This window comes from Neltuma alba, unplaced genomic scaffold, assembly GCF_004799145.2.
Source record: "Neltuma alba isolate B1F8T4 unplaced genomic scaffold, ASM479914v2 tig00013343_pilon, whole genome shotgun sequence".
In the NCBI taxonomy this organism is placed as follows: Eukaryota; Viridiplantae; Streptophyta; class Magnoliopsida; order Fabales; family Fabaceae; genus Neltuma; species Neltuma alba.
Window position 1 is genome coordinate 224,741 of NW_021637613.1, and position 68,199 is coordinate 292,939.

The following is a 68,199-nucleotide window of genomic DNA, read 5'->3' on the forward strand; positions in this document are numbered from 1 at the left end:
CCAGATTGATCTAGTTATACTACTTTTTCCACGCTGGAGTATACTGTGCACCAACGGATCAAGCATTTTCTGGCTACAGAACCCACGCCTTTACAATTTTACTTATACTCCTCTGGTTTTAAATATAAGACTCTTATACTAGTATGCATAAGAGTCTTATATTTAAAATTGGAGGAGTATTTATTATCAATCAGGCACACCTAAACTTCTCATCTAAACCCAAATGAAGTTTTTTCTTGTCTTCTTTAAATGTTTCCTATGCTTTTTTTTTTTTTTTTTGGGTGCCTTTTCGTTTTGAACCATTTTAACGTATTAAAAAATAATAGTCTGAAACTGCTTCTTGCATGCTTCGTCCCAAAGCCATGTGCATACCTTCTCATCTGATCCGATCCACATATTGCAATCATAGGACCCCTCATCATCCAATCAGATTACGGTATCAGCTTATTATATTCTTCATAAAAGTTCCAAATCATATCACTTCTCTTTACTCCAACTGAAATTCAGCGATGCAGAGAATTCTACGCTTTCGCCATGTGAGTCTGTCTCGGTTCCTGAACTTCCTATACAGCTGAGATGGCCACATTACTATGTTTTTCTTCCCCTCCTCGAAGCTTCGCCTCTGTCACTCTGCTTCTCTCCCCTCTGTAACCAGTAAGTCACTGGTTCCAACTTCCTCGCTCTCAATAATTCATCAAAAAATTATAACTTTGTCCCAGATACTTCCCCTTTAAATATCCCATTTATTCTCTTCTGCTCTGTTTTCCCAACTTGCCCACCTTTAGTGTGATCTGGGTTTTCAATGTTTTATCAGCCTATTTTGAATCTACCAGTTTTAACTGTCCTTTTTGTCCCGGAGCCACTCATGCATTTGGATGGTGTATTATTCATTTATTTCTATTTTCATTTTTTTAATATGCTAATCAGAAAAACTGTACCTGATTAACTTCCATTCCTCGCCCACTTCAGCACAGCTGAATTCTAGCTAGCTCTCTTTCGCTGTTAAATGTGCCAACCATGCTTGTTTTTAAGTTCCCTCATTTCCCATTCGCTCATGCTCTCATCTTCACCAATGTTTGGTCCTTCGGAACACTGTCATTGTAATAGACATGAGTTTTGAACATGGTTGTTTGATTAATGTAGGATGTTATGCTTGAAAAAAGTGATCGGCCAAAATAATGGGTTGTACTAACTCTGTACACGCACTTGGCAAGAAGAAGAAGAAGACAAGTATCCCTGAAGTGGTGGTTTTTGTTCCCTCCATCCGATTCCCCCTCCAATCTGATCTTCATAGGGCGCTCAAAGGGCTAGTTCCGGGGGATCTTGCTGACAAGTTCTCTTCCCTTCGGAATCAGATAGTGCTAGTGGCTGAGGACACTGGTGAGTCACCTCTCCCACTCGAATTCACTCGTTAGCTCTAGTTTTGTGCTCTTTTAATATTTCAACGGTCCTCTGTTCTTCACTGGTTTCGTGATTTTTATGAAGTTTAATTGATTCTTGTAGGGGGATCTGCCATAGCAGAACTGCGGAGAGCTCTGAATGAATACTTGGCCGTTCTTGTTGGGCTTACTAAGAAAGGTTTCAGAAACTTAAGCACATCCCTTGCTGCTCCTTTTTTGCCTTCCTTACCTTTCTTAAACGGGTTTTAATTTTCTCATCTTGCAGAGTATGGTCTCGAGGGATTAATAAAATTCAAGTGGAAAAATTTCCAGGATGGGCGACAAGTATGGCTGTCATCCCAAAACTTTCATCATTATTGATCATTTTAGCCCGTTTGACCCGAACGATCAACTCTAACTTGCAGGATAGCTGTGTAGCAAATGCCTGGTTTGAGGTGCTTTCCATAGTTCATCTTATGGCTATGCTTACACTGTCAGAAGCTGACTCGTTATTGATTCCGAAGGACCATTCAGGATCCGGAATAAGGGTTGTATCTTCAGGTTACGCTTTAATACACAAAACTATAATTATTCCACATTATAGAAGGCCGACAACGTGAAACCAGAACCTGTTTGTGCTACCAGATAGCAAGAGGGAAGCAGTGGATTTGTTACTGAAGGCATCAGGATACCTGCAGTTCTGTGTCAGGGATCTTCTCACTCGAATACCACTTGAAATTAAGTGCGTTTCTCTCTAGCCTCTACATTGCAAGTTTACAACCAGAATTGGAGATCTTTTAGACACACTATTAAGCTTTTTCTCAACACAACATGCAGGAAAATTTTACCCCACGGTTTGCAGGATGGTGTATTAGAGGCTTTATACATTCAAGCACTTGGCCAGGTACTTAAAAACCATCTCCATGCATACCAAATAGCATACCAAAATGGCCATTAAAATTGTCTAGTTGAAATCATGATACTATGAACATGGTTCTTTTTCTCTGCGCGCTTCTGCTAAGATGCAATCATGGCATAAAACCTCCCTTTCTTCACTAAATAATAATCTGCCTTATAGTTTTGTTATAAACAAGGGATGCTTATAATCGATCATCTGGATGACAATTCAGGGAACAGAAATTCAGCTTGGCCTTGCTGTTGAATGTCAGAACGCAACTTTGTCGGTGAAGAGAAGGTTGGCATGTGAACAACTGATTTATTTTAGTCAGGTCTTCACCTCCAACCTCCGAATACTTGCTCATCATTAGACTTCTTAACTCATTAATTTTATTTTGTAATACGTTCAGATTATCTCGCTAAAGTCTACTGATACATCTTCCCCCCCACTGATATATCTTCTAACTTCGGTTAATTGGAAACTTTGAAGAGCAGGCTTATCAGTGCTTGTTGGAATGTGGCTTCAACCAAGATTATGGAAAAAAGCATCTCCGGTTCATCAAATGGAAATTCTTGAAGCCAAGGTTAGTAATTCCATCAACATTCAATAAAATCCAATAATTCGGATGATTAAATACGTGGGTGGCCCATTTTTATAATGTGGCGTCAGGCTGCAGCCTACTACTACCATGGCCTGATTCTCGACAAGGATAATGAACCGAGCAATCCCGTTGGTGCTGTGTCTTGTTTTCTTGCTGCAGAAGAACTTCTAGCTGAGAGCAGGAAGGCCCGCTTAAGCTTTTGTGTTGCAGCTCCAGTGACCAGGTTTTGTGTGATCCTAAGATTTTGTCTGAATTTGTTTTCCAGAAGACTCTTTTTCCTTAAAATGATTATCTCTCTCTTTGTGAAGGGCTGCTCCCTCTGGGGTGCTATGAAACATTTACAGCAGAAAATTCCTGAAGTTGCATCGAGGAAGTCTCAGATGTATGGCTACCTCTTGGAACAAGAGAAGTAAGCAGCTTCGTTTGTTAGAATTTAGCCTAATAAATGCCTTAAATTTCTATGGAAGATGAAAGCGATTGGCTCACATATGATGCAGGGGTCTCCAAGAATTGCCTGAGCTACCTGATTTTCAACTGTCATTGAGTCCAGATGACTATGAGCTGCCTGAAATAGATGCAGTATGGGATAGTGAAGGCTGGGAAAGTCTAGGACAACCTTGAAAGAACATCTTAAAGATAGCGAAGAAGATGAGGTTGAAGCCGAAATTAATGATTTTGAGAGGAATTAGAGACACAGATTGTGAACTGCCACGGAAATCTCCAGTTCGATGGTTGGTTCAGAAGCTTACCATAAAATTGTGGAACGCCTCACTAGAGATAAAGTTGATACATCAAGCACGAATGAGTTCCTCAAACAATTTGTCAATTAAATTTGGTCATACTCACCAATGATCCAAAAATGAGTCTCGTTTGCCAAAATTCTTAATCAGTCTCACTCATGATGATTCGTTCAAGGTTTAAGAAATACGCAGCACGTTAAAGTAGGCAACCGGAGCTTTGAAGAACGAGACCAGTTTTCTCAGCTTTTTGGGTGACTTAGTCAGGATGGAATTTCGTGTGTAAATGACCACATTTCCATGCAATAATTGCATTTTTTTTACTGCGTGATGGAGATGATTTGGCGTACAGAGCAATAAATAGATATGGGTATGTTCATGTACTAGTAAGCACACTTATCTTTCTATTTTTTTGAACAAAAAACGTGTGACGCTTCTTTTCAATTTTTTGAAAAATACATATTAAATTGACCGAGGAGAGGATTATAGCGTTTAGATATCTTAAAGATTATAAAAGTAATTTTTGAGAAGATTGCAAACAGATTGCAAATAAGGAAAATAATTACTTCTCCAGTCCCATATGAAGATAAAACTTTTGTATTTACATATTCACGTACGGAGGGCGTATTAATTTATTTTATTTTTTTGGAAAAATATAGGTAGATCCTTTGAAAGGTCTAGCTTTCATTTAAAATTCCTCAAAAGTTCTTACAACCAGTGAAATCAGAACCCTCCACGGGATCAAGCTTTAAGGGAAAGTGGATGACTTCTTTTGGTCCTTTCGGTAATCGGCACTAAGAAAATAACGAATGGATTGGGGGGGGGGGACAAAATCATGTTTTTATGACATATTTACGTGAAGTAGTTTGCCTCAATTTGTAAAAAGACTACTTTTACCCGAACACCTTATTAATAGCATATGCACTTTATGCATGCTGACCAAACAGAGCCAGGATGAACAAATTACTCGGAAAGGAGATGAAATTTAACTGATACATATAGAAAGATAAATAGATATATATATATATAAAGAGTACTTGATAAGTAGCGATTAGAGTGTATATGCAAACGGCAAGCGATAGATAGATACAGATATGATTAACGATATATACATAGAGAGAGAGAGAGAGTTAGGTGGCTAGTTGTGAGGAATAGGAGAGGAAGTTTGAAGGAGCCAAAAGAGTGAGTCCTAAATAGGCAAAGAAGGCCAAATAGGAGAGCGAGAGGGAGACCGCATTGATTCTGCAGAACTTGGCCACCTTGTCGCATATTGGGTCCCATCCCATATGCGATTCTCCGTACTGCGCCACATATCCTATCGCCGTTCCCGCCGCACACCCTCCCATCATCAGCACCATCATCACCTGCAATTCTCTTCATCAACCACTTCACTGAATCGTCCTTTTCATCACTATTTAACTATAATACACAAACACATATGACTTACAATATCATGCAAAAACAGTAAGAAACAGTACTGCCTGCGTTGTGGTATTGCCCGGCGTTTCTTCAGAAGCCGAATCACAATCAGAGTGGCCGCGGATGATGCACACACTATAGCGTCTGCAGCAACCAAGAATCTGCAGGAGAAAAGAAGGCACGAGTTTTTAACAGACCAGTGTGAAGGATTAGTTAATGGGAAGGTTCGTTTGAGATTGGAAATTTGGAATATTTAAAATGATACTACTTGAAGGCAGAAGAGTAATAAAAGTGAGCTTGGAGCTGGATCATGAAGACGGTGACGGTTTGGGAGTTAGTGACTAAGAGTGCAACGGAAATTGCAGTAAACAGAACAGCTAGGCCTCTGAGAATGTGCTGAGCCTTGAAGAACGTCATGTTTTGCGGTGGTGGGGTTGGGCTTGATGCAGCGACCGCCATGAGCGAATCAGCTTTCCACTGGTCAGCCATGTCTCAGCTGCTGAGATCTCCAAGATATGGAGAAGAGTACAAAACGCAGAAATAAAAAGGCATGAAAATGGAGAGGCAGGGCTTCTGGCTTTATAGCAAGAAATGAGAACTAGTCTGAGTCCCCTGGGGGGGGGGGAGGGATCACCATTCATGGCTGTGGGGCCGACTGATTCAATGTTGTGAAGAAGATGACAAGGAAGAAAATGTGATGTTGAAGAATTGCAAGTTCCAGATCTGGCATTATGCCCAAGATATGGGGGCAGCCTATCGGTGTGCATTGCTTGTAAGCCTCAATTGACTCCAACGCCCCAAACACGTATGCTTAGGCCCTACGGGCGACCAAAAAATGCTGAACATGACCAACAACGCATTCTTGCTGAGGGATACCTATCTCTTAACATGTTAATCATTTGCTACTAGTTAATTGTCAGCAAATATATTTATTAATATTACTTGTTAGTTTAAAATGATAAAATTGTTCAAATATGTGAAGAAAGTGACTCGTTCCAAATACTTTATATGTATAAGGTATTAAAAGTTCAAAGCACAAAATAAATCGTTAATTGTTTTTCTTGACAATTTTGTAGCTAATAGAGATTAATAAAATTAATGATGAAAATAGTGCTACCATCCCTTGCTTTTTTTTTTTTCTTTTTAGTTATTTGAATAGTCTCGCTTTTATGACAGGAATGATTTAAAATATATAGTTGTTATATTTAAATGATACATTAGGAATTTATAAACAGTCTTTTCTATTTCAAAGCAGAAATTATTTAAAGAGAAAAGAACAGCTAGTTTGAGCAGTAGACTGAACTTTACAGCACTTTTTGATACGTGATTTTTTTTTTTTGTGAACTAGATTTTAGAAAAAAAATTGGCTCATTCACTGTCCAAAGATACATCAACTAACTCTTGACCCTAACTCTATCCAGCATTATAAATTAAACTAGGATGGAGGATCTCATTGTTTACGAGCTGAGATCTTAACTTCAAAGTTGTCTTCCCTAGCATTGTGATGTGCTCCAAGGTCGAATCCCCTCTTTTTGTGAGTGTGTCCAACTCTTTTGCTAGTTGAACTCACAAACAAGGATAATATGTGGTATTTTGTGATTGAGATTGAACAATCTTCTTTATTTTTTGCATGAGACAATGGGAAGTACAATTTCGTTGTGTACGACGTTACATAATATCACATCTCAATTAGGCATGAGATTGAATTATTTTCAGCTAAATTTTTGTGAAACTTGACAAATTCTTATTCCAGTGATGAGAAAATCCCTGTTCCTCGTTCTCTCCATTTCCCTGCTTCAGGGCAATTAGCACTTTGAAACTATCGAAACATAGGATTGGCGCAGCCTATAGGTAACATTTCCTGTCACATTGATTACGTGTCTCACTTGTCATAGTGATGGTAATGAGATAGTCAACCACAATGAAAGGCGAAAAGCTTGAAGCATTGATAGATACCATTGAAGTCAGCCATGTTGATGACTTGGTCTTGATGTGATGTACACTTACCACCAACAGGGCAGATCCCCATTCTTTAATATATCCGATTTCCGAGCTTCAAGCAAGTTAAGAGGCCACTTTCACCATACTGTCCATAATACTTCAACAGAGACGAACCACTTCGCGGCTATATAATAAAGATCAATTGGTCCCTTTTCCACTTTACTTGCTCAGCAAAACCTCGCGCTTCTGGAAGCAAATTTTTCTAAGAAAAAGAAAGAGATTGGAGTTTCCTGTGAGGCGGTTGGGAGCAAAATCTGTTGCTGCCTTGAAAACGTCTTCTAGTCATCAAGTCTATTGTTTGAAATGTCTAGGGTTGGCACATTTCTATTTAGCATTGTTGTGTTGCGTGCCCATGTGGATTTTGAATACACAGAATTAAAAGTGTTTATTTAACAAGCGAGAAAAAGGAAAGAGAGACTAGTCAACATAAAGATGGATGCAAAAGAAAATGATCATCCCACCTTAAAGCACGAGACATGACTGAGTGTTATTACTCCATATATGTCGCGTGTTTGCCTCACTGGCTAATGGCTAATGACAAGTTAACTAATAACTATGCAATCAAAATGCATGGAACTGTCACTAGTAAAGTCTGAAGTGACATGCGGCTTTCGAACTAACAAAAACATTCATTTCAACGCTACATGCAATTTCTAGTCTTTAGGGGAAAAAAAAATCAAATCAGCCTTACGAGGGAAGCTTGATCATGTGAAGTGGCATCATAATAAATGGACACAATGGAAAATTCTAATCTGTTATTTCCTTGAAAGCCTGACACTGACAATTTGGCAATATATTCAAGCGCTTTAATTGTTGGCCCAAAAAAATGTATTTGGTTTTTAAAGTATTCATGGTAGAAGAAAACTTGGCCCATAAGCGAAAAGCCCAGCCCGGACGAGGGAGAATCACTTCAGAACTGGACAAGGGGCCGAAGATTTCGGCGATGAAAAAAGCTGTCAAACTCCCAATCACTTATACAAATCAACCACCAAATAGTAAATTGATTAAGCTAGTTAAGTTTCTTCTGAGGTTAATTTATATAACTCAATTTCACTTGCATGTTTTCTAGTGCATCACGCCCTTGTGTAAGCGATGATGGCGGAACTCCCCCCCCCCCCCAAAAAAAAAAAACCGGCACGAATATAGAAGACAAGGCATTTTCCGTGTTAATGGCTTGTATACATTATCACGGGAATGAGATTTAGGTATAGTTTATTATATTATTGAAATAAAAGATTAGCAAAAATTGAGAATATAGAAAGTATGCGCTTTTTAAAAACAGTTTTATCACGACACGACCCTATAATTGGAACGCACATTGCCACATTTGTTATATTCTTTATTAATGATTTCAATCATAAATATGAAAAGAATGTGGGACCGTACGTCAAAAGAAGAAGAAGAAATCTACGCAACGCGAAGTCGTGAACGTCTTGGCTTTCGCTTGTTCGGTTTTCACTGAGATTTGCAAAAAGGGATCGTCTAAGTTCGAAGCCAAACTGGAAAGTCTGATCCAAGACGGGACACGTTGGGGGTTGATCATTTTTTCCCCGGTATAATTTAAATTTCAAATAAACCAGCCTATATCTTTATTTGTCTAGTAAGTGTGCTTGTTTGGCGACATAAAAAAACTAACCAGAGAACAATGAAAGGGGAAAAAAAAGTAAAGATATAAAAGGCAATTAATTCAATAAGAGAAAACAAGTACAAAATTAAAAAAGGCCAATATGCTAAAATTGGACATTTTAAACAAAATCTAAATACACCAAATTGATCGCTGGTCGAGCATGAAATAGAAAAAATAAAGAGTTAAATATATTGACATCCCTCTATTTTAGTTAAATTACAGAAACTTCTCATCTATTTTGAAAATTTATATAAACCTCTTTTAAAATTAAAACGTATATTACACAAACCTCCCTTATACTTTTAAGATCTTGTTTCCATCCATCTAAGAAACCGTTAGTTGACTGTTAGATTTGACTTTCAAACATTTATTTTGACGAAAATATCCCTATTTAACATAAAATGTTATTTAAATATTTATATCTATGAAAAGGTAATTTTTGATACAACAAAAAATAGTTATAATACATGTATTTTCAAAATTTTTAATTTTGATTATATTATAGAATTATATAATTTTAATTCCTCGTAAAATATTAAAATTTAAGGTTTCTTTTAAATAGGCTAGAAAATATTTTGAATTCTTTTTTTTCATCATATAATATAAACTATGTAAGTTTAGAAAATTATATAAATCCATTAAATATATAGTTTAAATTTTTTTAAAAAACTGCTGCAAATATTTATAACCTATTTATAATCAAAGAATTAATCAAATTTCTAGTCAATTATTTTTTTTACGTTTGCATTAATTAAATTACTCAATTTTTTGGCCCAATATGATGAAAATATTAAACAAGCAACAATTTGTAAAAATAAAAAATAAAATTAAAGTAAAGGAGAAAATCTTAAATTCTTCAAAATAGTTTTAATTAAAATTTAAGAATTTAGTATTATGAACGATAAATTAGTAAATAGAAAGTATTTCAACATAAATTTTAATTAAAAAAATCATCTTTTTAGAATATTGTTAACGAAAAGAGATCCGTATAATTAAGATAAAATACAAGAGATATTAAAGTATTTTATTAAAAAAAAAACATAAAGACGCACTTTTGCTTTTCCTGTTTAACTGGTATGAAAATTTTAGACAGCGGTTTCTGCTCAATCTAAATCAAGAACAAGGTGCTTGAATGATTCTTTATAAGTGATACCAATATTGGGCATGACAAACCTACATTATACGTTCAGGTGTTAATTTAGACACGTCAATTATAAGATGCCTCTCAAATGCCGTGACGGGGAATCAAATCCCCTTTTTTTTTAAATAAAGAGGTGTAGTTCTTACCGTTGAACCCACAATAAATGGGTAGATGCACTTTTGATTTTATGAATGAAAAACGAATGTGTCGGATGGGACTTGTTAGATATCAACGTCAAGGAAGGTTTTGGAAGATGACTCTTGGGGGCGGGGGTCAATCTGTCTTCTCTCCTTTGCCCCTTCCCATCTGCTATGCTTGTTTGCTTTAAACTACACGGTTTTACTATGGAAAATTGTCGAGTGACACTTTTTTTTTTAAAAAAATAAACATCTAACGTCATGAAATATTTTTTTAGTGTCATTTATTATTTTGAAATATTTCTTCAGTACTATCTATTTTAATATAATTTTGGGTCCAATTTGAGCTCTAAAATATTTGTTATAACACTTAGTATCTGACTGTTAGCACACTGAACTATTTTTAGCAGCACATAGTATCCTAAAATATTTTTCAGTACCAATGAAGTAGCGTTTGAGATGATATTTTTCAAATATAAATAAATGGCTAAGATGCCTTTATGTCAAATTTAAAAAAAATATCAAATTTGTCATTATCAGTACATTTTTTGTTATTGGCTGTTCAACACTTATCATTGTTAATTTATAACTTGTTAATAAATAATTTGTTATTGTAACTGTACTTCTTATCATTTGCTGTTCAACATTTGTTACTACTGGTTCATGATTTGTTAATAAGCTTTTTTATATAAAAACATTTTAATTATTTAACAATATTTATAAAATATCAATTCCTCAAAATTTTGAAATCCGATCCTTAATATAAGATATTGTTTGACTTTTATTTTGATTATAAATATAAAATCATAATCTATTTTACCTCTCATGTTTATCTATTTTTTCCAAAATAATCATTGTGGTCTTTACATATATTAAGTGTTCAATCAAATAGTAGTTCTAGTTAATAAATATGATTAGTAAAGATATTTTAGAGAAAATAACATTTAATTATTACAAATAACTAATTTAATAAATTTTTTAATCTATTTAAATTAGTTTATTACCAACTCTTATACCAAGAATGGAAAGTAATATCAAGTAGCTGATTGGAAATATCACATCAGTCGCGCTGTCCAAATATTAAGTTCAACGTCTTATGGGAGTCGCGCTGTCCAAAAAACAAATTAAGGACAAAACTCTACAGGAAATAAGAAACCAGGAAATTTGCCTCCGTTTCTTTTGGACCATTGGGAAATTGTCAAACATCAAATGATAATACTGGAAGAGCCAGCGTGTCCATGGATCCCTCCCCGCCTCCCCCTTTCCAACTATATATTGAACGATATTATATATAGGTGTGTACATTTTAAGCGGTCTGTCACACTCCGTCAACTAAGTAAAGCTCCTGGCAGCTCAGTTTGATAAACTGTAGAATCATTGTCTTATCATTAATTAGCTGTATTCGATCGTGCTTCATACGCTTTTTTCGAATCTGGAAGAACAGAGCCATGGCGCCCCTTGCAGCTTCTGTATTCCCGGGCGGTTTTCCACCGTGTCTCCGGTACGAGGCGACCTCATCGGCCGGGAGGTTCAAATCTAATCGGATACCTCTTGCGAACTGGCGATTGGCGGTGTCGGTGGAAGAGGCCACTCGGTCGACGGCCACGGGGATATTGGAGAAGCGAGGAGAAGAAGAGGGAATGAGGGTGGAAAGGGCGGTGGTGGAGGAAGGGAGTGAGTGGTGGGAGCAGGCGAATGAGGAAAGGAAAGGATGGAAGGCGTACTTGGAGGAATCGGAGGAGATGATCAGGCCGGACGGTGGACCTCCTCGCTGGTTTTCGCCATTAGACGTTGGTTTCCGATTCAATAATTCTCCCCTGCTGCTCTTTCTTCCTGGTTAGTACCCAACGATTGGGGACCACTCTCTCTTTAGTGTTTGGTTTAACTTATTCCAATTTATGGTTTTTAACTAATTTAATCAATTATTTGTTGTTCATAAAAATAAAAATAAAAATAAAAAGGAGTACTATATAAAAAAAAGTTTTATTTCTTTTTAGGCCAGATAAAAAAGTTTTATTTCATAAAATATAAAAGTAACTTTAAAAATGTACCTTTTTATTTAGTATGTTTTTAATTTTAATTTTGAATGGAAGAAAAGTATGCTTGTTTGCTTTTGTTATCTAATTTTTTTTCTAATTAAATAGTGAGAATGACAAATAAAAACTTTGAAAATGAGAGAATTTCAAATTAAGATTTGTTATAAGATTTGATAACTCTTAATTTATAAATAATAACAAATTTTTGTGAAAATATTTAATGTGAAATTTTCTAATTTTTATGGGCTTTTTTGTCATTTTTCCAATTTAGAAATGTAAGTGGCGCCTGTTATGATTTAGTTTGCAATCTTTCTTTTTTTTTTTCCCCTGGAAATTTGCAATTAAGTTTTATGTTAAAAAAGAATTATACAAATTTTAGTTGTTTCTGGAGAAGCGCTGGTGCCTGATGCGCATGTTTTATGTACACGTTAGGAGAAGTATACAGGATCCCTTCCTGGCCGGAAAAATAAAAAATAAAAAAGAGCAGAAGAAGTATCGTATCCCTAGTAGCACTTTCGAGTCCCTAGCCCTAGATTTTCCCTTATTTATTATACATAAAAAGAGATGCGGTTTTGCCGGACATGGATTTGAAAAGGTACAATGATAATATGATAATAATAAAAGAAGTGTAATTGGTCAGACGTTTTCAAAGTGAAAGCAGTGGCTACTGGCTATCGTGCCAGGACATGTGCTTAAGCAGATGCATTTATGGCTTGAAGTGACCCAGTGCTTTGGCAGTTTCCTTGCTTGGATGCCGTATGCTATTTGCTTGCTCTATTTTTATTACAGCAATTTTTGCTGTGACGGTAAATATTAAATATTTTATTAAATAATATTTTTAACTAATACATATAATTAGTAATGATATTTTGAAAAATATAATAACTAATTGTTATAAATAAATAACTTAAGAAATTTTTTTAATTTAATAAAATTAGTCAAATAATTTTTATATTAAAATTATGTCCTAATTATAGGAAGAATTTTTATTTTCTTTTTGGTCCTCTAAATGTAGGCTGGTGATCATTATTATGTGGTTTTCACATTTGTGAAAACGGGTGAAGTTTTTTTTTAAAAAAAAAAAACAGCAGCGTAACAGGGTTTCTTTTATAATTCTTATTCAAATTATATATAATAATTGAGGTAAAGAACAGTATTTCTCAAATTCTATATTCATGCCATTCATATTATTCATATTTCTCAAATTCTATATTCATGCATTTCATAGGCCCACACTGTTTTTCTGATATAAAAATATAAAGGTTAAGGGGATAACTTTTCATATGATGTCATATATATGCGATAAAAACAAGTACCTTTTATTAATGAGATTAAATTAATGTTATAACTCAATAATCGTAATTTTACTTTGAATCTTATTTTAACTTAGTCAGTTGGGTGGTGGAATGCGTATTTATTCCTTTTTTTTTGGGGGGGGGGGGGGCGGGGGGAGTGGAAGGGCACCATGGTGTGTCGACTGGCGGTGACCATATGTGGCTTTCAAGGATACGTAGAAGTCATGGCCTAAAAGAAGGATGAATAGAAGTTTATTTTGATTTAGTTCAACCTAAAAATTAAATTAAAGAGAGATATTTAGTTCAGCAAATAGATTTCCTTTACGTATGTCATTTTACAAGCGTTTAGTATTATTGAATATTGACCCACTTTAATGAAAATCAAAATATGAATTATGACAAAATGATATTCATGAAAGTATGCTTACGTCATAATTAATGTTTTAGGGATTGATGGCGTCGGTCTTGGAATGATCTCAAGTCATAAGAAGCTGGGAAGGTACTCAAAACCTTCATGTTATGATTGGAGTTCACTTTGTAACTGACCAGACAAATAATTGGAAGCCAAACTGTTTCTGCTTGCTTCTTGATGTTACTCTAATAATGTTATTTATGCTAACTGTTTATGAGAAAAAAGAGATAATTTGTTGACTGGTTTGTGAGAAATATTCTTTCTTTTTCCTTGAATGAAGGATATTTGACATATGGTGCTTGCATATTCCGGTTATGGATCGAACACCATTTACAGGTCCTTCTCTTTTCCCCTCGTCTCTTTTATAACATGTCGTTTTTCACTGACTTTGCATATTGTCTGTGTCTATTTCCCCCGTTGGTTATTGCAGAGCTTGTGAAGATGGTTGAGAGAACTGTTAGGTCAGAGAATCAACGCTCGCCAAAACGACCCATATACCTTGTGGGTGATTCTGTAGGAGCATGCCTTGCCCTGGCTGTTGCTGCCCGTAACCCTGATATTGATCTGGTATTAATTTTGGCCAACCCAGGTAAATTTTAACCTCCAACTTCCTAAGATGTAGCCAAAGTTTTTATCTTTTTTGGTTTTGTTAATCATCGGCAACGAATAGTCAAATCAGGACGATAATTCAACACCATAAGCATGAACAAAAGTGAGAGCTGTACATCAGGAAATGCTGAGTAAGTTGCACGGTGAATTGCAGTTCTGTTGTGGTATATGTATACTCATCAGTAAAATTTAGTTAAAGGAATGCCAGGGGAAATGAAATGATGAAACTTATTGTAATTGGTAGTGTTGTTGATCCCGAGTTTTGTAAGAACAATATTACGTGAATGTCTCTGCCGCACTGTACATGTCAATGAATGGATGACCCACAAATACCTAACTGTTCCTCACCCAAAATGCTCATTTTGGCAGCTACTTCATTCGACAGGTCACAGCTGCAACTTCTAACCCCATTGTTGGAAACTATGCCTGGCCAAATATCTCCTGGCCTGCCTTATTTTCTCGGTTTGATGGCAGGTTTGATTTTCTTGTTTCTCAAGTTATAGTATTTACTTGATGTCCATGCTAGATGCGTGGGTTTATTTTCTATCCCGAAAGCTACATATGCCTTGAAATGCGGGACAAAAAGAAAATCTGAATATGAAAAGTAGTTTTCGATCCCCAGGCACTGAAACTTTTTCAAAGCCAATCATTTTACCATAGATCAAGCACCAACATGGCGTCTTTCTCTTTCACCAAAATTAGGAAAAAAAACTGTCTTTCTCCATTTATGCCTTCAGCAATTCTACTTTAGGTGATCCCCTGAGGATGGTACTGGATAACACGTTGAAAGGACTTCCCTTACAAAACACGGCTAGAGAGCTAACGGAGGATCTCACTGCTTTGTCATCATTTCTCCCTGTAAGGTTCAACTACATCGTTGTTTTGGTTTGATTCTCAAAATAGAGGAGTTCCTAAAGCCGCTTGCTAGAGGGGACATAAAGCCAAAATTGGATAGCATATTTCTTTCCCCGTTACATTAATTTTTTAAAAAGGTTATTATGCTGCGTTTGAAAAATATGGACAGAAATGAGCGAGTTGCTTCCCTGAAGTTTTCCCTTCATCTTGTTCCTATATTGAAAATCTGTTGTTGATTGAGTTCTCAGGTTCTTGGGGATATACTACCAAGAGAAACATTTCGATGGAAACTAGCGATGCTTAAGTCAGCTTCTGCATATGCCAATTCACGCCTTCATAATGTCAAAGCTCAGACATTGATACTTTGCAGGTGCGTACACTTGGACATTGTCATTCATATTGGTCACAATTCGGTTTATTCTGTAATTTCTAACTTCGCGTCAACTTGATGAATTTGCTTTAAAATGAAGTAAATAAAATGCTGAGCAATCTTAGAACAAGGAATTGCTTGATTAGCCCCCATTTCCCTTCTCGATCATTATATTTTTGGTGAAAGGAGCTGCTAGAAGTCGTGCTGCGACGAAAGAAATCAGTTAACTGAAAAATCTATCATTTTCTCTTATCATTTGTTCCAGAGCTCACTCCATTTTTTTCGTAAATCCTTAAATTGACTGGTCTGTGACTTAAATTGGATCGCTGCAGTTAGTGTAAGAAGATGTCATATATTTTCACATATTTTTGGGTTTTATGATTCTTTTATGTAATGTTGGGCTAAGCTTTAATATCTGTCCATTTTTAGCGGAAGGGATCAGTTGTTACCTAGTCAACAGGAAGGTGAAAGACTTAGTCGTTTACTGCCTAACTGTGACGTTCGTAAGTTTGATGACAGTGGTCATTTCCTTTTCCTGGTATAATTCTCTCCAATCTCCATTTCAAATTTTCTTTGACTTTCGTTTGACCGTAATTAAGGTAATGCTTTTCCCCCATTGGTTTCAGGATGACAAGATTGACCTGCTAACCATCATCAAGAAAACATCTTTCTATCGCCGTGGCAAGTATCACGACTATGCTTCAGATTTTGTGCCGCCAACACGCAAAGAAATAGACAATGTAATAGAAGAAAACAGGTACGCACGCACCCCACATTCTTGACTCTTGGAAACTTATCTTCGGACTGACATCTTGATTAATAGCAGCGCTCCTAAAATTTTCATTTTGCCAAATAAAATAAAAAAGTACTAATAGGTGTATCAGAAACGATCTTAGAAGCCACGAGAGGTACTGGAGACTAGAGAAAATTTAGGCCACATCTAACCCTGACTATCGCTGTTCATTCTCATCGATCGAATTATAGTGTGGGGAACATAATTTAAATAGTGTCCTTCAAATTGTACTAATGCCTAGTGGCTGCAGATTGTTAATTTCTGTCGCTAGTGCTGTAATGCTCTCAACTCTGGAGGACGGAACGATTGTCAAAGGCCTTGCTGGAGTTCCTTCAGAGGGACCTGTCCTGTTCGTGGGGTACCACATGCTGCTGGGATGGGAAGTAGCTCCTCTGGTTTCTCGATTTCTTCAGGAAAAAAATATCCTATTACGAGGGCTGGCACATCCGATATTATTTATGAGGCCAAAAAGTGAAAAATTTCCTGATATGTCGTCGTTTGATTCGTTCAGACTGCTGGGTGCAGTTCCAGTCGCACCAACTAACTTCTTCAAGCTTTTCGCGTCCAAGTCTCATGTCCTACTGTACCCTGGAGGGATGCGAGAGGCTCTTCATCGGAAGGTAAATTCCAATGGGTAAACTTGTTCCATTGGAAAGTTTTAACTTTCAACACTTACACTGAATATTGAATCATGCTAGCTTGCTCATTTTAGAATAATTTTGGCCCCGTGTCTCATTCTCACAAAAGAAACATAAGTGTATGCTTTTAATCTCCGGGTTTTGGAACTTAACAATTCCAGGGTGAAGAATACAAGTTATTCTGGCCCGAGCAAGCCGAATTTGTCAGGATGGCGGCCAGATTTGGAGCGAAAATTGTGCCTTTTGGTGCTGTTGGGGAAGACGATTTGGGTCAGGTATGTTTAACATATCTGATCTTTTCTAAGACCTTTCATCTTCAATCCGACGCTGCCTGTGCATGTCCAGTACACTAGCATTTTGCTGTAGTCTGGGTTTGCCATGATGTATCGGTTATGGGCTTATGGCATAACGACGAATACCATCTTTCAGGTAGTTTTCGATTATGAGGACTTGATGAAGATTCCTTATTTTAGGTCTGATATAGAAACTTTAACGGAACAGGCTGCCCGGTTGAGGTATCTCCATATATTCGTAATTCTGTCCCTACGCCTTTATATGTAAAATACTAAAATGTATAATATTTAAACTGTTTCTCTCCTGTCAAACCAAGGATCGATGCTAGCGGTGAGGTGGCTAATCAGCAAATGCATTTGCCAGGAATTATGCCCAAAATTCCTGGCCGGTTCTACTATTATTTTGGAAGAACATTTGAAACGGAAGGTAAGCTGATGCATACTAATTTCACAGCTTGAAATGCCAATAAATTGTATCGTAGTACAAATAATTCCGCGGTCATAAACTTGTTCACGGAGGAGAATATAATGCTGGCGGATTAACTTTTAAGACTTTTGATTGTTGGTAAGGGAGGAGGCATGAATTGAGAGATAGGGAGAAGTCTCAAGAACTGTACTTACAAGTGAAATCCGAGGTTGAGAGATGCATTGCTTATTTGAAGGAGAAAAGAGCAACCGATCCTTACAGAAGCATAGTGTCTCGCTTGGCGTACCAAGCCGCGCATGGTTTTACATCTGAAGTTCCGACCTTTGAAATTTGATGCTGTTCTGATCAAATGGTTGCTGAAGTATTGGACCTTGGTCCCGCATCTAGAGGAACCGGGGATATGGGATTTCTTTAACGGTGGGCTTCAAGCCCAATAAGATATCGGGATCAAGATATTAGTCCGGTGAGTGGGCAATTACTCTGTAAATTCATCTGCTAAATTTATCACGGAATTGATTGACAATTTGCTTGATGGCCAGGAACAACCTCTCTTTTTTTTTTTTTTTTTTTTGAACCATTAGATTAAATATTTCAACATTTTAATTTTTTATAAGTTATTTATAAAAAAATTTTAAAAACATTTAGTCCACTTGCAAACTATTAAAATTTAATTTTAATATAATTTATAATTTATTTATTTTTATAATTTAATATTTTAATAATAATTTTAAAAATATTTAAATCTGAACTGTTAAAATATTAATAAAGAAATAAAAAGAAAGAGGATAGAAAGAGAAGAAGGGGGTTGTACATTGGGCCGGGAAATATCTTTTCCATCTAAGGGGTGTTTCCACTTGAAAAGGTACTTGAGATAAATTTTTTTATATAATCATTTTAAATTCCGTAAAATTATTTTCAAGAATCTAATCCAAACACTCCTAAGCTAAATGCTGATACGTGTGAGTTGTACCGCCGATCAGTTTTGTGTTTTCTCGGCTAGCAAGTAGCAAGTCCCGAGCCCAACATAAATGAAGCGTCGCGTATTATGTTGTCTTTTCCCGGCGGAATAAAGTTTCTTCACTGAACTAAAATGAATAGGGAATCTTATCATTGGGTTGGATCTAATAAAAATGATTAATTTTTTATAACATGGTGAATTCAGATTTAAATTCTTATTAAAAAAGATATTTATATTTAATATCTGACAATACCTTGTACTTATCAAAAAAAAATCTTCTCCACTGTCCTTTCTCTCCCAATTTAATATTTTATGAAATTATTATCTAAAATAATAAATAATAAGAATAAATTAAAATTATATTTGAATTCTATTTAATTTCTTTATTATTTATATGAAATGAAAAGTGGAGATGAGGGAGAGTGTGTGGGCCCAGAGTGAATGCTTCATATGACGCCAAAAATGGCAGACTGAGGACAGTTGCGACGTCAAAAAAACGGCACGTACTGGTTTAGTGCTCGACGCAATCATCAGGTGATCAACATTTATGCTCCCCACCCCATAGTTTCCTTCCCATTTTATCCTCAACCATTCATCCTATTACACATTCTTCTTTTGGACTCGCTGTTTATGTTGCAATCCCCCCCCCTCTAATTTAGGGATGTTTGGATAAGAACAAAATTTCAGTTTTAAAAGTATTTTTACGGTATACGAAATAAATATATAAAAGAGTTTGTCTCGATTTATAGAAAAGTACTTCTGAAAAGTGATTCTGAGGTTACCCAAACACCCCCTTAATGTCTTATATGAAATAAATATGTAGAGGAGTTTGTCTCGATTTATAGAAAAGTATTTCTGAAAAGTGATTCTTCCCCCTCAATGTCTTATATTTTGGCCGCAAAAAAAAAAAAAATCTATGTCTTATATGTTTAACAGTAAATAATTCTTTAAATTCGTCACCCAAGACTGCCGATTTTGAATTGTTTTGAAGTAAAAAATAACACAAGCAAATGAATAAAAATGAGATTTAGATTGTACGTCTAAGATGCATTCCACAAATAAAAGCAATAAAAATGCAGTGGATATTAAAAGAATAATTTTATTTAACCCACAACAGCAATAATTTTATTTAAATAATTGTTTTATATTATCCCAATATTGACCTTTTCTATGTAGTTTAATTTAAATCGAAGTGATATTTCCACATTAAAAAAAAAAAAGGCCATAACCGGTAATCTTCTGTTTCAAATTTCAATAGCAAAATATTGGCATATTGGGTCTTCCTCAATAAAATGCATTTAAGAGGGCAAGGCAGACGATTTCAATTTGAAGCTTGTATATATGAAGTTTCTAAACATTTCTTATTGACGAGTACCGAGTTATAATAAAAAGACAAATATTAATATAAACAGAACAAGATTTTGTTGATATTTGTTCCTCGTTAGTTGTTACTTGTTAGGCGGCCATGAACAGAGAAACTCAGGACTTTATCTATAAATCTCAATGCCATGAATATTAAGAGAGTGCAGTTCTCTGATGGCTCAGTTAGGTTCATAATCTGGCAACTATAATAACAAGATGCATGCCTCAGGCTTTCTCTGTTTAATAAAAGAAAGAACCAAAGGGCCTCGTCCCATTCTGTTTGGTTGGTGTTGAAGTGGATCGTGTTTATTTCCATTTGGAGCAGATCAAAGGCCATAACATTGGCTGACACATGTTTCATAAAAAGGGCAAAACGAAAGGAAATGAAAGAAAAGAAAAGTTGAAAGGACAAACAACAACACAAGTGCACTCTGCAACTATAGCCAGGTCGCCTCCCTCCCTCCTTCTCTAATGTCCCTATGAAACATCCCTTCACCCAATCAATCACAACACATGATGGACGTCCTTCGCCATCATTCATGCCTCTTCCTTCCTTCCTTCCTCAAACCATTTCACTTCTCCAACTCCAACTTCACTCCATAATTATATACACCTTTAATTTTTCTTTCAGATATTTCATTTACTTTTTGGCCAGGGATGACATTCATTAAATGCATGTATTTAAGATATTTTATAAAGGAAAGGATCTTCCCAGAAACAAATGCCAAGGGCTTCATTATTTATGTTGTTAATGAGGGGAGATCACTGGAAAAGAAAAGAGGTTGGAATGGCGAGAAAGTTCATTAAAAGTTGAAGCAGCTAGCAGGGCCTTTTGTTGAACAAAAAGTCTGATAGGGTTTTTGATCAGTATATCAAGGTGATCATAAATTGCACGGTCATAAATATATTCAATCTCCCAATCGAACAAGCTGGTTGGTTCGTTATATTTCGAGAACTACTTAACGATGAAACAATAATATATGCACTAGGCCACCAAAACAAGATAAACTAAGCGGATAAAATCAGTTGCGGATAACGTGAACATAACAAAAAAAGGGCATCAGCCAGTAGTGTGGAATTGTAAAAAGCATGAGATCATTATGAATAAAGGACGTCGAGCGTGTAGAGAGGGAACTGCTGAAAACACAAAAGCTTGAGATTTAAATTGAAGCCAGCATATACATTATATCATAGATATATAAATAGCGACAACTCGAAACATAAACTTAGACCAGCCGCAGCTGCCGGACGTGATTCACAGGAAAAAAGAGGCCCTTCCATGTCGAAACGAGAGAGAGCCGCTCCGGCCGGCCATGAAGAAGCAAGACAAGTGACCGAAGAAAAGGATGCATGATTGATTCATAAGCGGAGGGTGAGGTCGAGGTGGTTGACGTGGTCAAAGTGAGGATCAGGCCTGGGGGGAGAAGGAGGAGGAGGGGGAGGAAGAGGAAGATGGTGGTGAGGCCCGGCGACGGGAACGGGTTCAACACGGAGCCAGTAGGGATCGAAGAAATGGGAGTGGTGGAGTTGGGGTTGGGAGGTGGGGCTGAGGTTGCGGTCGGCGGCTCTCTCACGCTTGTGGGCGTTCTGGTGGCCGCCGAGGGCTTGGGAGGTGCAGAACATGCGGGGGCAGTAACGGCACTTGAATATACGAGGCGAAGAAGGCTGGGGAGGGTGCGACTTGCGGATGCCCCCGGAGGAGGCAGAGGCGTGGTTGAGGAGGTCGTACATGTGGCCACCGGGCTCTCCCATGGCTTTCTCTTGCACTCCAGCTCTGATCTGAGACTGATGAGGATGGCGACGCAGGAGAAGCAGGGAGTGGCTGGCTTTATATAATGAGCTAACGTCATGATTGGGCGCCCCCCATGAGATGACGCATTTGCCCTTCCTATGGATGTAAAGAAATACTGGCGTGGGGGCAGAGAAGGGAGGGGGTGACGACTAGCAGGAAATGAAGGGAGCAAGAAGGATGCGAGTGGCGCGTGGATAAAGATGGGAAGAGGGAGAGAGAGTGTTGGTTTGGGGGGTGACAGTACGAGAGAGAGAGAGAGAGAGAGTGGGAGTGTGGAGAGAGCAGAGGAATAGAGTTAGTTAGGGTGCTCCAAATATCAGAGAGCCACGTAGGCCAATGCCTTTGCTACGGCTGATCCCGACTCTGCCCAGCCTAACCTGGGAATAACGGGACACATCAAGCCATGCCACTCACCCTCACAAAACATCAAGCAACTTCAGTGATAAAACTAATTTATGAAAATTAAGATAATTAGTTAGAGTTAGAGCAGATTGGGACCATTGGTTCTGTGTTTCACACGCTTTTACTTCCCTTAACGCCGCCTTCCCTGCTCTCCTTTTCTCTTCTCACTCATGCCGTCCTTTTTTTTTTTTTTTTGGGGAGGCAGTCATCTCAAATAAAAAGTTCAACTATAAACACTAGTTACATGTACTTGAGGGTAAACATGAATAAAGCCTCAAGGCCAGAGGGTCGCTCTATTGTCAAACACCCCCCCCCCTCTCCACAAAAAAAAAGTTTTGATTGTTCCTTCGGGGGAAATTACAATTCCAGATTGTAATTCAATTTAAAAACCCATCAAATAAAATTCCAAGGAATCGAATATTCTGTTTGGTGCGGGTCGGAACGAAGCAGCTGCTTGTTGGTCTGGAGAAGGCTGCATTCTGGTAAGTGGCGGCAAACTGCAATGTGCAGGAGTGCGAGTGCAGTGCAGGCGTCCATAGCCATCCCAATATCCCAATCCTTCTCACTTCTTATACAAGCACCCTTCATATTTCATTTACGCACAGAAAACTTAAATCAGCTTCTACCGACATTACTATGGTCTCTCGGGTGCTTTTTTTTTTTTTTAATCTAATTAAAAAGAAACGAACATATTATGTTACTGTCATTTCTTAACAAATTTGAGGCATTTAATTGTCACTTTCAATTAAACTGATAAAATATAAATTTTATTTTTCCAAACAACGTTGACTCACGCTTCTTTATTCTTTTCATAAAATCAGAATCAAAGTGCTCTTGCCTTTTAGCCTTATTAATAATAATTTGAGTTCGAATTAACAGAGTCATGCTCCTCTTCTTGTTAAGTAATTTCACGTCTCGGCTCAAAAACTAGGCAAGATGGGTATTAACGGTTCATTCAACTCAAGCATGACCCTCCATGTAATCATCATTATAAAAAGGCCAATCGAACAAGCACACCCGACGGCTTACTGACACGCTCATGCGTACATATCTTGAAGCTACTCAGTCGCAGTTTAATTTTTAATCACTTCAGCCTTTGGGTATAATCAGTAGTCACAAAAGCAAACTTCTTTGAAAGGCTCAATATGGGTCTCCTGTCTCCACAACGGTTTGGCGGAGACCAAAGTCCAGATCCTTGATTATAAGGAGGTGGTCAGTATCAACTAACTTAATCCATCAAATTATTTAAAAACCAAAGTATTTACAGGAGGAGTAAAGGGGGTTAGTGTCATTTCCAACAGACATGACCGACGACCAACATGTTACTGCACAGAAGATGGTCAGCAGCAAAAGCAGCATTCTTTGGAGGAGGGAAAACTCAATTTTTTTTTGGTTTTCAGTTGATGTCGAAGTATCTTGGATTCTCAGGACGATGGTGTTCCACATTCAACTGTCAAACACACCCCAACAACAATCCTCGTCAGAACCTTGGAATGCAAATCAAGACATACACACATTTAAACACACCCGCTCCGATCCACACAAAGACAGACCAAACGATCAACTATCTTATTTAGTATATCCCATGCATAACTGCCAAGGTTCCCTACACTAAGAATCGGTTATGTTTGATCGCCCCAATTCATGTCAGCCGGAAACCATAACAAGGCAAACTAGCGCTGTTCATACCATAATTCATCAAGAAGAACATTAACTTAAAGACAAAACAAATAAACCAACTTTGGTCAAAGGAGGGGGAAAAACAAATAAGCCGACAACAATAATAATTAACCAAAAACAAGTAAATTAATTGCTTTCCACGTTTGTGGGCAGAAGCCATATTGCTTCTGGATTGTGATTGTTTCAGGATTGTACAGACAAATATTGATGCAGCAGTGTCACAATATAAGCAATCGCACATACCTTGCCCTCATCTGCATCTGAATGCCGCTGAGGGAACACAACCCTCAGATCATTATACAAGTAAAATCTCCGATCCCCTTCCACACACAATGCAGTTTTTTCTGGAAGTGAATTAGCTCGGGATTTCTGAAGTGATGTTCCTGTAGTCTTTTTAGGGAAAGGGCAAATGAACCGGAGGTGAAGAGCATAACGAAGTGGACCAGCACTGCTACTATTCTCGTTAACTTTTGAACAGGAGTGCAATGATTTCCTGGGTTCTTCACATGTTCTCTCCCAGAATGATTCCTTTCTGTCATCCTTCTTGCATTTATCAGAACTACATCCATCATCAACCTTTACTAAGGAAGGAATTCCCATCAATTTCATGTTGGAAGATTGTTTCGATTCCTCTTCATTAATTAAATCCACCAAACTAGAGCCCTTTCCAATATTCTGATTTGTCAATCTTGTTTTATTTACTATGTCAATTGCATCTGTGTCCATTAATTCTTCACATTGTGGGTCATGATACTTTGTTTTTCTGGGATCTCCTTACCCATGATTCCACTGTTTGGAGTTGTTGGACCTTGCTTTGGCTGAGAGGAAGCTGAACTGGATGATTCGAGGGTAACTTTCTGTCGCAAGAACGTCTACTCAATTATGAACAGAAAATGAAATCAGAAGCTGATAAACAAATTAATCTCATAGGCTTGAAAGGAAACAAAAGTTATTCAAGCTCAGGCAGATCCAATTCATGCTTCATATAATCCCCAGCATTGCATTCAATGTTGTTCGATGTACGTGGCCCAAAAAAAAAAAATGTTATTAGATATAGCCTCATATAAGAAACGAAAAAGCTTGATGAATGAAGCATTAAGCATTTATGCTGCTTAAATGTCAATAAATTCTAAGTGACACAAAATGAGCAAATCTGAACCTATATGTTTACCTCGCAAGCACTACCGCAAAGTTTCTGCTACTGTACATCTAATGTGATCTGATATTCTTAATTTCACAAGGTTTGTTCATGGAACAAATTCTACTTGAAGGAAACAAATGTCCAGCCACAGACAACTATTAACATCATTGGCACAACAAAAGAGTTGTACAAGTAGACAGCAGTCGTTCTTAGCCGACAAGAACCCTGGATGAACTGACTGAAGTCATGTGAGAGAGAGGGTCCATCGCTAGATTTCAACTTAATTGTCTATATTAATGCAGAATAGCATCTTTCTAGACTACACAGACGTACCGGCACTTCTAATTACATCAGGAGATACATGCCAACTGGAAACTATTGAGCTTTCTTCGGGATGGGGCCACGAGGGTCAAGAAATAAATATTTATATTCAAGCTAGAGGTACTTTTTTGTTTTACTTTTACAGATCTCAAACTGAAAAATTCAAGCAATCATAATTTGAAGAAACCACGGCAAAAATCTACCAGGCCCAAACCATTATGCCATTAGAAAATAAAGAAACCCAGCTCAGAAGAGCCAGAGATTCACCCAAACGTGAGACATATCTTACTTTGGTACCAGCTGGCATGTCGCTCAAATCATAATTGCAGAAGAAAGTGTGAAGGGGAGTCTTCTCTGGATTGCTTAAAACCTGCAGAGAGCAAATAAATGTAAGAATAAAGCATTTTTAACATGTTTAGCAATGTTCACAAATGCCCTGAGACTCACAAATTAAACATCAAAACAAACCCACATAATAGAAAGAAAAAGGTCATCTTAGGAAAACATAAGATGAAATGTTATCTAGGAAAATCTAAAGGCCCTTTGATAAAGGGTTATAATTGTGAAACTTGTAAGTATGTCAATACCAATTGTATCCGTCCTTTCATGGGAATACGCAAGCGACTTTTGACAATTTGTGAATCATCACTGCTGATTCCTCGTTTCAGTTGTTGGCCTCTAGCCTTGTTTGGTGACGAATTTCCAGCAAGATTTATTGATGCATAATACAGAAGGTAGCAATCTTCATCAACACTAGTCACTGAAAATGGAAGCTTTTGTGACTTTGGAGAAAAGTTTCCCCCAGTAATACTTAGCACAGCAAGAAAACCATCAATTCTCTACAGAAATAAAAGGAGAAACAATAAGCAACATGTCAGTGTCCTAAATCATCCAATCCTATATACAGAATTATTTACAACATCAATTCAAAAAGTAGCATATATACAAACCTTACTTAAGCTTCCAGATAAGAAGCGGCCAGATAAAAGAGACTCCTCAAATGAACCAACCAAGGACCTCCTTATTGGCAGCCCACTCAAACTTCTGCTGAACCTCATGGAGTGAGAGGTGGGCACTAATTCTTGAGCTATTTGCCAACTTGTATCAGCACTATCATCCAAAGAAGATGGACAAAAGTCTTTGCACAAAATACCAACATCTTCAAATGATTTACTTGCAATATTTAATTTATCTTTCTGAAGGCATAAATTAGATTTGTCCAGAGAGTTTTCTATATTTTTTAGGGTAATACTGCAATTCTTCTTTTCTATAATAGTACTCCTACAACCTCCCATTGCACTTAACCTTTCAGAAAATTTAGGACCAAGAGGCGAGAAGGAAAGTGGAGGTGAGTTCACTATAGGGGATATGGGCATCATGTCGCTTGGTAGTTTTATTTGCATTGCTTCCCTATAGTGGTCAACTGCAGGCGTGGAAGGACGACTACAATGGGATAATGGTTCCCTATTTTCCAGCAGAGGACCATCGCCGATAAAAAGGGATTCTGTCTTGAGGGGAATGTTTTTTTGCTCCAAGCAACTTGACAAGGACCAAGAAGGCATGTTACTGCTGCTATTACTTCCAATATTTGCCTTCTTGTTATCTGGTGCAGCAGTACTTTTGAAATTATCACTCTTGACAAGGGAGCCACTCTCCATATTTCTGCACCCTATGTCAAGGGCATCACCTTTGAAATTGCGTGGAGAGAGCATACTGCTCAATGGTGATAGTAGTCGCTTCCTCGCCAATGAACTGGCAGGTTCAGTATCATTGGCTGTGACATCACTAGCAGCAGAAGAATGAAGATTAGCAGCTGAAGCTCCAGTCAACCCATCAGTTGAAGAACTTGTTGGGCCAGATTCAAAACCCACAATTCTAGAAGCCGGGGTGTGAATACTTCGCCCATTTCTTGAAGCACAGAAGCAACTGCTGTCCGACGAGCCAATATTCAGGCTGTGCACATTAGAAGTGACCTCAATGGCTCCTCTATAATAACACATATTATCAGATGTATTTGAAATTTCCAATGAGGCTTTCTTTGGGAAATCAATGAATGGGGGACCCCGAGGATATGCAGCCAGTCCACTAGTACTTCCACTATGCACATTGTCAATATTAGAGGAGCTTACATCAGAAAACTGTGGAGAGCTATGCAAAACAGCTGTCGCTGGTGCAACTTCTTCTGCAGTTGCACTCAAGGGTATCTGTGGCAAGCCCATCACTAGTGTAATATAAATTCTGATTTTCCTAAAGAAATAAGTGGTTTGCTTATGGTATCAATCCCATTCCTCAGTGTGGTCCTTTATATACAATCTTCAACTGACTAGGGGAATCTCAGCCTCCACCCTGATCCGTTTCACTATTCAAGATTTTATGCTACCTGTTTGCAACTAAACCTGCAATGCAGTAATCCTACTCAAGTAATTCTAAACTTGTAAGAATCTCAGACTATGTATCTAACAGGGGCATCCACATATGAGACATTGAAACCACCATTTCCTCTGCTGTAGGTACAGAGAAAGTCAAGGACATGATAAATATCTGAGAACTACAATGGGCACAGATCATACGATCTCCATGCCGGCAACAGATGAAGCACAAGCAGCTCATGTCAGGAAGCAAGATCAGCGCATATGCCTGAAACAAGAATTGAAAAGGTACATTATTCCGCGGAGTTCACAAACAGTCCAAACAATCACAACGAAAGACAGATAGCAGTATCCCAAACTTTTCCGAGATAATAAATCCCAGCATTACACTAATTCGGAGTCAATCACCCCTTGATTAAGTTAAATCAGACCCTTGACAATCAAACTTGGAATCCTCGATTCAATTAAACAAAGATTCATATAACTAGCCCGCAAATATACGGAGGACGGGATGTGAGGTGTGGGAAAATAAAAGAGTTATAGCCAAATTCAAGTGCGCATGACTGGTGAAAGAGGAAGACCATGCCTAACCAATTAAGGTAGGTCGAAAGGAAAGGGAGGGGCTACGAAAGTAGCAATCTCATAGAAAGAACAAAGTTGAGGCAAACATCGATCTGAGAGGAACCTTTGAAGCTGAAGTAAGAATAATCAATAAATGCCAGGACGATTTCTCATGAAACGATCAACAGAAGTTGAAGAAAACCGAAGGAATGACTTGCACGGAACACATTACCGCAAACCGTTTAAGCTTTTTAAGTCCTTCTTATCCACCACAAGCAACAACTTATTTTATATTATTCTTTTCCGCGAGTCTAAAGCAGAGACAAACTAACATCCACCCCGGGGGGGGGGGGTTTACAACAATCACACAAACCAAAAACCGACCAGATTGAAGCATAATCAAACTAAGTCCAACAAAACTCAAACTTGGTGATCAAAATCGTTAAGCAACACGCAGTAGAGGCCAACCCAAAATTAACCAGTGAGGAACCGCACCAATGAAACTGTTAGCGATAAAATCCGACTGATAAATCATATCAATAGCCCATCCGGAGTTCTAACTTCAGATCAAACAATCACTCGAGGAAAAATAGAAGGAAAGAAATAAAAAGAAGGGTGCTTCTTAAAACGATGTCTTTTTCGTTAATTCTGCGAGTTGCAGAGGTTGGAGATGATTATAACAGGTAAGGCCGTACTAGCGTGTTAGGTCTAGAAGTTAGGCTGTGCGTGAGGGGGAAGACCCATGCCTGCTTGGAAATGCAAACCCTCACCCGCTGTCCCATGTTTATAATGCCAAAATACCAGCGTAGCGTCATCATCCCCCACCCCATCCTCGCTTTGCTTTGCCATCGCTATTTCTCGCCCGTAATTATCATTAAATTAAAAAATCAACAATTTAGAGAGGGCTTCCATTTATTTATAATTTATATATCAAGTATCAACATTGCGTTTCTCCGGCTTTTCCATTTTTCCTTTTTCTCCTGTGCTCTTCCTCTTCCTCTTTAACTTATTATTCTTCATTATTGTCTGCATTTTTTGGGGCCGGTCTTTATTGTTGTCCATTTCCCCTTCTACGATCTTCCCTTCTTTTTCTGTACCACTGGGATCCACAGGGTTTGGTACCCTTAATGATGGTTAAGGAACGGCTGTAAAATCCTATATTCTTGACCTAATTTAAATATTGCTCTGGAAATTAGCATCTTACTTGTTATTAAATAGTTATGTATCACAACATTTTACCTTAAGATGTACTACCTGTACCACTATTGTTGCAAGAAAACATTATATACCACAATTTACCTTTTCATGGTTGCGCGAATATACGCTGATCCTGCACTGTAAAGAATTGCCGCAGCTTGCAATTCAAATTTAAAACTGATCTTAAAAAAGGTCTAAACCCCAGTTGTCATGTTAACTATTACAGTAATCAACTATAAAACGAGCTTTCCGGCTTTTGAAATCGGTGGATTGGATTTGAATAATTTGAGTTGGACTTTTCTCCTTATGCGTATGCGTCTTCTCTGCCAATCAATTTGTTTCATTTTTTAATTTTCCTTGGAGAAAAAAAATGATGATCACAAAGCCACAAGCTATTCGCCTTTTGATTGAACCAAACCCCGCCGCTAACCAGGTGGCTGCAACTTCACGCAGCAACACGAGAGTGACGTTTCATACCATAATACTCCCGTAACATCTAACTAATTAATTTAAATAAATTTATAATATTAGTTAAATCAGTTAATATAATATAAATTTTTAAAAAAATATTTTAAGTATCTTTTTAAATTTTCTCCCTTTCTCTCAGTTGATTTTCATTAGAAAATATTAATAAAATTAATTTGAGAAAAACTTGACAAATATACAGAATAAATTTTACATATATGACCATTATTAATTTGTTAATTGATTTTTATATTAAAGATGATAGGTATTAAAAAAACCAACCAGGAAAAAAAAATAGGAGGAGAACTGTGCTGTTAGGCGAGGCAAACAATAGTAGCAAATATTTACTATAAAAATCACATTTGGCCGAATACAACACAACATAAATTTGACACTGACCCTATAGGAGCTGGGTGCAGTGTGAGGTAGAATTTAAGCCGCGGAAAATTGCAAATGAATTTGAGCCACGAAGGGATGGTTTTGAACAGAACATTTGAGAGAAAAAGAGTCAAGAGATGATTGGATAGGTTAGGAAAATGCAGGGGATTTGAGGAGGCAGTATTGAGAGAGTAGAAGAAGGTAGAAAGTTGAATGAAAAAATGAGAGGGGAACACGTTAGAGAGAGAAAGAGAGGAGGAGGAGGAGAAGCCGAGATTGAATTGGGAATGTGAGGGACAAGTGGCAGGCACTCACATATAGGGTCAATCCTTGGAAAGGGATGGATCATCCCTACGTGTTCCTTACTCTGTTCTTCAACTGCTCACAACACGACATCTCTCTCTTTCTCTGCCAATCCTTCCCCTGTTCCTATCATCCACAGTACCCTGTTTTTAGGCCATGATGGTTTGTATAACTGCTTCTGTTTAAGCCATGGCGCGCAGCTATGTGCTATCTTACCTTGGCAAATAATCTCATGCTCTTTTTTTTTGGTACGATCTCACACTCTGTGTTGTATTTGTACAAATTGATGGGGGGATCCCAACTTAATGACACCTGGTGGGTACTCCGTTCATTCCCGTATATCGAACGTCTTCTAAAAGAAGTCGTACAAGACATTTTTCATCTTTTAAAAATATTTTAATTCGCATTTTATTATTTTAATTAATTCATTGAACATGGCAGGGGAACTTTTTCTCGCTGGGACACAAAAAGCCATATGGTGACCGATTGAAGAAGCAAGGTCCGGCTGGTTTGGTTTGTTATGGGCGCATTGGTAGCACTAAAAAAGCGGCACCAAAATTCTGAGAGTTTGAAAAGCCAAGTTTGGTTTCACTTCTTCGGAATTGAATTCCCTCAGCCAACGCCTCTCTTGCGACCTTTCAATTCAATTCACTCCACCATGTGGCCTCCCTCTTCGCCTTCGAACTCCCAACAACCTTACTTAAACACATCCTTTCACCAAACAAACATGAATTATTCATCTCCCGTACTTTTTACATAAATACTCCTCCGATCCTTGATATAAGACCCATTTAACTAATTTGATTAAATTAAAGAAGTTAGATAAGTTAGTTTATTATAAGCAATGTGACATATTTTTCCTAAAACACTATAATTATCTTTCTTAATACATCATCTCCCTCTTTTGCTTGATTATGATTGAGAGAGTCTCTAAGGGTAGTTTAGAAAAAATTGATAAATATAAGAAATGGGTCTTATATTTAGGATTAAAACTAACTCAACAATTAAGTCCTGTATTAAGGACAGGAGGAATATAATCTTTTTTCCTTCTTAAATGAGGCTCAGCTTAATTTAAATTCGAATTTATCTGTACAGTGGGGCCTTGAATCAATTAATATTTTTTCTTAAAAAGGACAGTTATTCACCCTTGTCTACCAAATCCTCATTTGGTGAAGGAATCTGTTAATAAAAATCCCTTTGATTCGTTTGAGTGAAGATCAGCTTTTGACCAAACAAAGGGACGGGTATTTTTAGAAAAATCAGACGCAAAACAAACTCCGAGAGTCACGTGATCAACTGATCATGAGTTCATGACTTCATGATCTCGACTCCTTTAACGAATATTATTATATTATTGTCATTGTTATAATAAAAATGTTATTTATATAATTATATTGTATTCATACTTATCACTACCCGCCCGACCCATGTGCCAGGGCTGGACCTCCGGATGCAAAGCATAGTGGATCAATGAAGGCATAGTGGCCCACACCCTTCTCCGTGACGAACGGCCCATTATGAGCCTTCCCCAAACAGTCATTTTACCATGTTACCGTACCATTTTTTAACATGAAAGACATCACGATTGCACCCATATTTTAAAAAGAGAGAGAGAGAGAGAGAGAAAGAAAGCAGTCACGCAGATGGTTAATAAATTGTCAAATTATTAACTAATAGCAGGAATATAAACAAATATTAATCAATAGCAGCTGAAACCGATGGGGAACCATTTCATTATTTCAATTTTTTTTTCACATTACTCAGCTCGGTATATTTAACTAAAACTAAGAAAAAACTCAAATCAATTATATCTTGAAATTTAAGATTTTTTTTTAATTTTATTCTTATTTAATTTATATGTCTGTAACCGTTAAAAGGTAAAATTATATAATAAAGGGAAAATGACAGATAAAAAAGCTCCAAAATGTGAAATGCCAATTTGGGAAGCTAAGGAAATGTAATTACCCATAGGGAAGTTCTTCCCAAATTGAAATTTTAAAATTCAGTGAAATGACAAAAATGCCCTTTGTTCTTTTTTTTTTTTAAAACCCAGCCCTCACCGGTGGCCGACGACCACCGCCGCCGACCGCCTCTAACCACCGGCGGCGGCCACCGGTGTGGTGGCTGCCGGTGAAGGATTTTTGTGACAAGATTTTTTTTTTTTTGGAATAGGATAATATTGATTCAAAGTGGCGGGGGTGGGATTTGATCCCACAACCCCTTGGCCACTTGGACCAACAAAAGGGAAGATGGCCATTGGGCTATCAAAGATTTCTTAACCTTATAATACAAGCAAAAATATAAGTTAACTCTTTTACTGTGACTCCAGCTCGTGACAACAATTTATCTGATGATGACAAGTCTTAATTGAGAAATAACAGGTCTAAATTTGATATTAACAAAGCAACTTTTCCTTATACATAACAAATAGCAGCATGTGCATTAATTAAAAATGATCATAATTTATTTAAAAATGACACGTCTTTACTATAAAATGACAAGTCTAAAATTGATATTAACAAGGTAACTTTTCCTTATACATAACAAGAAATAGCATCTACGTTAATTAAAAATGACCATAATTTATTTGAAAATAACACGTCTATACTGAAAAATGATAAGTCTAAACTTGATATTAACAAGGCAACTTTTTCTTATACATAACAAGAAATACCGAATAAATTGTTGTTATTTTCCAGCAAAGACGTGTCATTTTTAAATAAATTATGATCATTTTTAATTAATGCACATGCTGCTATTTGTTATGTATAAGGAAAAGTTGCTTTGTTAATATCAAATTTAGACTTGTTATTTCTCAATTAAGACTTGTCATCCTCAGATAAATTGTTGTCACGAGTTGGAGTCACAGTAAAAGAGTTAACTTATATTTTTGTTTGCATTACAAGATTAAGAAATCTTTGATGGCCCAATGGCCATCCTTTTGTTGGTCCAAGTGGCCAAGGGGTTGTGGGATCAAATCCCACCCTCGCCACTTTGAACCAATAATATTCTATTCCCAAAAAAAAAATCTTGCCACAAAAATCCTTTACCGGCAGCCACCACACCGGTGACCGGCGCCGGTGGCCAGAGGCGGTCGGCGGCCGTCAGAGGCCAGTCGCCGGTGAGGGGCTGGGTTTTTAAAAAAAAAAAAAAAACAAAAGGCATTTTTATCATTTCATTGAATTTTAAAATTCTAATTTGGAAAGGACTTCCCTATGGATAATTACATTTCCTTAGCTTCCCAAATTGGCATTTCACATTTTGGAGCTTCTTTATCTGTCATTTTCCCTATAATAAATTTACTGAGACAACTTGTATCAAAAATAGCTTCACTCCAGCCAAGAGCATGCAAGTGCTTGGTTGTTCCATACACCGCGCTGTCACATTAATGTCGAGAATCTTAGGTACAAAACAGTAATGAAAAATTAATAAAATAAATGAAAAAGTATGCATCTATAATTAAAAAAAATAGAAAAAGAGATAAATATTACGAGATAATATCAGAAACATAACGCATATTACAAAAAAATTTAAAAAAAAATTCAGGTATGATAAATACCAAACGTGGCCTAAATAATTTTACTTCCTCTCTGTTTTCAGATACAATAACTTTTCTTTCCTGCCGACGGAAACGAAGACCCACCGAAAATCCAAGCTGCCAAAGGCCCGAAACAGATGACTTAAGAAGGGAAACTGGATGGCAAGGAAGCATAGTGGTTAATCAAACAAAAAAGGGAAAATATATGGCAAGTCAAAAAGGTCTTGCAGCCTCTTCCATCATCTTCTTGGCTCTGGTCAGCTTCTCTAGCTCCTTAAGAACCTGAAATCAGTGCACAGATTAGCAACCTCACTGACACGTTCTCAACTATATCTAAAACATGCTTGAATCTGAAATCCACCTCCAGAGTCATGTCTTCTCCTGTGACGTCTCCCAAATCCTCATAACCCAACCCAGAGGCTACGTCTGCAAACAGAGAGGCTGTGTCATGACTCAGGAGGACGAACAAGTAGATGGACCAAAAGGAACACACAAAACAATGACTATATCAAGGGCACTATACTTTGAAGCGAAACAATCCCATCAGCTGTAGCATAACCATCTCTGTATTTATCGTACAGGGTCTAGTTGACGCGTTACCTGACATCATTTATATCCCATCGCAGCATCATTGATAAGAGTCTCAACTCCCATGAATAATCCAAATTTTCAAATTAAGCATCAATAAACAAGACCGACAAGCACATTAAACGCTTAATATTCCGCAGACACCCAAGTGTCTCAGCAAAGATCGAACCCAATTATCGTGTATTCATCTTATCTAGTTAGCGGTTCAAGAGTGACATTAAATATGCCGAATGCCTGAAATGCTTACGCACACGACTAAGAAACAGGAAGGCAAGCAAAAGCTCCACGAGCAGAGTTGAAAATCACTATCAGACTCCTCATTGGAAAGCTTATATCAATTAAAAACCATAACCCGCAAGGATTCCCGTTACCCGGGGGGGGGGGGGATTTTCAATTCATAAACTAAGGCAATTGAAAATAGTAAACAACGTGGAGGAGAGTAAAAATCAGGACAGGACTAACTGGGTGAGTGAAAATGAATGACTTACCGGAAGGATTGCTATCGGGGATGGAGCAGTGAACGGAGAGACGCCTACGCAACGGAGGGTGAGAAGGAGGGGAGATTCGGAGGGAGTTGTGGTTGTGAAGAGTTGAGGAAGTAAGCAGATGAAATCGAGCCAAGGCAGTGGCACTGTGAGATGGCAGTGAAGACGATAAGCAGCGCGGGGATTGCCTTCTCCATTGAAAACGGCTCCACCTTGGCCAAGGGAGTTATCACTTCCGCTTCTTAAAATCAACTTCTCCACTCCCCTAGGGGTCCGACCTTTTTTTTTTTTTTCCCCCTATTTTATTCGCGGCAGGAGTATGGGCAATCGCCAACTGTTCGAGTCCGTATGTTGCAAACGCAATTACAAATATCTAATGCAAGGTCAAGGAGTTTAAGCTTATTTTTTTTATTTATATTCCCGATCCTAAATATAAAATCATTTTATAATATAATTTATTTACTATATAAAATGAATTTTATATTTAAGATTGAAAAAGTATTAATTAAATGTAAAAAATTCTGCATGCATCTTCACCGTCCTAATGAAGGGGAACCTTCTCGAAATCCACCTATGGCTTGCCCCAGAATCCTTATGATCTCCTTCGCGGACTTCAGAAACTGCATAAGCTCTCTCCTTCACGAGTCGAACTATTTTTAAATCTCATTTTTCTGGGGAAAAAATTCAGAAAAAATTTCGCTTTCAAAATTTTTTCCCCTCTATTTCAGTTTAATTCTCATTTCAACTCCTTCAAAAATCCGTCCCACATACCAAACAACCCCAAGTAATAATTGGCATACAGCCGTTAGAGAAAACCAAAATCCTTCATGACCTAATAGTAGCGGGAGACTGGAAGTGAACAAATTTCTTCATCCAAAGACACGAGGCACATTATAATGACACAATCATGTAGAATTTAGTTCTCATCAACACAAGGAAAAAAAAACATATCGACATCATTTTTTTTTTGAAAAAAATATATTTACACATCCCTGCTCGTATTTTGAACGACAGGATGAGACCCCATACACACCCTCCTGGGCGAACCTCCAGCAGATTTTCAAAGCCTCCATAAATGCAGTCGAGATTCATTCCACTTGCATCAAGGAAACCTGGAGTCTCAATCAACCCCAAGGAGTTCGGTCTCTACATACATCATGAGCGCCGTGTTTAGCTCCCACCTGCATCCACTGAAATTCCTCATAATCAGGATAATTTTCCTTCGGATCAAAACAATGAATAGGATAACGTAAATGACTATGCAAGGCGCACAATTCCTCATAATGAGGATAATTTTGCTTGTACTCTAGTCAAAGATCTGCATTCTAAGACAAAATAGCAAGCGTGTTAAAGCTTATGCTCTGTTCGTAAAGAGGTTATGGCAAAGAGTTTCAATAGTCCCAACCACTTTCAAAGGGAGAATTTAGTATCAGTCGATTCTTCATGTCAAACAAATGCTCTCTGCAAGGAAAAACATTCAGCTTGCAGATGGCACCAGCGGGTGCTGATAATCAGCCCGTCCAAATTGCTTGCCCATTATCATCATACCAAGTGATGTACGTCACTCATTTTTACGAACAAAAGAGTATCTCCATATTAGGTCTCCAGGTGACTTATCATTTTGGATTACATATTCAGCAAAATTTAGCCAAAAATATAAGAAATATAAATTTTGCCTCACTTTTGATAATAATTTATATTCATGACACGGGCTTTTTCAATAAAAATGAATCTTATATTTAAGATTGAAAAAATATTAATTAAATGTAAAAAATTCTGCAGGCATCTTCACTGTCCTAATGAAGGGGAACCTTCTCGAAATCCACCTATGGCTTGCCCCAGAATCCTTATGATCCCCTTCGCGGACTTCAGAAACTCCATAAGCTCTCTCCTTCACGAGTCAAACTATTTTTAAATCTCATTTTTCTGGGGAAAAAATTCAGAAAAAATTTCGCTTTCAAAATTTTTTCCCCTCTTATTTCAGTTTCATTCTCATTTCAACTCCTTCAAAAATCCGTCCCACATACCAAACAAACCCAAGTAATAATTGGCATACAGCCGTTGGAGAAAACCAAAATCCTTCATGACCTAATAGTAGCGGGAGACTGGAAGTGAACAAATTTCTTCATCCAAAGACACGAGCACATTATAATGACACAATCATGTAGAATTTAGTTCTCATCAACACAAGGAAAAAAATACATATCGACATCATTTTTTTTTTAAAAAAATATATTTACACATCCCTGCTCGTATTTTGAACGACAGGATGAGACCCCATACACACCCTCCTGGGCGAACCTCCAGCAGATTTTCAAAGCCTCCATAAATGCAGTCGAGATTCATTCCACTTGCATCAAGGAAACCTGGAGTCTCAATCAACCCCAAGGAGTTCGGTCTCTACATACATCATGAGCGCCGTGTTTAGCTCCCCACCTGCATCCACTGAAATTCCTCATAATCAGGATAATTTTCCTTCGGATCAAAACAATGAATAGGATAACGTAAATGACTATGCAAGGCGCACAATTCCTCATAATGAGGATAATTTTGCTTGTACTCTAGTCAAAGATCTGCATTCTAAGACAAAATAGCAAGCGTGTTAAAGCTTATGCTCTGTTCGTAAAGAGGTTATGGCAAGAGTTTCAATAGTCCCAACCACTTTCAAAGGGAGAATTTAGTATCAGTCGATTCTTCATGTCAAACAAATGCTCTCTGCAAGGAAAAACATTCAGCTTGCAGATGGCACCAGCGGGTGCTGATAATCAGCCCGTCCAAATTGCTTGCCCATTATCATCATACCAAGTGATGTACGTCACTCATTTTTACGAACAAAAGAGTCTCCATATTAGGTCTCCAGGTGACTTATCATTTTGGATTACATATTCAGCAAAATTTAGCCAAAAATATAAGAAATATAAATTTTGCCTCACTTTTGATAATAACTTATATTCATGACACGGGCTTTTTCAAATGTAGGTTACTTTTCACATTTATACCAAGGGAATATTTTGTGATCACATACGCAAGGTTTGAGCGGCAGGAGTCAATCATAGCCTTTCAGTGGTCTGACATCGTCAGGTCCTTATTTATGTTTGTCTAAGAATAACGGAAATAAACTGTGTAAGCATTATGCACTGCTCAAGATAGTTATTCTATAACAATAACCACCACTGGCAACAATTAACAGCAGTAGCTTACCTTTAATTCCACTGGAATGTGTAGCCAGGCCAGATGGACTTGGTCCTCTTTTGATATCTGAGAGGGATAAAGGTGTTAATGGAGGCGATGCAATTTCTTTGGCCCTCTGTGGAACTTGGGGAGCATCCAGAAGTTCCACAGCATGAAATGTCCTTCCTCTTTGGCTGCTAGAGGGTATAGAAAAACTTCGAGGGACAAGTAAAGGTGGAGTTGGTAGGGGGGATGCCGCACTCGAAGCAAATGAAGGAAGTCTGTTTGTTGCAGAATGCTCTTGATTTCTCAAACCAAATGGAGCAGAATGACCTATCTGATATGGTTTCATTGGTCTGCCAGGTTGACTATCCGGGGGTCTAGGAAGCTCATGGACCTCACTGACGCCAGGTGAAGAAACCAGGGGAGGTGAAGCACTAGGAGAAGCTTTTGGAGATGAAAGCTGTGGCAGTGGTAATCGAGAAAGAACTCCAGATGCTGAATCAGTTGATACTAAAGGGCTGACGCATAAAGCAGGTTTTATTGACAGTGGTTTACTAGGCAATGGACCTGAAAAAGCCTGTCTTTTGATTTTCTTAGCATCAGAACTTAAAAGCATCAATTTGTGAAGGCGACAATCTCTCCCTGGAAGGGCGGGGTAGCTGAGTGGATGTGTTGAGGGTGCTGCTTTCTTTAAGACCAGACTGAGCTCTGGAGATAGTTGGTTCACACCATTTACCGTCACTAAAATGTTTCTCCATCCTTTCGTCATCCAGTGGGGAAGAATGCCACAAGTTGTGTGAACGTCCACTTGCACTAGTGCGGGGGGCTGAGCTGCTTGTTTTCACAGTATTTTCTTTTATGTCGACAGGTGTAGGAAGTACATAGGTATTGGACTTTGCTGAAGTCGAAGTTAGAAGTTGCCTCACTTTTTCAGCTGGGTCAAACTTCTTTTCTGCAATAATTGAATCTGAATAGCTGCTGACCCTAGGTTCTTTACTCGAGGCTTTAAGATCCACCCTTTTCTTGTCTGAACCCATCTGTCACAAAAATTGGAAACACAAGTTTTTAGAAGATGACTTGCGTCACATCCGCTTCATATCCTGTGTCAGGAACAAAAGGACATTGAGAAACAGGAACAAGACATATTCTATGATCAAATTACATGCCAACAAGCTCAATGTATAAAAGAATGATGAGCAGAACTTTTTACAAGTCAAACACCAATATGGTTCAAACGGCCATCAGCAAGAATGTATTTTTCATGTCTGAGGGATGGCCAAGTATAATATTTACTGTTCATGAATAAACAATAGAGTAGAAGGAATTTTTATCACTGTGAAGTTAAACTGCATCCTGTTTCATCACTGATAAGAATTCTACAACATTCACCCAAGGCGTAATGCATAAAACAACAGCTTTTAGACATAGTTAAGGAGGAAGTTTGCTACTGTTTCCATAACAACCTTTTGCACAAGGCAAAACCTAACCAAGCCCACTCACAACTTAACCTGAAAAGAAGCTAGCTTATGAGCGCCCAATATTTATGTCAATGTGTGAATGTGGAGCAAGAATCACAATTAAACACCAACTAATAACTTTGAATGTACAATATGATATGAGCTTCTCAATGTGAGCGGCAATCACTTTCTCATAAAGGTTAACAAATTTCACATAGAAAGAACTGGATATTCATGAAGGAAGGAAAATGACTGAGGAACCACAGCAACTCATCTCAGTGTTACATATGGATGCAAATGTATATCCGTCCAATCAGGTTCTCAGCCTTCTTTACGTTAACAATGGGGCATGATGAGATGTTAGCAGCATCTACCCCAAATCATAATACATGGCATGCATCAATTTAAGCCCTGATACTACAAGTTTTAGTATATGTACATCCTACATAAAATCATTAGAAGGGTAACAAATTAGCTTGAAGGGAGACAGTAAGGAGACATATAATGAGATTAAATTAATAGAGCAGTTGCTGCAGCACCGAACTGTTTTAAGAGGTGATAAAACTGAAATAGAAAAGCACATAAACAAACCTCAACAATCCGCAATTCATTGAGAAGAGACTCTGATGGGTTTGTAATTGTGACTATTATGTGAGAACGCTGAAAAACATAAAGCATAGAATCAAGACAAAGCTCATGTAAATGCATTATGGCCAAACATGAGCTAAGTATGCAGAAGCCTGGACCCAAACAAAAGACTCACATAGCCATCAATAAGCTTTTGAAGTTCGAGCTGTACTCTTCCAAGCATTTCCAAAGTTTTACCTACAAACCACTTCCATCTAAGCAGAAAATATTCATAGCTTGAAATCACTAGCATGAGGCAAGAAGTATCAACTAGTAGAGTCGTGAAAAGTTTGCTCACCATTTTCTTCATCATCATTAACTGGAGTTTTCTCAAATAGACAAGCACCCATTTCTCGCAGTGACTCAGAGAATTCTGGACACACAAGTAGCGTGAGGAACTGCTACAATAAAATAATCTCAACTATGAAATTAGTTGTCATATGCAAAATACTAAAAAAATTTACTATAAATGTTATGATACATAGCAAAAAAATGTTCAATTGTGGTTGGACCATTAAACAGTGAAGTGCTTCTTAACCTGATTCAATGATTTATCCAGTTTTTAGAACACTGTTATGAGCGCCCAATATTTATGTCAATGTGTGAATGTGGAGCAAGAATCACAATTAAACACCAACTAATAACTTTGAATGTACAATATGATATGAGCTTCTCAATGTGAGCGGCAATCACTTTCTCATAAAGGTTAAATGTGAGCGGCAATCACTTTCTCATAAAGGTTAACAAATTTCACATAGAAAGAACTGGATGTTCATGAAGGAAGGAAAATGACTGAGGAACCACAGCAACTCATCTCAGTGTTACATATGGATGCAAATGTATATCTCAGTGTTACATATGGATGCAAATGTATATCCGTCCAATCAGAAGCAGAAGTTCTCAGCCTTCTTTACGTTAACAATGGGGCATGATGAGATGTTAGCAGCATCTACCCCAAATCATAATACATGGCATGCATCAATTTAAGCCCTGATACTACAAGTTTTAGTATATGTACATCCTACATAAAATCATTAGAAGGGTAACAAATTAGCTTGAAGGGAGACAGTAAGGAGACATATAATGAGATTAAATTAATAGAGCAGTTGCTCCAGCACCGAACTGTTTTAAGAGGTGATAAAACTGAAATAGAAAAGCACATAAACAAACCTCAACAGTCCGCAATTCATTGAGAAGAGACTCTGATGGGTTTGTAATTGTGACTATTATGTGAGAACGCTGAAAAACATAAAGCATAGAATCAAGACAAAGCTCATGTAAATGCATTATGGCCAAACATGAGCTAAGTATGCAGAAGCCTGGACCCAAACAAAAGACTCACATAGCCATCAATAAGCTTTTGAAGTTCGAGCTGTACTCTTCCAAGCATTTCCAAAGTTTTACCTACAAACCACTTCCATCTAAGCAGAAAATATTCATAGCTTGAAATCACTAGCATGAGGCAAGAAGTATCAACTAGTAGAGTCGTGAAAAGTTTGCTCACCATTTTCTTCATCATCATTAACTGGAGTTTTCTCAAATAGACAAGCACCCATTTCTCGCAGTGACTCAGAGAATTCTGGACACACAAGTAGCGTGAGGAACTGCTACAATAAAATAATCTCAACTATGAAATTAGTTGTCATATGCAAAATACTAAAAAAATTTACTATATATGTTGTGATACATAGCAAAAAAATGTTCAATTGTGGTTGGACCATTAAACAGTGAAGTGCTTCTTAACCTGATTCAATGATTTATCCAGTTTTTAGAACACTGTTGTTTTCAGATATCTTCATGATTTCTATTGCTATTAATGTAAAACATTAGTCCCAACACACAAATTCAGTAAGAACGTGTGCTCAAATCTGGCATACCAAAAGTAGATTGTTATAAGCTGTTTTCCCAAATTGGGTGTGAAAAAGCAAGGTTAAAGCTAAACCATGGAGTTTAATATGTAAAGGGATATATAAAGGGAGACGCACAGTTGCACTGTTAACTGAATTTTTACCATAGGCACTGTTGGCTGTTGCAGCAGCAGCAGAAAGCAAGCAGTCATAGCAGTTTCTCATCTCTTGCATGTCCTGCCAAGTGGAGAAGAAAGCATACATTGTTTGAAAATGGTGAAGCCATAGAGGAGGAAAGAAGAGAGTAAACTCCGTGCAAAAGCCAGCATGAGCAAAAGCAATAAAAGCCACTATACTTCCATTAGCACACTTTATTTTACAATGTAATCATAAGATCGCTAATCGGCCATGAGGGTAGAAAGGCCCTATTGAAAGGAAAACTGTCGGGCGGGAAAACTCTTCATCAATTCTAGAGGATGTATCAGGGAGGAGGCATTACCAATTTACATTCTATTGATCTACTCTCCTTGCACGCCAAAATGTCCGATCATCTTTCATGGAGATTTGTTACTAATGGTGAGTTCAAAAAGCTCACAAGAAAATATTGATTTTACCTTACCAATCAACAATTAGCGAAAGGTCAAAAAGGCGTAAATTTCTCGTTTTAGTTTTTTTTTTTTGGGGGGGGGGGGGGGGCGTCAATCCGTTATCTGTCATCAGTCATGTTCGAGACAGGCAAATCTAAGCTGGAGCCAAACGGGCGCATTACCAAGTCTTCACAAACAATAACCTTCGAAATAATCATCCGAACAGGGGAATTTGTCAGTGACCGGGTAAACTTTCGTGTCGACCGTGAGAAACTTAGTATCTCTTAAATCTTCTCTAATCCAAAATGCCAGCACTCTCGTGCAAGTGTCCTTTCTTTCCTCATTTGGTCGCATTCTCAAAGTGATTATTTTGCCTTAGAAGTCATTGGCCCGCAAGAGGACACTCAGCAACTCAACGAAAATTGAAACAGAAAAAGGAGGAAGAAGTCGCACAAGTACCTTGGCAACCTGAACAAGCTCATCGGACACCGTGAAGGGCTGAAAGTCCGTCTTCTCTCTGCCAACGCCCTTGTGAAATGAAATCCTCCTCAACATGCTCAGCGAGGACTTCATTTTCCGGAAACCCGAACACAATGAGTCTACAAGATGTAAAAACGCAGCGACAAAGAGAAGGAAGAAAGTCGACGCCTCTTGGTTTACTTCGCAGTCTACAGCCCAGTAAAAATTTCCGGCTTGAAAATCAACTCCGTATCTTGAACGACAATGAAGAAGCAGAATCCGAGTGAGTTGAGTGAAAAGCGCCAGAAACAGATCAGAGAGATGCGAAATGCTAATGCGGAGAGGAAGAGGGAACGAGAGAGGAACGAGGAAGAGCAGGAGGCACGGCGAACGTGATTGTGCGGAGAGGATTTGGGGAAGGGGGTGGCGTCATGCAGAGTGGGGGGAGTGGAGAAGCGCAGAATCACGTCAGTGTCAAAAGCGGTGGGGTTTTGACGGAACCAATGAAAGGGTCAAAGGTTGGATATATGATTACACAAACAAAGATGGGATTCCGGAACCCAAACCTGTGCCCTACTTTGACTGCCTGCGCATGACCCTTGCATTCCCCATTCCTTTTACACGTTTGCCCTTCTCATATAATTATAAACATAAAATACATGTATAATACAGATAATGAAAAGGAATTTGGTGGAGTGTGAATTTTGGAAAAGTCAAGGAAGGAGGAGTAATTTTATTTTGACTTTCGCACCAGTGTAGAAATAAAACCATAAATGGATCAACATCCACGTCAAAGTTTCGGCGGGTCATTAGAATTAACTGCTTAAATGTCATAATAATTAAAATCAATTTAATGAAAACTAGGACTTTTTTTTTGTTTGGCGGCACCTTCCTTCCTTTTCTAAAAAGGAATTTGGCCATGAATTATAAAAGTTTTATAGACAGCGGCTGCGATGGCATGCACTTGTTTTTATATAATTATATAATTATAAGTCAGCAGATGGATGTTTGGCAGAGGAAAAGAATGGGCAGATGGATGACTAACGTTCATTCGTTATAGATTTTGTTGACGGTGAGGAAAATGAAAGATATTTGTCTTATTAGAAAAATCGCGGCGGGCAAAATGTCTGACCACGCATTTCATTCGATATTAAGATCATGATTTTGATGAGAACATAAGAAGTTAAGAACCAGCGTTATTTCATACAGTGTGGATTCTATCCAGCTTGTTGCTGGGAAATTACAATATGGTAATATATAATTGGTCTGTGTTTCCAGGTATTCCCAGGCTTCTGAGACTCCAAGAGCTACAAGGCATGCCATGTTATTACAGTGAAAGCTTGCTCATCTTTGGGAATATCAATATTTGGGAGGCAGGGAAGCTTGAGAAATAAACAAAACGGCTTGGTTTTCTGTGATTTAAAAAAAGGGGAAAGTGTTTGAATATTTGAAGGCGTGGCATGAGACGTTGGTCATGATGAGTTATGTTACTTATTTGAATATGGAAAAAGAGAGGAGGCGTTGGGTCAAAAAGTCAGTGTTGCTTGATGTGGAAGGAAGAGTGGCGATTCAAATGTTTATGGTACGAATGTCTCAAACACAATGAGGTCAGGTCAAGACATGCAAAGATCCCAGGTGCCGGCCACGCAACTCTGCTTTTTCTTATTTTCTGCAAGTAAGAAAACTCAGAAAGTCTTCCCTTTTACTGTTCCCTGTTCAACCAAAATAGTCACGTGTTCTGTTTTTCTTATTCAACATCCCTCTTTTTCTTAAAAAGCAAAAATTTTGACCATGTTTTTGTTTTTCCTCTCCCTCAAGATCCAATCTTTAGCTAATGTTCAGGTCAAAAAAAAAAAAATCCTTAACTAATGTTAAAACACGCATCCTACTTAAACCCCAGGTTTTCAAGAAATCAGATATGTTTTTTTCATATGAAAATTGACATTTGACGCCAAAGAAAAAGGAGACAACCCTAGCAATGAAATCTGTTAATCATTTTTATTAGTTGTTTTGTTTGGGATATATGTTAATTTTGACTATGGTATTTCCCCACCGTCAGAAGTGAAACATATTTCTGAGGTTCAATGTAGTGGCCTACGAACACGAGTCTTTTCCCTCCTGGATAGTTTCTTCCTCCCAAAATCTTACAGCCATGCAATCTCAAAGGTTGTTTTCTTTTTTTTAATGTAATCCAAAAACAGAGTTTGTTTTTATTAAAACAAAAAGAAATCAATCAAACGTTATAAAATAACTGAATCTCCATAGTCATGCTGTTACGTAACAGGAAAGAAAAAGATGATGATAAGACGAAAACTACTAAGTTGCATGCATGGCTCCGCAACACACAGGGAATCCGTGGTTCTGGGCTACTGAATTGACAGTCCAGAATTTTTATTTTGTGCAGAGAAAGACTGCAACAAATTTAATACTCCTCCGGTCTTTAATATAAGACTCAATTTTTGAGTTGATTTTGATCCTAAATATAAGACTCATTTCTCATATTTATCAATTTTCTCTAAATTACCTCTATGAATACTCTCTCAACCATAATCAAGTAGAAGAGGGAGATGGGGTATTAAGAAAGATGATTATGGTGTTTTAGGAAAAATGTATCACTTTTCTTATAATTAACTAACTTACCTAACTTCCTTAATCTAATCAAATTAGTTAAATGGATCTTACAGACCGGAGGAGTATTAAAAAATCACGCAAACATATTGATATGGCTCTGAGACTTGGAGCCATTCATGAGCATATGGGACGATGGGAAGCCATGGGATTATATTTCGATGGCAATAATATTAGAGGGATCGACTTAATACCCTCTTGAAAGATGAATCTTTCTAATTTCAGAGTGTAAAATTACGAAAGAGAGGGTTCGTTTTTCATGTAAGGCACGTGAACGCACTAGTTTTGCATTATATTTGTTCTTTTAACAGCGCTTACGTTGTTTTTTCACACTTAACCAAAAGAGACATTAGAGGGAACAATAATCCTGCTTCGTTAGGGAAAGGAGATTCATTCTATTATAAGGGCTTTTCATCGTAGGATGCATGGCTAGTGTAGCAACCAAAACTTAGAAGATTCTTCTTCCTTCTGGGCATTCCCTTTTGCAGAGCACTCCTAAGTCCTCGTGTTCTTCTTTCTTTCTTCTTTCGTTCCTGCAGGAAAAAAAAATTCATAAAACCAACACATTTAAACAACAGCTATAACATAATCTCAACTTTCTGAAAAAGCACGCACGCGTCGTGAAATATCAGACCTTCTTTTCCTCGGTTGGCTTATTCGTTGAATCCTCATCGCCTGCATATAAAGAAATGAACCCCATGAGAATGCAATGCAATTTTACTGCAAAAAAAAAAATATTCACAGAGAATAAGTAAAACAGAGACCGTTATTCTTGACGCTGGAGGCAGAGTCGTTGTCACTAATAAAACTGTGACTCCTGCTGGAGTTAGAGGAGGCAATGCAGTACACCCTGAAACTTGGGGACCTTGGAAAAATGAGGACTTCACTTTGATAATCCTCTTCCTCCTTTTCTCCCTCCTTCTCTCCTCCTTCACCCACCTGCTTCGCGTCCTTCCCCTGCGTCGACGACCCGCTTTTCTGGCTCCATTGGGCGAAAGACAGGACACTGTCGTCGCCGCCACGGTCGTGATGCTTGCTGGTGGCCGGCGAATTTATGTCTGTAATGTGGCCATCACTACTACTCATCATGCGTCCATGGCTAAGGGTTGCGGCGTCTTCTGGATTCAGCCTTGTTGACAAGCCGCAACCCATGATGGAGCAGAGGAAGATGGCTGCGTTGGGATGGAATTGGGAGGGACCAATAAGTACTGTATAAAGGACACCCGAATTCGTTGGTACAGAGAGCCAACACGAGAGATGCCACAAAGGTTTTACGGTTACGATTAAGGTTGTAACAGAAGCTGTCCAATAAGGCTGTCCTCTGTTTGGTCGCCATTATGTATCTGTTAAGTGCCTAAAATTACCTGTTCCCTTTTTACATTCTTTCCATCTAATTGTGATGTCGCCTCCAATCCAACAACGACACAACACTATATCATTAGAGCAAGTTACACGAAGCTTATTTCTATTGCGTTTTACAGGAGTGCTGTGGCATCACACGCTCGAAACGGCATTTGAAGTAAAGTTCCAAAACTTACCGAACTGATCTGGAGCCTTGGTCATCGCCCCATTTTAGAGGCCTAATTATCATTTTCCTATAAACAGTAGTCAGAGCATCCAGAATTAATGTTTGACACGCACGTACTTGATCGAGCTGACTAAGTTGGCAAAGACAGAAGAGGGACCGCATTAATAATTCAGACCAGAACATCATAGAAGAAAACAAGAAACTTAGGCTGTTGTGGGACTACGAGAGTGTAGTGGCCGTAAGTCATGAGTGAAACAAGTTTGAAACAAAGGGATGAGAGAAAACTTTGACAGAAAAGTCAGAAATCTCAGGCTATGCCTTCAACGGATTCGCGTGAGGGTAAAGCAAGGTCCTGTGGAAATTACCATGGTCGGCACCTCAATTCCTCATTCCATGTTCAAACTATCTACATGTATCACGCATCAAAGTTCTGCTGACGTGCACCTCAGTTATTTATATCTTTATTTAAACTACTTTCATCTCTGCAAACTGATAACTACATGCATGCATGGATGCGTGATGTCTTTTGGCTGGCAACCAGAGTGATGTAAAATTTCAGCTTCAAAATAGATTTTTTAAGACGTGAACAGATAATATGCATTGTTGATAAAAAAGAATCATATTCTCAAATGTCACAACATGTTGCGTTATCCAGGCTTGAAAGAATCTCTCTCTCACTCGGTCACCCTGCACATATAATTCCTTTTAATTTGTTCCTTGTTTCCTTCCCAAACTCAACCATCCCCAAAGCTTTCCCTTTTGTGCCTTGTTCCGTTATCTCTCCTTCGGCATTCTGTTTTATAATTCACATCGATTGTTTTCAGAGGGGGGAAATCTGGAGAGTGGCATTTAGATCGAATGAAAATAAGACAGAGAAGGATAATTGGTTTCCACGTTCCTTTCTTTAATTTATTAAAATACAGCAAAGTGGAATATATGTCACGCTTCACTTTGAGCCTTTTCAGTGTGGCGCTTGAGGTGATACATAAGCACACAGTATGCTTCATTTTGATCTCATTCTTGGCCCCGAAGTACTTACATACTACCTCCGCTACTTAATACAAAAGTAGTTTCACTTTTAATTTGATTAAATATAAGACTTAAATTATTTTGCTCTCTCATATTCATTCATTTTTTCTCAAGGTAGTCTTTATAATAGTTGTATATGATAAAAATTTCACCAAATAGTAGTTTTAGTTAATACACCTGATTAGTAAGAGTATTTAAAAAAAATATATTTATTATAAATAACTAACTTAACTAATCTATTTAATATACTCAAATACAAGTATAGACGTTAGGAGGAAATTTTTTTTAATTTTTGGAGTCAATTATTTTGATAGATTGACGTTTGGATCCCAAATGAATAAATTAATGATAGTCAGATGAAAAACTGGGTAAAAATGAGCGATGAATATTATTTTAGATAGCTGTAAACATGAAAGTTTTAGTTGTAAGATATTAAAGTTTCATAAAAGTCACTTCAAATAACTTGCAACTGCTGGAACAAATACAGCTCATCTTTTAACAAAAACTTTTTAGACTCCAACCATCTAAATTATTTGGGGCCTACGTGTCTTTTCCACATTATTTTATTATCTGAGCAAAATAGGAGTAATTACTATTCATGTTTTGTTGAAAATACAGATAAAGAAAAGAGGGAATAAATTTTATTTTGACGCGTGGGGGTATAATTTGGTTGCTTTTACGTCCCCTCTTTATTCTCAAACCAAAAGAGGCCCTTCTTTATTCCCAAATCCAAATTAAAAAAAGGGGGGAAATAAAGATTTGGCTTTTGTCTTTTAAAATATGAAAGGAGGCATTTGTATGAATGGAGCATGAAGCTGTGGTGTGAAAAGAAGTGGAATTGGAATCAAAGGGCGTGTGGTGATGCCGTGATGCTGAGAAGGGACTTCAGCAGTAGGCAGCACCATGTGTTTCGTCAAGGCCATGAGCTCACACACGCACGGCACGAAGCATCTCTTATTTTCACAAAGATCATCATCATTACCATTAGATTAATACAGACCCTCTTCCTTTCTAGCTTTGGATGCCTACCTTTCGCATCCATTCTCTGCATTTTATTATCATACTTTTGGATTTGGATCGTCTTTTCCCCAAGAAATCATGTCCCTTTTGATAATAAAAAGCTTCATGTTCAGACCAGCCATGAGTATTCTAAACTATATTCCCACCGTAATCATGTCACATTAATAAAGCAAGTTAGTTGAATAGTACTATTAATAAACTCAGTTGTTTGCGCTGCTCTTACAGAAAATAAATGCTCCATGAAGAGTTATCTAATCCTAAGGACTTCTCAGTGACTCTATAATAATGATGATCATAAAGAAAACCTAATTAATGCAAGCTCCTTATCTCCTCCTAATCTAGCTTGTTAGAAGCGATTTCACTGCTTTCGCTTGAACATGGAGAACTAGGTGGGGGAGGTCCTGTGTCACTCCCACATTCCGCTGTGAAATCTATGAAACTGGGTTTGATCTCTTCCTCTAATCCCTGAACTTTCCTCATATTAGAGAGTTGACCATTAGATCCTCTTCTCTTAAGCTTCCTCTTTTGAAATATGCGATACACAGCCCAATCTGCTGCTGCCACCTGAATTTGAATTCAAAGTTGAAAATTGGCATCAAGTACTGATAAACCAGGGGGGAAAAAAAGGGACCATATCTAAAGGGCATTACTCTTAAATCTGTGAATTTTCATGTTTACATGTAATGGGAACTGATCTGTACTTGTGCATTTTTACCTGGTGTGATGGGTAGGAAGGTGTTTCAGAAGGAAGAAGGCGCAATTCATGCATGACCCACCGAGTACGAGCCTCACGGGAACGTTTGGCTTCACAGAAAACCAGAGTCTTCCTCATCCCAACCACTCGGTTGTTCTCAGAAGCAATAATTTGCTTGTCATTGCCTATGCTTTTCCAGTACCCAGAAGCAGCAGGCCTCTTGTGAATATGCTCCCTTCTATGGCTAAAGAAATATCTCTTTTCCTTGGAATCACCGACACCTACAATCAACAAATTCGAACAGACCATTTAGATTCAATTTAGGCAAATCCTCAAACAAGAGAAGAGAAACAAATCAGCAGACATGAAAATTTTCGAGTTCTTGGAAAGACAATGCGAAATCTCAAGCAGAAGTTCTGTGCCCCCAAAAAACAAGCGCAAAAACAGATTTGGGAGAAAGAGACGAGAGAAGAACCTGGGAGGCGGGAAGGGTGGGCGGCGAAGACGTCGAAGTCGGGAATGACGGAGGCGGGTAAGGGGTGAGAGAAGGCCTTCCTCTTGAGGTAGTGAATGACAAGCTCTTCATCGGTGGGACAGAAACGGTAGCCAATGGGAAGCTTGACGCCTCCACTGACGACAAAGCTGGGGAGCTTCTCCATCTCTAAGAATGCCACCCACAAAACCTGCAAGGGATTATTATTTAGAGGGCGAGAGTGGCGTGAGGGTTAGGTTAAATCAGAGGAAACCCATGAGTTGAGGAAGACGAAGGAAAGAGAACGGGGAAACAAGTAAAAAGGACGTTGGGGTGTGAGGACAGAGACGGATAGGATTGTGCAATTTATAGATAGCAATCGCAGAGTGGCCGGGCGGCCGTGTAGGGTAGAATCGGATTATTTTAGGCTATTTGTTTAATAGTCCGCAAAATTAATTTCAATTTAAAAAACAAAAAAGAAAAGAAAACAGAAAAAGGCGTTGAGAGATGAAAAATGGCAATTGAAGTGGGATTGGTAGAGAAAGGGGGGAATCAAAGATGATGATTGAGACGGAGAATGAAGGGGCTTCACAAACGTGTACGGGACTCACACATCCAACCAACAAATTAAACTTCACCTCAGATTTCTGTATCATGCCTCCTCCACGGCCATCACCACGTCTCCTTCCCTTGCTAGATATGTGTGATCAGCAAAAATCGCCCCAAAAAAATTATAAGAAAAATTAGTAAAAATAACTTATTTAAGAACTTAGATCAAAATTACTCGTATCCATTATGTTAAATTCTTCAATTATACATAGCTTTATATTCTTTTTTATTTCATGTGAATTTATAATTAAATACTATTAAATGTTTATCTCTCAAAAATCAATCATGCATGATTAAAGAACTTGACAAAATAGATATAAAGAATTTGAGGCAAGATTCTATTCAGTGGAAATTGGGTTGTATCAAATCTCTTTACAAATGAGTTTTCTAAAAGAGGTATTTTTCACCATATTTCTCAAAATTGTATTAGAAAAATATTTTAGTTTAACCGCATAATTTTTCGTTTCCCTTGGTCCCCTTAAACAAATATATTGGAAATTATTTTACTTCGCTGATAATAAACTTGGTTGTTCGCAAAAAATAATAAATATGATATATTCCAATAATTTTGAGTCATAAATAAAAGAGAGACCATCCAGCCTTTTCAATTTCCTTTCTTCTTTTTTTCCCCTTTGAAGTTGCCCTTTGGGCGTTAAGTGATTGATGAAACGCAAGCTAGCTACTAGCAACTTCGGTGTTTTCAATTTCCTCATCTCCATCCATTCAAAGATTACATTACATTCCTATTGATTTAATTATAATTAGATATTATTTCGTGTATATATTTCATCCATAATCATATCATTTAACCTATTATTGAGGGATATGCGTTGCGGGGCATATTTATCTTCTCCAACAAAGCCGATATTGTAACTTACAAGCGTAATGTAATTAAATATAAGAAGAAACCCCATGGAATTGAATCCTACAGAAAACATCCAACAATGTGACGACTAATGAAAAAGCTTAAAATCTCCGAAATCCGATATTCGGCGTATTCTTTTGCGGCACTTGCAAGTAAACAAAATATTTGCACGTTACTTGTTTCTAGAAATTAAAAATTTAGTTAACATAAAAGATGATCAACTGAACATGAGAAACTAATTAACTTCCAAACAAAAAAAAAAAAAAAAAAAATCAAATTGGCAGTAAAATCTCGATATATAGAGATATGGAGCACATGCATGAGTCACGAGCGCCTAATCGATGTGGGACTTTGTAAAAGCACTACAAGTCAACGGGGCTAACAATGGATTAAGAATAAAGCAAAACGACAGCAAGGACCCTGCTTAATACTATATTCATTTACATATCGTTTCTCTTTTTCTTTCTTTCTCATGCATCCGTGTTTGAACTTTGAACGCATCCTCCTTCTTTGATTATTCGTCTGCTTCTCTTCTCAGTTTTTCACCCACCGATGTCTTCCCTGTCTGTACTACTGAATAATAATTATTTATGCACTCCCAAGTCTATGTCGTGGGGACGATCGATACAGCAATGTTGTTCTCCTCTGCTCTTGATATTGCCAATGCAATTATCAATACGGATTCCTTCCCATTGATCCTCGTGATCCATTAATTTGCCTCTCCACATCATCAAGCCTTTATTAAACTAAACAACAAGTGTTTGAACAAATCTGTACTGCTTATTTTGGATTAACCTAATGAATGCAAGCAAAACTAGCATACTATTGATGAGCTAGTACGTTTAATAGACGCCTCATAGTTGCCTCTTTCCACTTATTTTATCAATAAGTAATGTCTTTTAGAGTTTCACCCGACACATCATTAATTAAGCTGCAGACACTATGACATCTAGAAAACAATAAGGTCATTAATTAGTTATCACTAGCTCAAAAAGAACAAGGAATATATTGGTGAAATCAAAACTATTTATGGGTGGGCTGTGGTGTGGCTAGACCACAAAGCTTAGATAGTGAAAGTGAAAGTTGACAGGCCGAATTGAATCTGATCCCAACGGCAAGAGGGATGAGTAAGATGCCAAGTGCCTTTGCGTCCAGGCACTTCTCAAGTTTAGGCCACGAACTAAGAACCCACTAATAAATCCTTGTTATTAATATACCATTATGCCAATTACTAGTTCCTTTTTGTCTCTGAGTATGAATCTCCGGCTTCACATAGCTAGTGACGAATCTGAAAAAGGAGATAGCCGCATATATTGGAGGTGGCGGGTGAGATTTTAATTACTACGGCTAACTGCTACATAACTAAACCAGGCATCTCAGCGTAGACTTAATTAATTGGCGTTGCTTCAAATTTAAGAAAAGAATCTTAAAAAAAGAAACTCTGTCAGGCGTGTTAGTGGACTTTTGTGCTAGGGGCTTTTGTCCCTCAAAATATGCTGGAAATGACATGGCTTCTATGATGTTCATGCCATTCCAGGTGATGAATTGCTGATATATTAATGCTTACGACGATTCTAGCCCATCGAGAAGTTAGTGTTTAATCCTATCCACATGGTGATGTGCTTTGAACTTAATGGGAAGTCTTATATGATTGTCACTGATGTTTAAAACGATGGAGGATCCATTCAGGTAATCTACAAGTGATTATCACTGCCGTAATTACTAGTCACTGAAGTTAAATTTATTTGCCGTGTGGATCATTGCTTTTGGTGTTGCAGTTATAAATATGAACACCTTGGTAAAGTCAACAAGTTGCTGCGGCTAAGGGGGGAAAAAGGTGAAAAAGAGGCACTTTGAGGGTTTGAAATTTTGCCATGGAACCGTCTAGCATATTCAAGAAAATATACCTAGCCAAGATGAAGAAAGAGTGAAGAAGCAAATATCTCGGAGAACCTAATACTGTTCTGCTTTAACTGGCCACAATACACTATGCCTGGAGGAGTTTATAATTATAGGTTGCAAGAATCTGATACCGATTTTATATATACGATCCTCGCTTGCTTTGTTGCCTGCCTGACTCGGATTCTTATTGTTGTTGCGATGCAACCATAAGAGAGTTGAGGTTTTCTTGCGATTTAAGGAACGTTATTCACCGTTGCTTATGATTTGTCAGATGATTCGTCTTACTCTTTCTTACAAGCCTCAAAAAGGGTTTTGCTGTTGCAATTAGTTTTGCAACTCCCTTGTTGTTAGGGTCAAAACTACCTTCACAAAGTTTTCTCATATTTCTAAGTGATGACAACAGTAGAATTGGCCAATTTGCTGACAGCCATACCTTCAGTCACTTTTTCTTTTTCCTCTTTACCATATTTGGCAACCCCTTGTAACGTCTTAGAAAGTAGAAGCAAAGCTATCTTCTAAGATGGAAAGATGCAAGCAAGGGATAGCAAGAAACGAGAAAGAAAATATGGGTTGATTGATGAAAACAATGAGAAAAAGGGTCAAAACTTTCTATTAAAGTCAATTTTATTCGAAATACTATTGAACACTAGATGTAATCATTTTTTCTAACGAGTATTTAATCTTAATTAATCACATTGTGAGAAATTAAGTTTTTCTCCTAAACCTGACTCTATTGATAAATAAGGGTTAAAAAAACTTAAATAAATCTTGGATCACCTATATCAAAAACTAATCAAGATGATCTAGAGGCTCCAAACCCCACAAATCATAATTAAAAAAAATCAAACCAAACTAGTCGGTTCAACTAAAAAACCAGTGAACTAAAGTAATTTGGTTTGATTTGGGTGTTGAACTGGTCAGGATATTGAATTGGTATCAAACCAATAAAAATTGGTGATCAACTGACTTAGATGACTATATTACTACTTGTCTTATTTTTTTCTCATTCATTTTCTAATATTTTAGTCACTATAGATTTAAATGAATTTTAATGATGATTTTGATATTAATGATTATTAATTTTAGTTATTAATGAATTGTAAAGATCAAACTTCTCAATATTATTTTATTTTGTTATTATTACAATCAAACTATTATTAATGATTATTAATATCATATTTTGTTATTTTTAAATAAATTATATTATTTTAATATGACTAAGTTGATCCTAATCTGACTAACACACACCTGAACTATTGTCTCAATGTGTCCGGTCTATTTTTTTTCTTCACCAACCCCAAAAAAAACACACACACACACACACACACACAATGTTACTCCTCCAGTTCTTAATATAAGACCCTTAACTAATTTGATTAGATTAAGGAAGTTAGGTAAATTAGTTAATTATAAGGAAGGTGACACATTTTTCCTAAAACACCATAATCATCTTTCTTAATACCTTCTCTCCCTCTTCTGCTATGATTATGGTTGAGGGAGTATCTATAGGGACAATTTAGAGAAAATTGATAAATATGAAAATAGGTCTTATATTTAGACCAAAATCAACTAAATAATTGGGTCCTATATTAAAAACTGGAGGAGTAATAAATAATTTCCATGGAAATTGTTCAAAGAAAATTCTTTTTTTATTTCTTTTTAAGGTGAAGACGTTACGCGGTCATTAACGTGCAACCTATTTTGAGTATTTTCATTGGTTCTCATTTCATTTCATCTTTTCAGTTACACAGAACCAAAGCAGTTCGTGTGTACAATGTCTTTGAGCTGGTTTAATTGATAAATCTAGCATGCCAACAGTGTTTGTTCCATACACACTGTATTAAGAATCGAACCTAGGACATAATATTTAAAATGTTCAAATCTTTTTCATTTAGACCAATACTTGTTAGTTGGCACATAGATTATTTTAATTATTATTCATTATCGTGCACTAACTGTTCCCAGACTTCATTGTTTGATCTTGACAATAAAAGATCAGGCCCAAAAAAAAATCAGACACAGTGACAAAGATCATAATTGGCAGGAAAAGCCCACCGTATATGTAGCCATTACCGGCTCCAAAAGGGGCATGAAAACGACACCAAGTTTAATCCAGTTCGATTCAAGCCAAGCTACTACTGACGTCTACTTGATATGTCGCAAAGCAATTAGAAGAGAAATCATTGCTAAGTATTGCATCATATCGAACTTCTGGCTTGCTGGTTCGAATATGTTAATTTCAACTATCGTGAGTTCGAGGCCAGGCACAAAAGGCGGCATAGCTATACTCCTATGTGAATTTTGAATTGCAAAGTTCTCTTCATGATTAGATAAATAAAGAACAAATCAACACCACTTCAGTTGGGGAACTCCACTTGTACTTGGGATAAAATCAAAGACGAGTTAATGGAGGACAACCAAGTTACATTCGCTCTCTGTTTCTGAGAAATCAAAATGAAAACATATTTACACAGCTCAGGGTATAATGGTCGCCTCCTCTTCTCTTTTGGGTTAAAATCTGCTGACTACGAGTATGTGCGAAGACCAAGTAAATTAAAAGGGTTTTGGCCTATATCCGTATCAACTCTGGGATAAGCTTCAAAAGAAAGGTCAGCTCCTGCTGCGAGAATTGAGGCTTTGAATCCACCTTCCTCTTCTCTTCACTCGTAATACCCTCCTCTTCAGCCACCTTTGATGGCTTTATCATATCCGAAACCGCCTGCGTTATTTCTTGGACCAAATCAACAATCACCCCTTCAATCCCCATTAAATGTTGCATGTAAACTGCCTCTGGAACATTACTGTAAGACAAACCGAGATAACATTAGTTCAGGTTAAATTCATATTGTGCCAGGATTGACAAACAAGCAAGAACACAGATGAAAGGACATACTTTAATCTGCCGTAGGTAATCAGAGAAAGCTTAGATTCTTTTATCTTGGTTACTGCTCCAGGATTTCTAAAGATCGCTCTAACCTCGGACACGATTCCGTGGAGGCCGTTCTCCTGACACAGCTTTAATGCGTCCTCCAAGGAATTTCTTCTTACATCATAATAAAGTTCATTTCCTCCGTTTGTCAAGAAGTACACCTGATATGTCACAAAGTATCATTAGAGACTAAGAGGTTTGCAACCGATAGCTGAATCTATTCTCTAATATAAAGTGGCAAGGAGCATACAGGGTAGGTGCTCTGTAATTTACGAATGAGTTTTGCCGCATCTGGATGAAAACTTGAGAAGATAATGGGTCTATCCTTGGCGTATTCAAATACGATCTGTCACAAAAGTTCAACGAACTAAGAGATCCATCCACAAAAACACTAGAAAAGCAAAGTTCTCATAAAGCTTGGAGGGATAAAAAAATACACTTCAAAACAAGTGTTATACCTTCAAGACAGTTTGGAGGACGCGAACGAGGTATTCTTCCTCATATACAATGTGGTCATCAAATTTGAGCTCGATGTTAAAACCCACAGTGGGCTCCACCTTGCGGAAAACATCTTGGAGGGTACAGAGTGGGTCATCCTGTTCAACATCCCACTTGAGGATCTTTCCATCCTTGGTTTTTCTGAGCAAAGGCTTTCCTTGCTCTGCGGTGTCTTTCTGAGGACCATAGGACAGGAACTCCGACAAACTCAGGTCTGTTACTCTTTTCTCAAATACAGTTCCCTGAGAAATCGCATCCCAGACTTGATCATTAAGATGAAAATACTGGAAACGGACAAGAAAAACAAGAAAGTGTTGAGCCGACGAGCTTACATTTTCTAAAGAGAGGATGAAATCATCGTGGAAAATGACCGGGCAGCCATCCTTAGTCACCTGCAAATCACATTTGTACTCGTGTCAGGTTTGAACAATACCAACACAGAACGGGCAAAAACCCAGCCAAGTGGCAAATCACTGCAATCATGAAATGAATTTAGATTCTCTCCACTATCTTCCCATCCTCTCTTCCTCCACTACTCTTTTTTCCTCTTCACAATCATTAAATCAAAATTCCAATAGTCAGATTTAACATCTTATAAAAATAATATTATTAAAAAATAAATAAATAAATTTAAACAGTTAAAAAATAGTCTGAACATTTTACAATTGTAATAAAAAAAATTGTTCTATAATAACAGTCTGTAATTGTGAACTGTTTGTAGTTGTGAACTGTTCAGATTAGATTTTAACAGTTTAAATTTATTTATATATTTTTTATCATAATATTTATTTTTATAAAATGTTATAAAATATTAAATCTGGATTATTAGAGTTTTGATCTAATGATTGTGAAAAAAAAAAAAGGGTGGTGGGGGAAAGAGGATGGAAAGTATAGCGGAGAGAATCCATTCCAATGATCATTACTAAAGCAAAGGAAGGGAAAAGTGGAACTTCCTTTGCGAGGCTTTAGGCGCACAAAAAACAACCGGAGGAGTTGATTTTTTCGGCCAAAATTGGAATGGAGGGAGTTTTTTTTTTTGCTAAAACATAAATATCCTCCTATAAGAAGTAATCTTATTCAAAACACTGTCAGGTACTAAATATAGACATCTTTTTCAACACGACTTAAACCTTTATTTGTCATGCTGTGAAGTCTAGTCCACACAATATTTGTTGGTCGGAATGGAGTTAACTTTCTTTTTTGGAGCAAAAATGGAGGGAGTTAACTAAAAACCCAAAGTGTTCTGGCAAAAAAAAAAACTAAAAACCCAAAATGCAGTAATAAGCTTTCATGAGGAAAAAGCCGGACGAGCCGCGTTTTGGACTGAGAGCTTACCGCAGAAAAAGATTTTCTCCCAAATAAGAGATTCACCAGGCCGGCCCACTATTAGAGAGCCGAAACCCGGATTCTTCTCGAAAGAGTTACTGCGTTTCAATATGTCGTGAGGAAGAGAGAGAGAGAGAGAGAGAAGAGACGAGATTTGAGATTTTGTGCCCAGGAACGGATGTGGGATCCCTAAGCTGGGTCCCACGCCCCTCTTTCTCTCTCCTACGAGATGTATCCGGATTTTACTGGCGGGAAAAGACGCGGCGACAGGGCACCGCTAAAATCACCGATTAATTGACATTCTTTCCAGCTCCGATGATACATCTCTCATTCTCTTGAAAATATGATTTCGGGGTTTAAAACAATTAAACAAAGTAAAAGGCAAACGTTAATGGTTGAAATAGTCGACACAACGGGGAATAAAATCGGCGGGGCGGGATACCGGACAAGCAAATAGAAGATGAGGCCCAAAAAAATGACCTGAACGTCAAATTCAATAAAGTCGAGGGGGAACTTGGCGGCGGCGTTGAAAGACATGATGGAGTTCTCCTTGACAGCTCTCATTCTCCGATCAGACGACTGCAAGACGTTCATGCCGTTGCCCCTGTGTCCGATTACCAAAAACTTAGGGCTCTTCGACCCGGCCCGACCCAAATCCACGCCTGTAATCGAAGCGCAATATTGAGCAAACAATAAATAAATTATAAAAAAAAATGAAGGAAAAGAGGGAGAGATGGATGGGGAATAGAAGGACGAACCGGCGGAAAAGCGGGTGGAGTAAAGGGAAAAGGAGGCATTCTCAGTGACGTGATCAAGGGAAGGGACGTCGGAGACATGAACGGCCTTGAGAGCCATTGTCAGAGAAGGGAATTAGGAAGGAAGAAGGCAGGAATAGGACAGAGGAGGAATTTTGGACTTGTTGGGAGCGGGAGAGTTGATTGCGGGGTATTTAAGGATCGAAAGGCGAACGCCATGGGATCTTCGCGCCGAATATTCTCTCCCAAATTATATGCTTTCGGATATTCCTCATCCCTCCCATAGTGTCGTTTCTTGCCCAATCCGTTTCGCTCCGCGTTGTCCTAAATCTAGTCCGTCAAGTTTGGTTTCTCTTTCAGCCCATTTAATCCGTCAATTTGTCAACGATTGAAAATACCGAAGTCTGACTCGTCCCACCCACGCTGTGTTCAAATGCAGATCACCCGACAGGACCCCCCCTTTTTTTAATTCCTTTCTGAAAATATCAATTAATTATTAATTAGCTCCTTATTCTATTAAACGTGATTGATTAGTCAGTATAATCTTCTATTATTCCTATTTTCAGAAATAATTAAGGCCATTTTCACCAGGATTTGTTATTCTAGAAGGTGGGAGAATCAGAATATGGAGGGGGGGAAAAAGAAGGAAACGGGCAGTTTGCGGTGGGGGTTCGTATGAGCTATAAAGCGGCGGGTTTGGAACAGTTTCTACAAACAAGATTTTATTAAAAAGACAGGAGATAGTATTAGTTTAAGACGAGCGAATCACATAATGCAGAGTTCTAATAAGATCAATTTTTCTCACACCAGAAAATAATAACTAGAAACTAGAACTCAAAATTTTGTTCAAGAAAAACCCCTAATCAGGCCACTTTTTCCCCCGTTTTACGCCAATTGTGTTTATGGGAGAAATAACAAAGAACATGGTTCATTTAATATGTATGTATTATTTTCCTAATGCAAGTCATAAACTGTGTCGGTGAGTTGAAAGTTGGAAGTTGGAAGTGAGGTGGGAGGAGGCTTCCGAGCAAACAGGGATTGTTTTTGTTTTGGTGAGAAATAAAAGGAATAAAAATGGGAAAAGGGACAGGAAGAAATAAATGCGGGGGGGTGAGGGTGACGGTGGAATGAGGTGGAGGATGAGACGACAGCGCAGAAGCAGGCACGAGGCGTGGCTCTTCACAGCCCCTTGTATATTTCTTTAATAGCTTAGTGCTGCTGATGTGGATCCACCATCCTTCATTCTCGTGGCTCACGCGTTTCACATTTTCATCCCACCCTAGCTCCATCCTATTTAGAAGGTGATTGGCGTAATATAAAAATATTTTTGAAAAGTATTTCTAAACAAATCGAGATAAATTTTTTTATATATTTATTTAAAATTATGATTTAGTTTTGGAAAAATCACAAATAAAAACCCTTGAATTAGCAAAATCACTCTATGGTCACCTAAATATGCTAAATTACTATGAGGGATCCGGTCTCAAATTGTAATTATGAAATCATGGCCAAATTACCAAAACACCCCTCTTTAATTTTAAAAAAGAAAGCCACTGCCTCACCGGAATCCGGCCACCGGCGTCGGAGCTCCGGCGGCCGCTTCCGGCCACTGTCGGCGGCAGGCCGCCAGAGCTCCGGCGCCGGCGGCCGCTTCCGGCGGTCTTCCTTTGTTTTTTTTTAAAACTGTTTTTTTTTTAAATTGGGGGAAGTGAGGTTGGGGGGATTTGATCCCCCAACCTAATGCTTCCCAAAATAAGGAATAACCATTGAGCCAACAAATTTTTGTTAACATTATGATGTAAAAAAAAAAAATAAGTTAACTCATTTACTCTTGTTCCAGGTGATAACAACAATACATTTGGAAATAACAAGTTCTGATTGTAAAATAACACGTCTGGAATAAAAATTTAACAATATGTTTTTTTATAACAATAAATTTTGTTGCAAGCAATAACAACAATACATTTAAAAATAACAAGTTCTGATTATAAAATAACAAGTTTGGGATTAAAATTTAACAACACGTTTTTTTTATAACAACACACTTTATTTCAAGTGATAACAACAATACATTTAAAAATAACAAGTTCTGATTATAAGATAATAAGTCTGGGATTAAAATTTAACAACATGTTTTTTTATAACAACACACTTTGTTTTAAGTGATAACAACAATACATTTGGAAATAACAAGTTCTGATTATAAAATAACAAGTCTAGAATTAAAATTCAACAGCACCTTTTTTTTATAACAATTAATTATTTTATACTTTTGGAAAATAAATTATTTATAACTTATAAAAAGTACTTGTAATCTATTTAATTTGCTAAAAAAATAATTTTTATCTCCAATTTATAATCAGAACTTGAAGTATAATTTTTTATAGATTAAAAATACTTTTTTATTGTTCAAATTTATAAATAAAATTTAGGGAAAATGGCAACACACTTTTTAATTTTTTTTTTTATTTTTTAATCTATATATCTATACAACTTATTATAAATCAAACTACTTCTTATAAATTATAAATAGTACAATTTATTGTGGATTAAAAATACTTTTTGACTGCTTAAATTTATAAATGAAATTTATCTCTAATTTATAATTAAAAATACTATTTTATTCTTTAAATATAAAAACTATTTTTAATATTTAAAGAATGAAATAATATAAAATTTATACTATGATTAATAAATCAAAAATGCCTTATTATAAATACTTTATAATTTATAAGAAGTAGTTTGATTTATAATGAGTTGTATAGATATACAGATTAAAAAGTATTTTTTTAGAGAAATAAATATATTAAAAATATTTTTTATAAGTTATAAATAATTTATTTTTAAAAGTATAAAATAATTAATTGTTATAAAAAAACGTGTTGTTAAATTTTAATCCTAGACTTATTATCTTATAATCAGAATTTGTTATTTTTAAATGTATTGTTGTTATCACTTGAAATAAAGTGTATTGTTATAAAAAAAAACGTGTTATTAAATTTTAATCCCAAACTTGTTATTTTATAATCAGAACTGTTATTTTTAAATGTATTGTTGTTATTACCTGCAATAAAATTTATTGTTATAAAAAAAACATATTGTTAAATTTTTATTCTAGACGTGTTATTTTACAATCAGAACTTGTTATTTCCAAATGTATTGTTGTTATCACCTGGAACAAGAGTAAATGAGTTAACTTATTTTTTTTTGCATTATAATGTTAACAAAAATTTGTTGGCTCAATGGTCATTCCTTATTTTGGGAAGCATTAGGTTGGGGGATCAAATCCCCCCAACCTCACTTCCCCACAATTTAAAAAAAAAAAACAGTTTCAAAAAAAAAAAAAACAAAGGAAGACCACCGGAAGCGGCCACCGGCGCCGGAGCTCCGGCGGCCGGCCGCCGACAGTGGCCAGAAGCGGCCGCCGGAGCTCCGGCGTCGGTGGCCGGATTCCGGTGAGGCAGTGGCTTTCTTTTAAAAAAAAAAATTAAAGAGGGGTATTTTGGTAATTTAGCCATGATTTCATAATTACAATTTGAGATCGGGTCCCTCATAGTAATTTAGCATATTCAGATGACTATAGAGTGATTTTGCTAATTTGAGGGTCTTTATTTGTGATTTTCCCTTTAGTTTTCATCTAAACACCTCTTTAATTTATCAATCAGGACTTCTTTTTGAAATCTTTTTTGCCCTTAACATTACTTTTTAAAAGGGTTTTGGCTATTGTTAAAAGTATTTCCTAAAAATATTTTTTTATAAATCGAGATAAACTTATTTATATATTTACTTCATATACTGTAAAATTATTTTTAAAAATTATAATTTTGTTTTCATCCAAATACTTTTTTTTTTTTCTTACCATTTCTCTGTCTGTTTCCATCATTCGTGATCTATGACAAGGAAGAAATGATTTGTTGAGGTTGCTATTTATTAAAGCATGTTATTAATTTTTTATGATTAGTTTTTTCTTTTGTTCCTCATTAAATATTAATACATATTATGTAAAAAAAGTTATTTAATAGAAATAAAGTTTTAAAAAATTACTACCCTCTCTTATAGGAGCTGAATGTAAGTTACATTTAATTCTAAATATAAAATTTTAATTTATTTTAATTTATTTTTTTAAAATATTCTTATTAATTCTAATCATTATTAAAAAAAATAATTTAAAGAGACCAACATATATTCATGATAAATAAATAAATTACATAATTTTTATAATAAAAATTGAAGTAGTATTAAATTTAAGAGAGAATTAGCAAATTTTAGATAAGGATGGACGCGATATTTTGGATTTTGTACTCTCTCTCGTATGAATCATTTCCCATTTGAAATTTCCTATGGCGCACAGGTAGAAAAGAAATCTATCCATGGACTCCATATTCTGTGCTTCTTTGATTTTTTTTGGAAACAAAAAAACATAGAAACGATGTTTAACCAAATGTTGTTCACACACACACATATTCAAGTTTTCAAATTTCCTTGCATTTTGCCCACTAATTTAAAAGATAAGAGAGAGAGAGTGAGTGAGAGAGAGACGTTGATCATAAAGGAAAGCAATCTTATGAAACACCCACTTAGCTTAGTTGCAAGGTATGTACTCTGACGATGTTTGCAAATTGTTTGCCCGGTGTCAAACTTGAACGCGTCAAGTGATGCAGGGTAGTTTCATAAACGAAACTAAAAATACCAGCAACGCTGAAGCTTTCATCATCATAAAAAATATTGAATTCCTTCATACTATTTTTAAATGAAAATCATCACCACATTGCACTCTCAAAAACGTCTTTAAATGAGCGAGTCATATTCCATGCATTCATTAAAATAAAAAACAAATAACAACGATTCATTTTACTTTTGCAGTGAGCACGAATGCTTTATTTTGCCTTCACACCTTTTGTAAACGAATCTGCATTCCGACGTCGTTTCTCCATAGCTGTTCGAACTTGGAAGTTAACATCTGGCGATTATTCAGATTCCAATATGGAGATGACTCAAATGACCTAGTCATTCTGCAAATTGTTCAACCACCATCTGGTCTTTTCTTTTATTTCTTCATTTTTTTTCCCCAAAAAATAAACCAGGCTTCAAACCTCAAGACTACAAAAATTCCAAGGCTAACCTGAGATCCTCCTTCTTATAACATGATAAGTAATACAAGTCATTTGACAGATTCATTCATTCCACTTTAATATTTGAATAGAGGGATTGGGGTACTTCGTTTCAAAACGTTGAAATGTAAGAGTGATGACGGTGACAAGTAGGACCAAAGTCACATACCCCGACATTATGATGGACCACCGTTATCTTTTCCAGGAATGAACCAAGGGAGGAATAACGAACTTTCTCAATTCTTCGACCCAGGGATTTTATGAAATTACTATCCGGACAAAAGGAAATGCCCAGATCTCACAATGCTGCTGAAAAAAGACAAAACAGTATTAAAAGATAATGCCCGGCCTTACATAGTCCCAGGAAAAGAGAGCTACTCAAATAACCCGAACAGATTAAGACTAAAGGAGGAGGCAACATACTTAATAATGACTGAGATAGATTAAAATGCACAGCGTAATTCGACACACTGACCAAGATTTCTAACAATTTGCTGGATTCACAGTTTAAATAAAACTTTCCACCGCTATCGCAAAGCAGCTTCTGTCTGGAAAAACCACGAGCGAAACGAAGTCGGGGATGAATTTGAGAAAAAAATTTGGACCATTTCTCGATTTGTGCGTGTCATCCTTGCGCAGGGGCCATGCTAATCTTCTCTGTATCGTTCCAATTTTATCGGATGTCCCCGAAGGGACGAACTGAGCAGCGCGCTTCTTGCATATAATGGTTAGAGTTAGTCAAAGCCTATTCGATGTGGGACTCGTACTGGAGCAACGTCATGCCCAGAGACATCGCACCAACTGTGCAACTGCACGGAGACAAAGAAGCATTGAACCATGAATTTGCAGGCAGGGAAGGAGATGAAGTTTGTCGCAGATGGAGTGAAGAAGACAAATAAAATTGGAATTTAATAACTCATTTTTCTGAAAAGGAAAAAATTTCCGTAAAGCGCGTCTTAGTTTAGGTGCCCTAGGGACACTCTGCAGTCTGCAGACTGCGATTCAGGCACCTCTGTCTCACTCTCCGGTCTTGTCACAAATTTTTTAATAGTGTGATTGCTTTTATAAATTCCATATTGCATATAAAATACGCTCTCATATTCTCATATAAATGTTAAAACATTAATTCCTTTTTTTTTTTATGTTCAATATCTTTAAATTATTTTATATGATTCATTACTTATTATGTAATCTAATATTAAATAGAAATGTTTTACGTATAATATTTTTTATAACTAAATGATTAATTTAATTTATTCAAATCATTAAAAGGAAAATTTTTTAATTAAATATAATTAAAATACTTAAATTTAAATCAAAGTCTACACTTTTAACAAAAGAATACGGGGCTTCATTAAAATTTTCTGAATGCCATTAAATGATTAGAATGCCTTTTTTCACTTAAAAAAAGTTGACTATTTTATCCCTATAACATGGTCTCTCATCTTGTATGATTAATATCTTAAAAAAACATATAATTAATTTTGTAGTGTTTAAAATTTTTTATATAAATAAAACCCTCAAAAACATTTTAACTGAACATTGTAAATTGTAATATAAGTAATCTTGATAAATATCTTTTTAGGTTGTAACTATTTATTTTAAAATTTAAAATATTTTAATTACAAAAATATTTAATATTAAGTGTATTTTAATTTTTCAGGTTGCATCTGCCGTTGTTTAAATAAATGAAACTAACGTAAATTATAAGAACCGAAAATGAAAAAAAAATTATTTAAAGATTACTTATACTTGGAATTCAAAATAATTAACTAAAGTATTTTTTTAATGTTTTAATTATATATACAAATTTTAGGGTAAAATTCTTTATATGTTTTTGGTCTCCAAAAACAATCATAATAGATAAAAAAATTATTTGAAAAGGAGAGGTAAAATAATTAATTTTTTAAATTAAATAGAACCATTCTAGTTATTTAACAACATTTAGAAATTTTAGTTAGGCCTTAAAATTTGTTAAAAGTATATATTTTTGAATTTAAATTTAAGCACTTTAGTTTAATTTAATTGGAATTTTCCCTTAATAAAATATACCAATGTTTTATTTATATCAAGGATCAAGAATATACCTAATATAAGAGTTATTTCAATATACAATTTGATCATAAATATAATACTTTAATATACTTATATACAATATTTATCTATTTTTTAAATAACATTTGTATTAATTATTATTAAAATAATAGTTATACGCGTTAAAATTTTCATCTAATAACATTTTAAACTAATACGGTAAAGATATTTATTATTAAAAAACTAACTCATATTTTTCTGAAAAATGTCGCCATCATCCATGTTCCAGTTATTGTTTGTAAACAAACTATGACCAAAATAATTGTGAGGACGTAAATAAGCTGATGGATTCATTGTTTGTAATGGGGTCCGGACCACTTAGATTGTAAGCCATTCAAGGTATTGCATGAAGCACAGAGCGCCACGTGTCCCATTCATAGGAGGCACGTCTGAGCTCAATGCGGTGAGTTTCCCTAGCACCATCTGGATTGGTCGCCCAATTTTCTAATTTGCGCGTCAAATCAAGTCACATCCGTTCCTGCCCCGGATTTACAGACCAGATTTCATTCTGATTTATTCTGATTTTAGAACACCTCACCCCCTTTTTTTTTAAAGTATTTTTTTAATTAATCCTATGTCTTTCACCCTCTCCTGATTCCACCCCGTGCATCGGACTTCTATTGCTAACTCACTTCCTCCTCTGCTGTATGTTATGCCTTTTTTTTTCCCCTACCAGCCTGCTGTATGTTATACTTACCACTTTACCAGCATTCGAACCACACATGAACAAAGAAACCATGCCGAAATCTCAGACAAAACGTCAAAAATCAACATTGAGCTCCATATATATTTACACACTCGTATCAAAAATATGGGAATCATCATACATTGGCTTGTTTCCTGCTTATTCCTCGAAACATTGCCTTGCATTTAATTTCTGTACCACAGAACTTATTCTCATAAAGCTTCATATTATATAACTGTCCAAACTAAAGCAGCAACGATTCTGTGTGTCCACGTCCAAGAATTGTCGGATGAATGGCCTGAAACCAAGGCTATATGTAATGCCCGAAAAAGAATGCATTAAGAGTAAACACACCCAAATTTCCTTTCTTGAGTGAAGTAACTAGAAAAAGAGGCGTGTTAGAAGGAGGAACGTGATACGTTTTTTAACGACAAGACCGTGACTACCGAAACAAACTACCGAAACAACCAAAATCACAAAACTACAATCACAAAATTCAGCAAATGAGGACCACGAAGAGGAGGATTCTTCTTCATACACTTAGATTCGTACAAGATTCACCCAGCAAACTTATAATAACATACATAAGGGTTTCACACTGTAAGGTGTAAGCGAAGCTTACCCCGGCTATCGCAAAGCAGCTTGTCTGGAAAAACCAAGAGCGAAACAAAATCGGGGATGAATTTGAGAAAAAA

The 68,199-nt window shown here is 36.9% G+C and overlaps 9 protein-coding genes, 2 long non-coding RNA genes and 2 other non-coding genes across 13 annotated transcripts in view; 2 read left to right on the plus strand and 11 right to left on the minus strand.

Annotated features, from left to right (window-relative positions):
* The first annotated feature begins 1,178 nt into the window (after positions 1-1,178).
* LOC114736570 (uncharacterized) lies at positions 1,179-4,656 on the plus strand. The gene is made up of 9 exons (XM_028924431.1): positions 1,179-1,380; positions 1,504-1,578; positions 1,666-1,732; positions 1,810-1,940; positions 2,025-2,121; positions 2,217-2,283; positions 2,510-2,608; positions 2,772-2,864; positions 4,630-4,656. Exons 1-9 carry the CDS (start codon positions 1,179-1,181, stop codon positions 4,654-4,656), a joined length of 858 nt encoding a protein of 285 aa, XP_028780264.1.
* On the minus strand, positions 4,525-5,582 carry LOC114736571 (CASP-like protein 1F2). Its single transcript, XM_028924432.1, has 3 exons — positions 5,303-5,582; positions 5,063-5,195; positions 4,525-4,979 (listed from the first exon to the last, which is right to left on the minus strand). The coding sequence occupies exons 1-3, from the start codon at positions 5,521-5,523 to the stop codon at positions 4,746-4,748; spliced, it is 588 nt and encodes a 195-aa protein (XP_028780265.1). The 5' UTR covers positions 5,524-5,582; the 3' UTR covers positions 4,525-4,745.
* Positions 5,583-11,436: 5,854 nt separating this feature from the next.
* LOC114736577 (acyltransferase-like protein At3g26840, chloroplastic) lies at positions 11,437-18,202 on the plus strand. The gene is made up of 14 exons (XM_028924440.1): positions 11,437-11,776; positions 13,719-13,770; positions 13,964-14,019; positions 14,114-14,272; positions 14,662-14,766; positions 15,044-15,150; positions 15,396-15,517; positions 15,947-16,055; positions 16,144-16,274; positions 16,561-16,930; positions 17,110-17,223; positions 17,378-17,463; positions 17,559-17,668; positions 17,812-18,202. Exons 1-14 carry the CDS (start codon positions 11,581-11,583, stop codon positions 18,000-18,002), a joined length of 1,908 nt encoding a protein of 635 aa, XP_028780273.1. The 5' UTR covers positions 11,437-11,580; the 3' UTR covers positions 18,003-18,202.
* Positions 18,203-21,347: 3,145 nt separating this feature from the next.
* Positions 21,348-21,740, minus strand: LOC114736548 (zinc finger protein KNUCKLES-like). The gene has a single exon (XM_028924400.1). The coding sequence runs from the start codon at positions 21,738-21,740 to the stop codon at positions 21,348-21,350; it is 393 nt and encodes a 130-aa protein (XP_028780233.1).
* A 1,510-nt stretch (positions 21,741-23,250) lies between these two features.
* Positions 23,251-28,995, minus strand: LOC114736549 (uncharacterized). The gene is made up of 6 exons (XM_028924401.1): positions 26,275-28,995; positions 25,912-26,163; positions 25,614-25,694; positions 24,600-24,734; positions 24,106-24,438; positions 23,251-23,632 (listed from the first exon to the last, which is right to left on the minus strand). Exons 1-6 carry the CDS (start codon positions 27,541-27,543, stop codon positions 23,579-23,581), a joined length of 2,124 nt encoding a protein of 707 aa, XP_028780234.1. The 5' UTR covers positions 27,544-28,995; the 3' UTR covers positions 23,251-23,578.
* A 5,104-nt stretch (positions 28,996-34,099) lies between these two features.
* LOC114736576 (uncharacterized) lies at positions 34,100-34,766 on the minus strand. The gene is made up of 3 exons (XR_003739357.1): positions 34,659-34,766; positions 34,497-34,561; positions 34,100-34,417 (listed from the first exon to the last, which is right to left on the minus strand). It is a non-coding gene; the product is annotated as an uncharacterized LOC114736576 (long non-coding RNA).
* A 2,666-nt stretch (positions 34,767-37,432) lies between these two features.
* Positions 37,433-43,670, minus strand: LOC114736550 (uncharacterized protein At2g33490-like). The gene is made up of 12 exons (XM_028924403.1): positions 43,360-43,670; positions 42,478-42,550; positions 41,971-42,045; positions 41,809-41,870; positions 41,637-41,705; positions 41,419-41,487; positions 40,765-40,864; positions 40,603-40,664; positions 40,431-40,499; positions 39,309-39,419; positions 38,410-39,208; positions 37,433-37,653 (listed from the first exon to the last, which is right to left on the minus strand). The coding sequence occupies exons 1-12, from the start codon at positions 43,471-43,473 to the stop codon at positions 37,583-37,585; spliced, it is 1,674 nt and encodes a 557-aa protein (XP_028780236.1). The 5' UTR covers positions 43,474-43,670; the 3' UTR covers positions 37,433-37,582.
* On the minus strand, positions 39,465-40,855 carry LOC114736535 (uncharacterized). The gene is made up of 4 exons (XR_003739354.1): positions 40,765-40,855; positions 40,603-40,664; positions 40,431-40,499; positions 39,465-39,482 (listed from the first exon to the last, which is right to left on the minus strand). It is a non-coding gene; the product is annotated as an uncharacterized LOC114736535 (long non-coding RNA).
* Positions 43,671-46,362: 2,692 nt separating the features above from the next.
* LOC114736532 (uncharacterized) lies at positions 46,363-47,287 on the minus strand. Its single transcript, XM_028924387.1, has 3 exons — positions 46,752-47,287; positions 46,622-46,662; positions 46,363-46,520 (listed from the first exon to the last, which is right to left on the minus strand). Exons 1-3 carry the CDS (start codon positions 47,137-47,139, stop codon positions 46,386-46,388), a joined length of 564 nt encoding a protein of 187 aa, XP_028780220.1. The 5' UTR covers positions 47,140-47,287; the 3' UTR covers positions 46,363-46,385.
* A 2,400-nt stretch (positions 47,288-49,687) lies between these two features.
* On the minus strand, positions 49,688-51,066 carry LOC114736563 (NAC domain-containing protein 83-like). Its single transcript, XM_028924417.1, has 3 exons — positions 50,734-51,066; positions 50,280-50,539; positions 49,688-50,128 (listed from the first exon to the last, which is right to left on the minus strand). Exons 1-3 carry the CDS (start codon positions 50,915-50,917, stop codon positions 49,898-49,900), a joined length of 675 nt encoding a protein of 224 aa, XP_028780250.1. The 5' UTR covers positions 50,918-51,066; the 3' UTR covers positions 49,688-49,897.
* Positions 51,067-56,466: 5,400 nt separating this feature from the next.
* Positions 56,467-59,785, minus strand: LOC114736562 (glycerophosphodiester phosphodiesterase GDPD1, chloroplastic). Its single transcript, XM_028924416.1, has 7 exons — positions 59,618-59,785; positions 59,340-59,521; positions 57,866-57,925; positions 57,494-57,775; positions 57,286-57,381; positions 57,000-57,196; positions 56,467-56,907 (listed from the first exon to the last, which is right to left on the minus strand). The coding sequence occupies exons 1-7, from the start codon at positions 59,712-59,714 to the stop codon at positions 56,676-56,678; spliced, it is 1,146 nt and encodes a 381-aa protein (XP_028780249.1). The 5' UTR covers positions 59,715-59,785; the 3' UTR covers positions 56,467-56,675.
* A 5,533-nt stretch (positions 59,786-65,318) lies between these two features.
* On the minus strand, positions 65,319-65,421 carry LOC114736579 (U6 spliceosomal RNA). Its single transcript, XR_003739358.1, has one exon. It is a non-coding gene; the product is annotated as a U6 spliceosomal RNA (small nuclear RNA).
* Positions 65,422-68,195: 2,774 nt separating this feature from the next.
* The window catches only part of LOC114736580 (U6 spliceosomal RNA), a 103-nt gene continuing 99 nt past the window's right edge, over positions 68,196-68,199 (minus strand). Inside the window, exon 1 of the small nuclear RNA XR_003739359.1 lies at positions 68,196-68,199. This exon is cut by the window's right edge and continues 99 nt beyond it. This is a non-coding gene — a small nuclear RNA (U6 spliceosomal RNA).

What these genes read in the sequence shown, in the direction of transcription:
- LOC114736570 (XM_028924431.1), top strand. Translation starts at nt 1,179, where the DNA reads ATGGGTTGTACTAACTCTGTACACGCACTTGGCAAGAAGAAGAAGAAG. An exon ending in TGTTGGGCTTACTAAGAAAG is followed by an intron (nt 1,579 to 1,665) that starts GTTTCAGAAACT and finishes CTCATCTTGCAG; the next exon opens with AGTATGGTCTCGAGGGATTA. An exon ending in ACATTCAAGCACTTGGCCAG is followed by an intron (nt 2,284 to 2,509) that starts GTACTTAAAAAC and finishes ATGACAATTCAG; the next exon opens with GGAACAGAAATTCAGCTTGG.
- LOC114736571 (XM_028924432.1), bottom strand. Translation starts at nt 5,523, where the DNA reads ATGGCTGACCAGTGGAAAGCTGATTCGCTCATGGCGGTCGCTGCATCA. An exon ending in TATTACTCTTCTGCCTTCAA is followed by an intron (nt 5,196 to 5,302) that starts GTAGTATCATTT and finishes TTTCTCCTGCAG; the next exon opens with ATTCTTGGTTGCTGCAGACG. An exon ending in TACTGTTTTTGCATGATATT is followed by an intron (nt 4,980 to 5,062) that starts GTAAGTCATATG and finishes AGAGAATTGCAG; the next exon opens with GTGATGATGGTGCTGATGAT.
- LOC114736548 (XM_028924400.1), bottom strand. Translation starts at nt 21,740, where the DNA reads ATGGGAGAGCCCGGTGGCCACATGTACGACCTCCTCAACCACGCCTCT.
- LOC114736562 (XM_028924416.1), bottom strand. Translation starts at nt 59,714, where the DNA reads ATGGCTCTCAAGGCCGTTCATGTCTCCGACGTCCCTTCCCTTGATCAC. An exon ending in TCCTCCAAACTGTCTTGAAG is followed by an intron (nt 57,382 to 57,493) that starts GTATAACACTTG and finishes CTTTTGTGACAG; the next exon opens with ATCGTATTTGAATACGCCAA. An exon ending in AATTACAGAGCACCTACCCT is followed by an intron (nt 57,197 to 57,285) that starts GTATGCTCCTTG and finishes GTGACATATCAG; the next exon opens with GTGTACTTCTTGACAAACGG.
- LOC114736532 (XM_028924387.1), bottom strand. Translation starts at nt 47,139, where the DNA reads ATGGGTTGCGGCTTGTCAACAAGGCTGAATCCAGAAGACGCCGCAACC. An exon ending in CTCCAGCGTCAAGAATAACG is followed by an intron (nt 46,663 to 46,751) that starts GTCTCTGTTTTA and finishes CTTTATATGCAG; the next exon opens with GCGATGAGGATTCAACGAAT. An exon ending in AGCCAACCGAGGAAAAGAAG is followed by an intron (nt 46,521 to 46,621) that starts GTCTGATATTTC and finishes TTTTTCCTGCAG; the next exon opens with GAACGAAAGAAGAAAGAAAG.
- LOC114736549 (XM_028924401.1), bottom strand. Translation starts at nt 27,543, where the DNA reads ATGGGCTTGCCACAGATACCCTTGAGTGCAACTGCAGAAGAAGTTGCA. An exon ending in TGAAAGGACGGATACAATTG is followed by an intron (nt 25,695 to 25,911) that starts GTATTGACATAC and finishes TGCTCTCTGCAG; the next exon opens with GTTTTAAGCAATCCAGAGAA. An exon ending in CAGATGCAGATGAGGGCAAG is followed by an intron (nt 23,633 to 24,105) that starts GTATGTGCGATT and finishes TGTGTTTGACAG; the next exon opens with TTGAATGTGGAACACCATCG.
- LOC114736550 (XM_028924403.1), bottom strand. Translation starts at nt 43,473, where the DNA reads ATGAAGTCCTCGCTGAGCATGTTGAGGAGGATTTCATTTCACAAGGGC. An exon ending in AACAGCCAACAGTGCCTATG is followed by an intron (nt 42,046 to 42,477) that starts GTAAAAATTCAG and finishes TTGTGTGTCCAG; the next exon opens with AATTCTCTGAGTCACTGCGA. An exon ending in TAATGATGATGAAGAAAATG is followed by an intron (nt 40,665 to 40,764) that starts GTGAGCAAACTT and finishes AGTGGTTTGTAG; the next exon opens with GTAAAACTTTGGAAATGCTT.
- LOC114736577 (XM_028924440.1), top strand. Translation starts at nt 11,581, where the DNA reads ATGAGGGTGGAAAGGGCGGTGGTGGAGGAAGGGAGTGAGTGGTGGGAG. An exon ending in CCTGCTGCTCTTTCTTCCTG is followed by an intron (nt 11,777 to 13,718) that starts GTTAGTACCCAA and finishes TTAATGTTTTAG; the next exon opens with GGATTGATGGCGTCGGTCTT. An exon ending in AAGAACATTTGAAACGGAAG is followed by an intron (nt 17,669 to 17,811) that starts GTAAGCTGATGC and finishes ATTGTTGGTAAG; the next exon opens with GGAGGAGGCATGAATTGAGA.
- LOC114736563 (XM_028924417.1), bottom strand. Translation starts at nt 50,917, where the DNA reads ATGGAGAAGCTCCCCAGCTTTGTCGTCAGTGGAGGCGTCAAGCTTCCC. An exon ending in CCACCCTTCCCGCCTCCCAG is followed by an intron (nt 50,540 to 50,733) that starts GTTCTTCTCTCG and finishes TGTTGATTGTAG; the next exon opens with GTGTCGGTGATTCCAAGGAA. An exon ending in CTTCCTACCCATCACACCAG is followed by an intron (nt 50,129 to 50,279) that starts GTAAAAATGCAC and finishes ATTCAAATTCAG; the next exon opens with GTGGCAGCAGCAGATTGGGC.